General features: G+C 43.3%; 2 protein-coding genes across 3 annotated transcripts; one reads left to right on the top strand and one right to left on the bottom strand.

Annotated features, from left to right (window-relative positions):
* Nucleotides 1–8177: 8177 nt before the first annotated feature.
* Nucleotides 8178–14910, bottom strand: LOC307035392 (uncharacterized protein). 2 transcript variants are annotated; one of them, XM_079674619.1, is made up of 7 exons: nt 14718–14910; nt 13398–14266; nt 11747–13208; nt 10424–11005; nt 10171–10314; nt 9304–9559; nt 8178–9177 (listed from the first exon to the last, which is right to left on the bottom strand). In XM_079674619.1, exons 3-7 carry the CDS (start codon nt 12494–12496, stop codon nt 8516–8518), a joined length of 2394 nt encoding a protein of 797 aa, XP_079530745.1. In that variant the 5' UTR covers nt 12497–13208; nt 13398–14266; nt 14718–14910; the 3' UTR covers nt 8178–8515. The 2 variants fall into 2 exon arrangements, with proteins under 2 accessions (XP_079530745.1, XP_079530746.1); XM_079674620.1 differs by having other exon boundaries at nt 13713–14266.
* Nucleotides 14911–33180: 18270 nt separating this feature from the next.
* Nucleotides 33181–35343, top strand: LOC307035395 (uncharacterized protein). The gene is made up of 4 exons (XM_079674633.1): nt 33181–34093; nt 34193–34259; nt 34399–34482; nt 34621–35343. Exons 1-4 carry the CDS (start codon nt 34033–34035, stop codon nt 35006–35008), a joined length of 600 nt encoding a protein of 199 aa, XP_079530759.1. The 5' UTR covers nt 33181–34032; the 3' UTR covers nt 35009–35343.
* The last annotated feature ends 26975 nt before the right edge of the window (nt 35344–62318 follow it).

The raw sequence follows: 62318 nt of genomic DNA, 5'->3' as shown, positions 1-62318 counted from the left end.
GCGTTCAGGATCCGAAAATTAATTTAAATATTTTGCACACTTATTCCACTTATTCCTAGTGTGCCACTAGTTATGCCAATGCTGGCACGCGTGCCAGGGGTTGCCGACCCCTGGCGTATAGTAATCATAGATAACACGGCAGGGTCCGTTACAGTTTGTTTTCATCTGATTTCAAATAAACAAAGTCTTGGCTTTCAGAATATTAAACTTGTTTCGGCAAATTCAGATGATAAATACAACTTTGAAGCTTGTAACGGCATAATTACAAGCGGAGAACGGAGTAACTTTACGTCAAAGCAGGCATAACAACAGCCGGTGTTTCTCGTGAGTGTTTTCCCCGGGAAACTAACACAATACACACAAACGCAAAAATACAAAAACACACAAACACACACTCGCGAGCTTCCCCCAGACCATTAATACAAACGAAAATATGTTTCCTCCGTTAGAAAGCTAGGAATATCCTCTTCCCAACAGTGTATAACATAAAAAATGTGTCTTCGGGTCAATGTGACTGATTTCGATGGAGCAAGTTTAGGCACGAAAAATACTACCAGTAGAAATACATTGCTTTTATGTGCTTCATCCTCTGAAAACCACAGGATGGCGACTGTCGCACATACTGACATAGGTACGCTCCTTTTTATTATTGTCACCTGCATAAGCAATTATCCCACATCGAGTTCGCTAACGTTACTAGCTTAAACAAACGTAACATGCAACGTTAGCCTAATCCAAAATGCTCTACTACGGCTTACCTTTCATATTGCTCGTCAGCGCAGACTCTCCCATCGCGAATAATTGAAATTCTTTGTGGCAAACTGTGCAGAAGGTGAATCGTTGGGTTGATCCTCGTTTTAGCCACAGCTTGTATTTCTCTTCGGATAGCCAACGCTCGTTAAAACAGCAACCTCCTGGCATACTGTCATTCTCTCCTTAGAATGCCCAGGTCACACAAATAAAACACTTGCAGGTCGCGCGCATAGCGCGGGAAGGCCGGAGTGGAGCTGTTTTATGTAGAAGCGAAGCAACTAAGCGCGCTCCGACTTCTTTATTTTCTTTTAATCTAAAAAGCGAACTATTCAGTCAGACAGCAATTTATTGTAAAAGTAAAGCATTTACAATTTCAAGCACTTTATCTCAAATCCAAGCACCATTCCCAAAATTCAAGCACTTTTCAAGTCATGAAAACACCTCGTAAAAATTCAAGCATTTTCAAGGATTTCAAGCACCCGTACGAACCCTGTGTCTTTCAATGAAGAAGCCTTCAAAGGAAATGATGAGATGGTACAGGAACTAACAGGCCTACCAAGCTATGCTAAAATGATGGTTGTTTTTGGCTTCCTGTATGGGTTTGTGAAAGCCGGTCCAAGACTGAATCCCTTTCATAGCTTTATATTAACATTGATGAGAATGAGGCTTAACTTAACTTTTGTATTTTTTTGTTTATCTTTTTCATATGTCTGAGAGCAGTGTTGTCAGAATGTTCAACAATACTTTAGATGTCATGTATGTCAGACTGTCACCACTTATATTTTGGCCCTCAACAGATCAAATTCAGGTTAGTCTGCCCATGTGTTTCAGGGATAACTTTAGCAACTGCACTTCCATCATTGACTGTTTTGACATTTTTGTAGAGAAGCCAAATAATTTAAGGGCACGTCCACAAACATACGTCCTATTACAAGCACCACAACACTGTAAAATATCTAATTTCTATAACACCACAGGGTGTTACATCCTTTGTGTCAAAGGGCTGGGGGGGGACGCACAAGCGAAAGGTACATTACAGAAAACTGCTCATATCTTGAGAAATGATCACCAGGAGATGTTGTTCTTGCTGATAGAGGCTTCAATGTGAATCACACTGTGGGACTGTATAATGCACAGTTGAAAATACCAGCATTCACCAAAGGCAAGCAGCAACCGCATCCACTGGAACTTGAATACACAAGGGGACTCGCTGCCGTCAGGATCCATGTGGAAAGAGTCATTGGCCTGGTCAGGAACAAATACACCATCCTTTAGAGCACCATCCCGCTGTCTCTTTGCCAAGCAGCCACTCAAGGACAACCTACTTCCCTTGACAAGATGGTAACAGTTTGCTGTGCTCTTTGTAATTTCTGCCCATCTGTGGTACCCACAGAATAGATATACTATTTGTAAGTCGCTTTTGATAAAAGCATCAGCTAAATGAAACAAAATGCTGATTGTGTATTCCCTTTTTTATGTATGTTGGATCTTCTCTCTATTATCTTTACAATTAATACATTAAAATGTCCAGTTTTTAACTAATAAACATCACTTTTTCCAAGTATTTGTTCCTTGAGGTTTTTAAAATACTCCTACTTATACTACAATGCATCTGCAAGTATTAGATAGTTATTTATTGCACAATCTACAGTGTATGAATATGTAAGCTTAATGGGTAAACAAAAACCTGACCATGAAGACAAAAGAAAAAGACCAGTGTCTGACAAGAAGAGCTTATTTATTGTCAGCTTCTTAATGTCCCTCAGATGTTTTGTCAGAGGTTGCAGTGGGGGAGAGGCGTGGCACAGTAAACCATTTACCCAACAAATGAAGCTCAGCGCAAGTTCAGGCAGGAAGACCTATCACTTCGTATTGCACGTCATGGCAATACTCGCTCCCTTCACTAAATGATAGGGAGCGCCACTCCTCAGCTAACCTATCACTTCCCTCCATTCACAAGCCTAATCATCGCACCTGTTAATCTCTCTATATATGCTCTCCCCTTTTCCATCAGCTGTCTTCCAGGTGTCAACGCGCTAAGTTGGTAGCTTACACTCCTCTTACGCTTAAAAAACACTGGATACGAAAAAACAAAAAACAAACATGTCTAATTCAGACTCTTCAGAGATCCTACCTTTTTCGAAGGATCTGGATCCCGATTCCAACGCACTTCCAGAGGAAGCGTCAAACTCCTCAAGTCACCGTCGCCTCAGTTCTCGTCTGAGCGCCCGCAGCGGCTCTCGCACAGCAGAGGCAGAATTCCTCGTCGCCCATCTCCGCAAGCAGGGCATCACTCCAGCCCCAGATCTCCTGCTTTCCCAGCTCCGTGAGCTGTCGGACCAAGCCTCCGGCGCGGTCCCCCAGCCCAGACCAGCAGCTCCAGCCAGCCCCCCCGGAAGAGGGAGAGGGCGCTCTCGCGGCCGCGGGGGAAAAAGGACTAAAAAAAATGAGTCCTCCAGGAGCTGGCTCGGCCAAAAAATCCTCCACTCCTCAGGCTGGTTCCAGCGGCGCTCACCAGCCCAGTGCCGCCCAGCCCAGCGCCACTCAGCCCGGGAGCTCCGGCACTCAGCCCCTCTTCGATGTCAGCCTTGTCAACACACTGCAATCTCTGGCAAGTTCTATGCTCCTAATCGACGCTCGTCTCCAGTCCATGGAGAGAGGCCAGGCCGGAGCTTCAACCTCTGCGGCGGCCCCGTCAGGATTTTGCATTAGGCACGGTAGTTCCTTCTCACTCTCTGGCTTCCGCCCTCCCGGCTCCTCCCTCAGGTAGGCCCTACATTCCCCAAGCCGCTAACATCTCCTCACGGCTCAGAGCTAAGATCCTCGACGGGAAAGACATTAATTTAGTCAGCCTTATTCTGCCGTCCCCGGAGTGCGACAAAGCCATCGCCTCGGGAGGAAGCATTACTGCGGTATTTAAATCTGCAGACCCCCGGCTCCTCAAAGACCTTTCTATAGGGCAATTTCTGGTAGCTTTTAGCATCTTCCGCGATGTCCTCTGCGCAGTTGACCCTGAAAGGAGAGTGGAGTTAGATGCTTATCTGGCCATGATCGGTGATCTTAACATCAAATACGGGAAATCTGTGTTCTACCAATACCATAAAAGCTTCTCTAGCAAAGCAGCGCTGCACTTAGCTCATTCTAACATCCGCCTGGACTGGTCCGTGCTGGATAACGAGCTGCTCGTTATGGCTACCGGCGGGCAACAAGTCGTCTCGTGCATCAGCTGCGGAGCGCAGGGCCACACCTCTCCACTCTGCCCTTCAGTGCCTCTCTCCGGGTCTAACGTTTTCCCCACACAGTATTCTGGGAACAATAAACCAAACCGTCAGGTGATCAAACAAAGGAATCATAAGATTTGCGTTTCTTTTAACGTGTGCTCCTACCCTTATTGTACTTTTCTTCATATTTGCAGTACCTGCAGGGATGCTCACCCGAGTTCAGTTTGCCCAAGACGCCGGCCCCCCTTCCCGCGCCAGAATCAACGTGGTGGAAAAACCTTTTAAAACATCACCCCTCAACTCCCATTAACACCACACATTTAGCAGCTGCACTTTCGACTCACCCAAATCCCGTGTTCGTTGATTATCTTTTGTCAGGGCTCTCTCAAGGGTTCAGGGTAGGGGTCCTTTCCCCCCCCTCAGTGACTTTAGTGGCAAAAAACCTGCAGTCAGCCACCAAAGAACCCACCATAGTCTCTCAGCTCATTCAAAAAGAGCTCAACAAAGGATATTTAATCGGTCCTTTCCATTCCTCTCCGTTCCCAGTGTTCCGGACAAGCCCAATAGGGGTCGCTACACGCAAATAGTCTGAGAAGAAAAGGCTCATCTTCGATCTGTCCGCTCCTCGTGCTGGCCCGTTTTGCAGCATCAATAGCTTATTCCCCCAGAGTATTTTTCTCTTCATTACGCTTCAGTCGATAATGCCATCAAGCTCATCAAATTTGCAGGGCAAGGAGCGTGGCTCTCCAAAGCAGACATTATTGACGCGTTCAAAATAATTCCCATTCACCCATCTCAGTGGCACATGTTCGGTATCAGATGGGAGTCCAAATTCTACTTCGCTGTCCGTTTAACCTTCGGGTGCAGAAGTAGCCCTTGCATCTTTAATTCTTTTTCCGAAGCCCTCTGCTGGATCCTTCTGAACATCGTCAGAATCCCCTCCGTCCTGCATCTATTGGATGATTTCCTCCTCATAGATCCCCCTCGGGACAACTCAGGCGCCTCTCTAGCAAAACTCAAACTATGCTTTCAGGAGTTAGGTGTTCCCCTCTCAGGAGAGAAAACGCTAGGTCCCACCACACGCCTGGAGTTTTTGGGCATTACACTCGACTCCGTAGACATGGAAGCGTCTCTCCCCACGGACAAACTGAAGCGCATTCGCGACATTACAAAGTCCTTCTGTGAGCAACAAGTTATCACCAAGCAGCAGCTGCTCTCCCTGCTCGGGCACCTCAACTTCGCCATGCGTATCATCCCTCAGGGCCGCTCTTTTATTTCCCGGCTCCTGGATACAGCGTCGGCTGTAGAAAACCTCCATGACCACGTCTTCTTAGATGAAGGCTTCCGCTCTGACCTGCGGTTCTGGTCCCTCCTGCTCGCACACTGGAATGGCGTCACCTTCTTCTACGACGACCTCGTGTACTCCTCCGACTCCATGAGATTCTTCACGGACGCTGCCCCATCCGTGGGTTTTGGGGGTTTCTTCCAGGGAGAGTGGTTCGCAGGCTCATGGCCTCCGGCATTCCCCAGCCATGCCTCTTCCTCCGCTCTGCATGAGATCTTTCCGATCACTGTTGCCTGCCACGTGTGGGGTAACCTCTGGCCCCGGCAGCGGATCTCAGTACTCTGTGACAACCAATCAGTGGTCGGAATTATTAATAAAGCGCGCTCCCCGTGCCGTGACATCATGCCGTTCATGAGAAGCATCACGTGGTCTTCGATCACCCACAACTTTCTCATCTCCGCTCGTCACGTTCCCGGCCACCTCAACTCAGTGGCTGATTCCCTCTCTCGTTTCCACTTCCAGAAATTCCGGAACCTCTGCCCAGAAGCCAGCGCTCAACCCGTCAGGATTCCTCCCCTGCATCTTCTCTCTCTCTTCTAAATAGAAGCCCCCTAGCAAGGCACCTCGGATCCGCTAGGTTTTTCATGAGGAAGGGCTTAGCCGCTTCCACCCTTAAAACATATGATTTCGCTTGGAGAACGTTCGCTTTATTTTGCTTTTCCGTAGGCATTACACTTAAACCCGTTCTCATCTCCACCGTATGCGCCTTCATGTGCTACTGCGCCACTGATCGCCACCTTAAACCCCAATACATCCGGGGCCTCTTAGCAGGAGTTCAGTTTAACATTCGCTGTTCCGATCCCGGCTTTCCCAGCCTGTTCACAAACCAGTCAGTCAAACTCATTCTCAAAGGTCTTATTACAACTTTTCCCCCTGCCTTAGACCGGAGACGTCCTATTACACTCTCTACGTTACGCCTTATGCTCTCCAAACTTAGAAGTTGGTTATTCTCCCCTTATATCGATGCACTACTTGATGCTTTATTTCTCCTAGCTTTTTATGCTTTTCTCAGAACAGGTGAATTTACCACAGCTTCTCTAACGTTCGATCCCAATCGAGACGTCTGCTTGACTGACATATCCTTTCACGCCAGTCATTTTAGCTTACATCTTAAGCATTCCAAATGCGGCGGCGCCTGCTCTGTCAGCGCCGCCCGCAACGACTCCCAGTTCTGCCCTCATAACACCATAATCAAATTTCTACAGCTTAGACCTACCTCTAATCCCCTCTCTCCATTATTTCTTATCTCAGGGAATTTTCCCTTAACTCAACAACAGTTCAACCACTATTTAAAGCAAGTTCTCATGAAATCCGGGTTATCCCCCCTCCTATACATGGGTCATTCATTTATAATAGGTGCAGCTACTTCCGCTGCTAATCAAGGCGTCTCATCCTCATCACTGCAATAACTCGGACGGTGGTCCTCCTCCGCTTTCTCATCCTACATTCGTCCGGACCTCAGTGCCGTGCTGGCTATCCAAAGGTCTCTCCAACCTTAAATTGGTACGTATGCATATAACTGATGGTGGTTCTTTAGCATGTCAGCACGTATATTCGCCCCACGGCTCATGTTTATCTTGACATGTCTAACCCTGTACGTCCAGGTTGTAACCTTCGGGTCTGTATTAAATGTGTCCCTGCTAAGTCAGGTTTCCCCGTATGTCCGGGAAGCCCTGAGAAGCACTCGCTCCCTTCACGAAATGATAGGGAGCGCCACTCCTCAGCTAACCTATCACTTCCCTCCATTCACAAGCCTAATCATCGCACCTGTTAATCCCTCTATATATGCTCTCCCCTTTTCCATCAGCTGTCTTCCAGGTGTCAACGCGCAACCCTCCTCCACCCCTTCGCCTCCTGCTTCCAACTCAGGGCCAAGCTCAACCTTCTCCCTTCCAACCGGACCTAACCACTTATCACCACCACCAGTGTCTAGACCCAGGGGGGTTCATCGGAAACGGTTCTTCCCTTCCCAAATGACATCCTACAAAACCTGGGCCTAATCGCCAAACACCATTTCATTCACTTGTTATAAAGTGTCATCATTATGTTTCATTTATATAATGTGACCCGATAATAAACATGTATTCAATACATCACGTCTCTCCTAATTGAACTCTGGTAGTATCCAGAAGTATATTCTAATGAAGTTTACCACCTTTGAATGTGAAACATAAAAAAATGCGCCATCAAACATGATGCGCTGTTAAAAAAGTTATTGAGGTGTCCACACAACAAAATCACAGAACATTACCTCTGCGACACGCATTTGTGCCTGCACTTGATACATATACAGGGTATCTGCAGGATTCATAGAGATGAATTTACTACCTTTTTTACTACCTCCACAATATTTTTTACTACCAACACGACATCAAGCAGCAGCCCTTTTTGGACTACTAATTATAAGGTATTAGTGTGACACTGTCACACCCGTCATACATATCAGGTACACTAATGTTTAATTGTGATCATTAAGTATTGTCATTGTCAATTGTGTTTTTTTTTGTAGTGTTGAGTTGACCCTTAGCCCTAATAAAGTGAGTAATAACCTTGACACTTCTTAAACACATATCACTTAACAACCATAAATATTAATAATAAAGTGTCACATCACACACACTTACTCACAAACACGCATTCTCTCACAAACACGCATTCTCTCACAAACACGCATTCTCTCACAAACACACACACACACACACACACACACACACACACACACACACACACACACACACACACACACACACACACACACACACACACACACACACACACACACACACACACACACACACACTTAAGCAGTTACTGGTGCGTATTAATAATGCGTATTAATGAAAAAAATTGAAAATCAATCAAATAAATAACTTTAATGAACAATATGCTCTGAGGACTACAGCTTTCAAAGATCTGCTTCAATATAACATTCACCATATTTAAACACAATAACGTGTGTGAGGAGTGCATGTATGCACATGTCTGTGGGTGCGCCTTTGTATGGATGTTGTTGTTGTTGCAATCTACATTGTATCTAAGTGAATCATTTAAAACAATAACTGTAGGGGTGTACGTGTGTGTGTGTTTGTGTGTGCGTGTGCCTGCATTCGTCTGTGGGTGTGCCTGTGTGCAGTTGTTGCAATCTACATTGTATCTAAGAGAAACATTTAAAACAATAACTGTGAGGGGTGTACAGTCACAGAAGTCTCAGTTGTGAGGACTTATCTTCAATTATTTTCTCCAATTTGCAGAGCTCTTCTTTTTTTTCTTTCTGCCTTCTGCGAAGGGTATTGGACTTGATTATCAGTTCAGCCATTTTGGACCCAGCCTTTCCCTCAGCCTGCTCGGCCAACTTGTCCGCGTCCTTTTCCAGTGAGTGACAAACACGGCGAAGTACCTCTTCCTGTCTTCTGAGGTCCAGAAGCTCCTCCTCCACTGCCTTCCTCCTCAGAGCATGGGCAGCACTCTCTCTCTTTTTCTTTTCACTGTCAAGGTACAGTCTGTACTGGGATCTAGCTGATGAGGCAGAGGCAAGGAGCTCCTTTGTGAGGGGCACTTTCAAAACACCACCACAACTGTTGATCCTGTCACAAACTAGTCTCAGTGATTCCAGTGTGCGGTCATGGAGATTGCATGTCTCCACCTCTTTGTTCACTGAAAATCCTCTTTCCACAGTGGCTTGGCCATGGGAAAGAAGGAGGAGACTCTGGCAAAACTGCAGCAAGTCAGGGTAAGGCCTGCTGAGGGTTGTGTAGAAGAACACATCAAGGCGGTCCTTCAGTGGCTTGAAAGCCAGGAAACGTTCATCCCGTCCTTCCACAGAGGTCAACGATTCGAACTGTTGAATGATAACATCACCTACAATATTGACAAAAACATAATCATTAATGACATTTAAGTACATTTCAAAGTAGAACACCCTTAGAACATGGCCTTCATTTGAATGACCTTCCCTGTCCCTAGACATACTGTATTTTTTCTTACCAGCTGGAATGCCACCTGTCAATCTCTTTCCCTGAAGGAATGTCTGCACTACACTCTTCATTTGCTTGATGCACCACTCCGGTTCTTGGTGGATTTGTGTGGGATCAAGGCATGCAATGTGCCTAACCATTGGAACCTTTAGGGGGGATTTGTCTTGCAATTTCATGACAACCTTAACAAGGCACTGCAAACATTCTTTCCTGAAGGTTAGCAGAGAGAGCTCCCCTATCTTGCCTCCTGGTTTGCTCTGAAGGGCCTAACAAATAGAGAACATTAATGTTCATACAAGGATATTTATTTGTCACATATATAGAGATACTTGTGTAAAACCTGTGGGGAAAAGATGTTGGTTGTCTGCTCTCTGGGTGTGTGTGTGTGTGTGTGTGTGTGTGTGTGTGTGTGTGTGTGTGTGTGTGTGTGTGTGTGTGTGTGTGTGTGTGTGTGTGTGTGTGTGTGTGTGTGTGTGTGTGTGTGGGTGGGGGAGTGATGGGATATGTGAGTATAGTTCAGGATGAGTTCAGGATGCATAAACATTCACTGCTATGATTGGAAATTAAACTATGACAAGTTACACATTTAAAACAATCCTAACAATTTAACCAGAGTGAGAAAGAGGTTTGGTATATCCTCATGGCTGTGGTTCAGTTTAAGCCTCAATGCCAAAGGCCTGGTGGTGAAGACCACTGAAGTTTGAAAGATAACCATTAACAACCACACAATTACGATAGCTATATTGCTTACCACAGAGGTGGTTAAATAATGCCCAATGTTACTCATTCATTTTCTACCCTAATAGTTCGAAGTAACTATTTATTTGTGCCGACAGCACATTTCATGTATGACATTGAAAGTATCTGCAGTAATTACCTTGATGGCAGATTCAGCACCCAGGCCGATGTCCACATTTTTCAGAGCCACCCAGTTCTTCTCCTCAGACACCTGGATTGTGATAAGTTGCAGTGGGCTTCGGTCCTGTATAAGTTCCCTTTTAACAAATCGCCGCAGTAAAGCCTTAAAAGAACAACAAAAACCTTTTAGCAATCAAGTCACACCTGTCAACTGATACAGTTTAATCACATTCAAATAAAGACAGTTACTCTACAGGAATTACATTTCTTACCATCAGGAGTTCTTTCAGATCTTTAGCAAAAAAGGGCAGCACAGGCTCGTCGGTCTGATATTTGGTCAGGAAGGGGTTGAAGCTTCGTGCAACTGACAAGAAGAACTGGAGCTTTGGAATTATCAAATTATCATCCCGTGCTGCCAAAATGATATCATATGACGCCGTGTTTGGGTTTGTCACCTTTTTCTTCTGAACAGCATCAACATATGTTAAAAGCACAGGCCAAATGTCGACAGCTCTCTCAGCCACAGGGACATTTTCCACCCATCTGTGGCCACAGAAAGATCGGGGAAAGGTAGAAGATCCTGTGGTGGCGGTGTAATCTTCTCTACGGGCAGGAACATTGTGGAAGATGTAGTGCATAGCTCGCAACAGTTTGTCTACCTGCCATGTTGCGAATCCTGCCTTCATGGCATTGTGGAGGGTGTGCAAGCCACAACTGCCAACACTGATGAGTTGTGCATCCCCATGAAGCTCTGAATGTTCGTTCTGAAGGAGCTTCAGCAGCTTGAAGTTGACATTTGGGCCATCCATACTGACAGACAGCAGGTGTCTCAAGTTGAGTTGTGCAACACATTCCTGTGAATTGTCACAAAAAACAAAGTTTATTGAAAATTTTAATCTGTCCTGTGGTTTTTGGTTATTCATAAAATAGACAATAGATAGACAGTAAATACAGTGCCAGTAAGTATAAGTCAAACGTGTTTCCCCCTTTGTAGTACCAGTATGCATCTTTCAGAAATATTAACCAAATCCTTCATCAAAATGTGACCCTGCAAGGCGAAACCAGTCGCTTTGGTAAAATGTACAAAACTAAGTTATTGTTCTCATATGAACGGCCATAAACTAAGCTTTCCAACGATATGTATATTGAGGCTATTGCTAGAACAATCGTTAAGATAACTGTATCCAAAGTGGCATGGTTCTCCTGTCATGATAATGCTAGAAGAGGAGAAAATCACCTTTTTAAGCGGCGTTGACAAATGGTATGACTGCTAATGTGTTGCATCTTCACCGGGCTTAACAGTCAAAACGTATGTTTTTCCGTGATTTGTCCACGATATGAAATGATATGTAGACTGTATACTGTCAAATTATGCGAAAACATGAAATTCAACATTTTAACCCGGATGTTTGTTTACCGTGGATTTTCTCAAAATAGCATTGAGCGCAAAGCGACTGATATCGCCTTGCAGGGTCACAAAACACACCCGACACACACGTCGTGTAGGCTAAAGCTTAGGCTAACTATGACATAAACATTTTCAAATGGGCATATAACGACAATAAGAAAGAACAAACAAGAAAATATCAACTCACTTTAATGCTTTGCAGCAAGTCTTCAGCCCTTGCATGTCCAAGAAACTGTGACCCAAAATATGAAGACGTCACGCGGTCATCTCTCCAGAACCGAACGTGAATATCCATTTGCTTCTTCTTGGCGGACTGGTTCAGAGACTCGTCAAACATGACAACATATGGCCCAGAAGCATTGATGCTATTTATAAGAAGCTTCTTAAAATGTGGAGCAATGCCAAATCCAAGGATATACGATGTCTTATCTTTGCCACAAACAAAACTTTTGGCTATGTCGGAGTCAGTGAACATGTTTTCGAACAATTCCCCAATGCCCTCATTCGAATTGAATGAATGATGGTTAGCTGCTGTGTTCAGGCACCAGAGAACCTCAGCCCTGAGGGCTGATGTTTGTGGCGGTAACGTCTGCTGTTTGGCTATCGCAGCCGTGGTGGTGCTGGTGGCACTGGTTTGCTGCCGAGGTGGTGCGACTGTTGCTGATAAGTTGGCATGATCTGCCGCGATCTGTGTGGTGCTGCTGCTAGCATCGCAAAACAACGAAATCGGCAGCTGTCCCCCCCTCACCCGAAGCCGCTGCTGGTGTATAGCCGATCCACTGTGGGACTTGATAGCAGTAATGCCGTTCCAGGTAACATTTATAGTTTTTTTGCAGACACTGCAAAATGCTTCACGGTCATTTCCTATGACGGGTTTAAGCCAGTCTTTATATAAGGGGTCATCAACCCATAATTGCGAAAACTTGCACTTCCCCATTTCACACTAAATTTGCTCGAATTTGCTAACATCAGAAAAAGTAGACTGCAACTGTGGCAAAAGGCGGCTCTGCTAACGTCAATTGTTGGAAAAAGGCGGAAAATGTTGTAAGCGTCGCTGATAGGCTATGAAGTCCACACAGGTTACCTCTACGTCATTGCTATCAACTACGCCTCACTCAGGTCCTGTTAGCACCGTATATATTTTTAAACTACGTAGGCTAGATGAAATTCAAACATGCAGACACAAATAATAAGCAAACAATGGAAACTCATTATATATTGAGGCAGAGTTTTAAAAAAATTACTACCAAGTCAAATTGCGTTTGTTACCTTTTACTACCTTTCAAGGGCCTTAATTTGGGTAGATTCTTTTTACTACCTTTTACTACCTTTTACTACCGCGCGGACACCCTGATATAGCTGTGATTCAGCTTTATGCTCATCACACCTCCCTCAGAGACGGTCAGGCAGAACTGCGAGTCTTTGGTGCATTCAAGTAGACTGCGGTCTTTAGCGCTGAAAGGACACTTCATTTCTAAAATGCCAGGCTCATGGCAAGCACAGGTCACGACACCATCTGGGGATGCACCAATCCATGGCAGCTCTGGGTTGAGGATGAGCCCTGATGCTGCAACATTGATGTCTTCATGGTGATTTTGCAAAGCCACCAGGTAAGACTTTTGGCAGTGTCCTCGTTTTGTAAACCCCATCTGAGGAAAAGAACATGTTATTTTGGAAAAAAAACTCATCACTTTAAAAAGTCTCTAAAATACTGTTATTAGAATGTTAATATCTTGTTTTACCCTCATAATATCTAGTTACTCAAATATTGTATTTATTCATGATGAAGTAGTAGAAAGAATGTATGATTTAGTCTTGCTGCCTAAATGTATATATACCTTGTCGCTTCAGTGGAAAACTGAGAGGAGCGAGGATAGCAAACACTTTTAATCAAAGACGAAGAGCTCTCTGTCTTGGCTGCCTCATGGAAGGATGACGCAGTAACTCTCCCTGCTCTCTGCTCAAACCAGACCCTCGACCTACTCTGTTTCCTGGTCTTCTCCTCAACTAACAAACACTCAAAAGGAATTGAACTATCAAAAGAGCTGTAATTATCAGAAAGCAGTGAAGTTATTCTTAATGAATATAGTGATGTTTAGGATTTAGCATTGTGACACGCTTTTATTTTACCGTAAGCCATTTCTATTTCTTACCTGCTCTGGTGTGAGATTCAGCTCCTCAAAGACTTTGGCACCCTCCTCTAGCAGTGCAGGCAAATCCAGTACAAGTCTGCTGCTTTGATACAGACTGGTAAGGGTTGTTGGCAGATCCAGTTGTACAGTCTTTGGCGTGAATCTGTGGGAATGGCCTTCAATGACCGACAGGATAGCACTTTCCTTGGGCTTTGTCTCTTGTTCTTCACTTTGGTGGAGTTGTTCACAGAATAACTTGAAATCATCAGCAGATGGTGTCATGTGCTGAAACAGGTCTTTGGTTTGAACTTGTTCTTTAATGGCGAAGATGTTAGACACCTCATCGTACTTCACCATTTTAGTGCTAGGATGTGTCCATGTGCATGGCTTCTCTGTGCATGGTTTTCGCTCTTCTCAACAGCAGCTAAAACTGTAAACATAAGTGCTGCTGCGTGGGAACAAACCTCTCCTAACCCTGCCATGCATGTACAATGCGCCATCACCACTGTCCCGTCCTCCTGCACCACAATCCATGGAGATGTTGGTTTGCTGTTCAAAGCCTGGGAATGATTGACCTGTTAAGTGAAAAATGCAGTACATTAATTTTGTCATATAAAAGCTAAACTCTCCTGAGCTTGAAAAAATGTAAGATTCAAAGGTTTATTGTCAAATACAATAGCTACAGCGCAGATTGGCATTTAATATCTGAAGTCCCAGGCTGCTCCAAAAGTAGGCTACAACATACAATATCCTTAAGACATAAAAAAACAAGTAAAGATAGAGCAACACGAAATATAACAATAGTGCAAGTGACAGAGAATCGTGAAATAAACATGGACCTCTTGCTTATGTAGAAAAAAAAAAGAATTAATTTGTCATTGAAAGAAGAGTATGTTGCTTTAAAACAATATAGCTAGCTGGAGTTATGTTAGCTAGAAATACCATTTGCTAGCAAGCTAACATTATCACTTTAGACATAAATACAAATATAATAACACGGTTTATGATTGTTGTTAAATTACTTACCTTCGCTGTGATCTGTAAGCAATTCTAGAACCCTGAAGGCAGGAGAGACTGAAAAGAGTCAAGGGAAGCTTATAAAAGTTAACAGCATTTAATTACACAAAAGATGCGGTGGTGTACAAAATGAAATGTGCGAGTGGAGGCGCTCTCCACATCCGACCGGTCAGTTCAGGTCAGGGGGTCGAAGAGGTCAATTCTTGGCTTGCTCTTCCTGTTGTCATCTGAGGTCTTCTCCTATTGGCCGGCGTCGTCGGGGGGCGGGTCCAATGCAATTCCTGCCTTTTTCTGTAGCTAAATTACATCATTCTCGTGTCTGTGGTTATTTAAACATTCCCTAATAAACATTATTCAGCATCAATAAATGAGTGCTAATCCCAGTGTGCTCAGTGTACAACATCACATGTCATTTCACCTTGGTTCAAGGTTTGAAATCGTATGATTCCGCCAGATGCTAAATGCTAACCGGAAGTGACGAATTTTCAGAATAAAAGTGTTAAGCTAATAGTGAGAACTTTCGGTTTTTCAGAATAAAACGGATTTAAATCAAATACTGTATTTAATTCAAATTACGTCATATCAACATTGATTTTAATTTCTAACAATCCCTCCTTACATACCATTTAAGGTATGTAAATAATATTGAAATCAATGAGTTCTTCATCCGAACATTGCATGGTACATAACTCATAAAAGTAAAAAATACAAATAAGAATACATATTCATCATAAATATGAAGTTTTTCATTTGTGCATAACTTCTATCTTAAACCTTTAATGTCACTTCGCAAAATAGCAGCAATTAGCTTGGTATGGAAAACGTCTAACGCCCTCCTTTCACATCATAAATCATCTTCATATCTTCTTTTACAAAGTACAAGAAGGATTAAACTATCTAAAAATAGCTAAATATTACTCTTTATTTAAACAAGTCTAGCGCCATTCTATCGGTCTGTTTTCATCTAACTGTTTGTGTCATCATTTTACTGTGTCTCGGGTGCAATTTACGAATCTCTGCTGGCTCCAGTAGATATAGTTCTCTCCATCCACATTCTTGTTGGTTCTGGGACAGAGGAATAATAATTCAGAACCTGCTGATATTTGAATCTTACTACTTGGCATATGTTACAAACAAAAAACATCTTCATGGTGAACTAAATAAAATCCTTGTAATCTTTCTCAAATCTAATATAACAATGAACTATTCCTGTTTGTGGTAAAAACACACTAACATTATGTAATACAATTTCATTATGATTCAAAAACAACTAAAGTCATGATGATGTCAGAGTGAATGATTTCCTGAGTGTGTCTGTCCTGTAAGGTACGTCATTCTCTGCTTGGATCGTGTGCAGAAATCCCATCGATTGCACCTGGCAATACTGCTTCTACCTATCTATTATCAACCTGAAAAATGAATACAGAAATTCAACATACTTTCATCAAATGTCTTTCTATTATGAATTTAAATGAAATGTATATCCCCATAATGGCCTAAACAATAAAGTCTATGGCCTTTACTTCTTTTACCAGGCTAGTTACAAGATGTTGTCTAAATTAAATTCCATCTCATTACATTACTATGTTTTAGCTTAACTGTAATATGTTCTTTCTACATTTCAAACCTCAGGTACTTTAATATCTGTTGAAATATTACAAAATTGTTTCATTATCACAGGTCAACTTCTTCGGTATTCCATTCTGGAATTACATCTCTCACAGTAGCCCCTTGGCCACTGATTCTGCATCTGTGTTACCGGTTATAACTCAATCAATATTAGAAACATCTCAACATTCACCAAACAGTATATTATCCCTAGATATGGAGCAGATTAATCCTAAAACTGTCTTCAATGCTCAGTTTGAACATCTGGGTTGGGGCGGAAAGTTTCTTTCAATCCTTAAAAGAAAAATGTAAATTGTGAATTTTACAACCATATTGACATTTATAAATTATACACAACCCCCCCTTTTTACACATGAACTCATGTGTAATAAAATCCTGTAATGGGGAGGGGGAAACAACTTTCAGGTAAATATTGGTTAGGGACATAGCGAACATTCACAATTTGACATCCATTATTGTCATTTCCAAAGTAAACACTTCAGTGAAAATAAGTGTTTCTCTCCGTCTTTCAGGCCTAAAAGAAACAGAATCTTCAGATTTTAGTTTGAGTTTTACATTTGCAAACCGCCAACTCCTGTGGGAATAAAATATCATCAAGTAGATTAGAAACGGGTCACATGTCCGGTTTCCCCTTTTTATGGAATTTTTAGGAAATCTCTCGTTTCCCTTGGAGCTCCAAAATAATATGTTAGTCCAAAAACATGCTTGGTTAGTTATTGTTTTAGAATCAGTTACACTGATCACATGCCGGCATTCATTCACACTCACACTCTCTGGTTGTCACGTCAGGTTTGGTCAGGTACACCCCAGAGTCAGTCATTGACAGTGCTTTTGTCACACTGTCAGTCAGGGTCAAAAGTCATTTGGTCTCAGTCTTTTGGCCATGTCGTGCTCTGCAGAGTCTTTTCAGAGGTATTTCAGCATAGGCGGGTTCCCTTTATCTACAAAAATATGTCATATGTGGAGCGCCATTCCTTATTCATTCACGATTTCAACTATGATTTTCAAGATGGTTCTAACTTTCCATTTGGACTTCTGCCTCCCATCTTTCCTGAAACTTGGTACAAAACTCACTTCCTTATAGTACTACTACTACTGCAATTCATTTACACCTAATTAGTATTACAATGTCAAATAGATCTAATTCAGAAACTTGTGTACATAACTTATCTTGAGTCAAACCATTACTAGGATCTGTGTAGCTCTGCTATGTATTTCATAGCTCATCTATGTTCAATTCTGGTCTACTTAAAAAACAATGTTAAACTCTTTAGCAGTGTGTGGAACCTTGGGTGTCCGAACATGAAACAATTACTCCCTCCTTTATCAAGGATTTTAAAACAAAAGTCATTTCATATTTCCATCTGAAAGTCCTCCTATGGTAATAACTATGCTACAATGGAGAAATCAACACTTTAGATTGGAATACTATATTTGGCTTGGCACTAGCTCTTCCTTTAACATGATCCATACAAATACAGATGTGTCTTATAGAGTGGTTCCTAAAACTATCCTTTTAATGGTGATCAATATTGTAACAAATGAGATCACTACTTTATTCACACGTGAATAAAAATCTCTAAAAGAATAATTTGTTTACATGATGAAAAGATTGAAGAATATGGTTCTACTCTGTACTCCAAAACACCCACTGCTTAAAGGGTAGTGAATATTTCCATCATGTCTCCCTCAGTGTGATTTTCTCATTTTACTTTACCTCTTTACTGCTATTTTTTATTTACCAATTGATTAATTCATGGTTAATAAATCTTTTTGTCTTCACGTACTTATCAAGTCAATTCAAGTTATTTAAATGTGGTCTCTTTTATGTGCGTTTTGTGAATAAGTGTGTTTATGTGTAAACTCACTCATTCCCGTTATCCTTTTCTCCTCCTCTGGTTGTCTCAAGCCGTGACCCCGACCTCCTCACTTCTAATCGACCATGCCAACTCCTCTGATTTTGTCTTCTCTTCAGCCCATCAGCTCTTGAATCCATCCGCTGTAACTCTTTTAGGCAGCCTTTGGCCCAGTTACATCTGCAGCCCACATCATGCCACTATTCTTGCACTGCTTTGCATGTCATCTCCTCCTTTACAGTCTCTTCGCTGTTTTTATGGAGGGCGGATTCTGCTCTCAATCTTCACACTTTGCTCTTGCCAAATCTCGTGGCTCAGCTTGGAACTTCATGCCCGATCTGAGGGACTGATGAGAGTATCTCTGTATGTCAGCAAGCCGTTTGGTTCTGGATGCCTCAGGTGGAGATAGTTCTGGCTGCAGTTCTGTTGTTGTTGTTGTTGTTGTTGTTGTTGTTGTTGTTGTTATTGTTGTTTCAGCTCTGGTTCTCTGTCTGTTTGATGGAGAAGGAGGAGTCTCCTCTTGGGTTAGATCTTTTGTCTGCTTGGAGGGACGGGGTCGTAGCCTTTCTGACTCAGGGGGAGTCCAGGTCTCGGGACGCATTACCTATAAGAAGTCTAGCACACTGAGGTTAAATAAATCAAACCCTTTCCACTTTGTCTTTTTCTAATCATACTATCCGTCTTAGTTGTTAAATGCCATGTAAACAACACAATTAATGTCTACTAATGATATTACAAAAACTCCCTCTAAAAATTGTTTCATCCATTGTTACATATTTACCCAACCTGACTATCAGGAAACCATTTTCTCCCATAAATTGAAACACCTACATGTTTCAAGCATCACATATCCCACACACTACGAAAGAACATCTCCATATTTTCTCCAATATTCTAAATCCCACTGTTTCTTAGCACAATAATAAACCTGAAGAGCACACCAATCAGATCACAGTAATATAATTTGACTCAAGTGTAGGGCTATGTCTACTTTCCATTATACTTATTACTTTTGGAGATCATTTATTTATATTGTCTAAATTCCTTGTCTATGAGGTGCAAACAGTTTGAGTGTAAAAATGTGTTTTTCTCTATGTATTTACACTCTACGGATTCTTGAGTTTACTCATCTCCTGGTGCTGTCGTTGTAAAAATGTTCGATTCCTTATTGTTTTGAACCAGTTTTCCAAAATCAGTTCTAACTGCCGTGCCGTTTCTGGAAATGTGGCGGTACGGCTACACACTGTAAGTGGGTGCCAACATGTTCCTTTTTTAACTTTGATCCGGAGTGCATCTGCAGTGCGTTCTACAACTTCCCACGGTCCACTCCATACAGGTTGCAACAAGTTCATAATGTGGATTTTTACATTTACCCAATCCCCTGGTCCAACATAAATATTCGTCATGGCCCTGAAATATGCTTCCGCCTCAATTTTTCTCATATCTAACACTGGTTCTCCTCTGTATTGTGAGGTGATACCTTGTGGTGGATATTGCTGAGTGGGGCAATCTCTGGCCAAATGTCTACAATCACCACATATGAAGCAGCCGCCATCTCTTCTTCCTCTTGAGCGTTGCTTTCCTCTCCATTGTCCCTTTTGTTGATGCTGTATGGGAGTGTATACCTGTGCTTGCGACTGTACTTGGGTAGGAAGATACACAGGTATTTTCTGTTGCTGGAATTGTGTGGGAAGATACTGCTGTGCTTGTGGCTGTACTTGCCTAGGAAGATACACAGGTGTCTGCTGTTGAAGATACTGTGGTGCTTGTGGCTGTACTTGCGTAGGAAGATACACAGGTGTCTGCTGAACTTGGTTTTGTGGACATAAACTTCCTCCTCCGCTTTGTTGGTTCTGCATTTAATTCTCTGGTTCTTCCTGAGTTTGAACCGTTGGAGGTGTCCACCCTGCCTTCTCTGCTAGTATGGCCATCTGATTAGCTTCAGTATTTTTCTCAGCTATTTGTAACTTCACGAGTCTCCTCGCTTGGATTTTATCGTCCTCATCAAGTCCTGTTTTTTCCGCCTGGTGTCTGATATCGTGGTGAATGAGATGTTGTCTCCATTGTTCAGCGGGTTTATTGTCCAATCCCACCACTTCTTCCAGACGTGCCTGCACTGCTAGGGGAAGGGCTTTAATGACAGAGTTCTTCCACACCATTTCAATAGCTGGAGAAAGATCATGTCTTTCACCCGTACAAGCCTCCCACACTTCTTCACATTTCTTCAAGAATGCATGCATGTCTTCCCCCGGCTCCTTCATCAAGCTGTTGAGGGCATGAAAACTGCGTGTTGTCGGGTAGATGTGACGAATAGCAGCCCAATAATTCGACCTGATGTAGTTGAATGGAGTGTCATCTGGGTCATTTGTGCAATTGGCCTCGGAATCTATTGCTCTCACTTCAAGTCGTCCTTCAATCCGTTCGAGCAGGGCCCTCATGTCTCCCAAGCACAGGTGGTCTTGGGTTGTGTATCTCTCCAGATCAGTCACCCACTTCTGACCTCCTTTCGTGAGTGGAGGTAGCTTTGACACTAATGCTTCCATGTCCCTGTGAGTCCATGGTTGGTATTGAAATCCTCCTCTTCCAGCCGCTATCAATGGCATGGAGGTATATGCACCGGTTCTTTGTTCTTCTTGTTCTCTCCGTTGCCTATCTGCCATCATGTCCTGGAATCTTACATCTTCTTGTCGTCTTTCCGCCAGAAGTTGTTGGTATTTATCTTCCTCCCTTTGTCTTTCTGCAACAATGTCATTATGTGCTTCATCTGCTTTTCGTCTCTCTTCCATTCCTCTGTTGAGCTGCTCTTCCATTCTTCTGTTGAGTTCCTTTTCCATTATTCTGCAGAGTTCTTCCATTATTCTGTTGGATTCTTCCTCTCTTCTGCAGAGTTCTGCTTCCATTCTTCTGCTGAGTTCTTCCATTCTTCTGTTAGTCTCCTCTTCCATTCTTCTGCTGAGTTCTACCACATGTAAGCTGTTTGTCAATCCTTGGCTGGCATCTTCCAGATGGAATACCAGACTTGCAACCATAACTTTTCTTTTTTCAGCTCTGTTCATAGCAATGTTTTCAGGTCCATACCAAGAGGGTTGTCCGGCTTTGATCCATGCTTTTTCCTGTTGTAGGTATTCAGCATTCTCATGTTCAACTACAGCTTTTCTATGGGCTTCCGTTCGTCCAGGTTGATCATCTGCTGGAATCAATCCTCTCGTTTGCCACTGTTCTAACAGTTTCTCCATTTGGTTCCATGTCTTCTGTCTTTTACTTGAAACTGTTAAAGCATCTGATCTGTTTTTTACCCTTTCCTTGATATCTGCAGTTGAGCCTGGCTCTGCGACTGGTCTCAACATGGTGTCTTTTGGCGACATGTTTAAGTACTTGGATAATATTATTAAGTTATCAAAGATGAAAAACTAATCCTCTGAATAGTACCTTTGTATTCTTTATAAAAATATCCTATGTCACCTGAACTTAACTTTAAAATCTGGTTGTTTTTTTTGTTTGTTTTAAAAAACAAAAAATTAAAATGTTGTAAAACTGAAATTGGAAAATCAGAATCAAAATTAGACAAATTAAATTAACATTTTGAAATTGTGCAAATTTTCAAATCTGAATAAAGAAATAAAAATGAACAGGAGTTGACTTAGTAATATGAAAATAGGAATATGGTGCAAATCCAAATAAACCGTGTACAGTGTATACTCAAGTTTATGAAATTATGCAAATGTCATAAAATGAGTCAACTACAATACTTCAATTCAAAGAAACCACCTGTAATCTTTATCTGTGTGGTGAAGAATGTATTAACTGTAATACTTAGTATGTCCGCTATGGGAGCTGTTTTATTTTGAACTCCTCTCAAATGTATCAACTAGTACTTCCGGTTCATAAACCTACTTCCTGTTTATTTCCCCAAAATAATAAAGTTCAAATGACTTTCTTTGAAAAGCATTAAAAACAAAACAACTCAATCTACTCTCAACGTTCATCTACACCAGGGGTCGGCAACCCGCGGCCCTCGGGCCGCATGCGGCCCTTTAAGCCCTCTGCTCTGGCTCCCTTGAGTTTAGACAAAGATAAGAAGGAAATAAAATAAAAGTATTTGTAGGACTATTTATATTTTGTTGCATGGTTGAAAATGTTTCGTATCTTGTATTTTGAGGTGATACTGTGACACATAAATAAAAAAGAAAACGGTTTTAATTAGGTCAATTAAAATATGCGTCACATCCTTCTACGGTCCCGCGCGAGCGCCTTTTCCTGGAGGCGAATAACCTGACCCCCGACTCGATGAGCGAACTATGGATAAATCAAAGAAAAGTACCGGAGGAACAGAGGATTTAATTCTGTGCGGACAGAGTTATATGCTTTCACAGCAAACTATGCTGGTTTACCGGTATGTTTGATATGTGGAGAGAAGTTGTCAAAGGTGCTGCAGCCTTTACGTGTCGAGGAACAACACGGGAGAGGAAGACAGCTGACGATCTTCAGTCATAATTCAATGGGGTATGTCATTTATTTCAGAAAACAGTTTTTGTTATATTCCATGGAATGCTCTTAACGTCCCGATAGCAATGAATATATTAAATGCTTTGACAATAAATACATAAACAATTTAATCTCTGGAAGCCGTTGCGCTGTAAAAAGCACGACCAATCATTTTAGCCGGCCGGGCTAAAATGATTGGATGGCCTACCTGCCTGTCAGCCTTCCATCTGTGCACAAACTTATCTCGTGCCCTCATTGGTCATGTGTGCGTTCGTGTGTGTTGGAGGAGGGACTCTGTGACAAAGTCTGAAGGAAGAGGCATATTTGTTCCGGTTGTGTATTTTCAAATTCTAGCGCACTCGAGCTGGTTTTTCCATTCTTACCTACCTTTAACTCTTTTTAGGGTGCAGCTATATGTTTTATTTATTTCAAAGTGGGCCCATTTTAATAATATTTTTTTTTCCTTCAAATGTGCAGATGACTCCTCAAGTGCTGTGTTTAATTTATTTTAAAGTAGGCCTGTGTATTATTTCTAATTCTCCTTATAGGAGTTCTTTGTTTCTTATTAGAGGTTAACAATTTTATATAATGTAATAAATAGCCTAATAAATGCAAAAAAAAATTAGTTTTGGTCTGATATAACAATAAATACAACTTTATTAGCTATCAAGCTATGAAATATGTTTTGCGGCTCCAGACAAAAAAATGTTTTGGAAAAAGGAGCAAAATGGCTCTTTTGGTCAAAAAGGTTGCAGACCCCTGATCTACACCATCCCTGTGTATTTAATCAGTAATTACCGGTTGTATCTTTACTCAAACTAATTCACCATCTAGTAATGCCAACTGACTAGCTAACTAGCTTAGCAGTATAGCATACACCTCATGTGACTGGGGGAAGGGGAACACTCAACATGTGCAAATTAAAACCACACTGCTTGACTATACAAAACAACACAATCTTCATTTATCTTCGCTCTAAATTCTATAGATGCTGACCTTAAAAGCTGATCTCATACCAATCTTTTACACAATCGTTTCGGCTTAGAACATCGCACAAAAATATACTTTTCGGCTAAAAAACTCCACACAATATACTTTATTAAACCAGACTACACCGGTTTAACACATCAAACATATAGACTAACACGAATGGACCCAGTCCAGTGTAAAACGGATCAAGTCTGGTACCTCCCCAGAAGTATTTAACACAATGTGGACCCAGTCCTATACCGGATACAATCTAATGCCTCCCCAGAAGGTCTTAATCTGAGTAATATTCACATTACTCGGGCGGCGCCGAAGATACAACAGAGACAATAAAAACACTATATACAATCTCCACACCACTCGCAATCACCATGTTATCACAACAGATCAATATACAAATCACTACCAACGCCTGCACCTAATGTAAGTTATTTTACTATACAGTTTTTGAATTGAACAGGTAACTGTCTCACCTTTCGTTTAGGCCCAGCAAAAAACTCCAGCAGTGAGTCTGTAGCCTGTCCTCCCTTTCTGCAGCCTGGTGTGAAGCTAGTTAGCTTGCAGCCTGGTTTGAAGCTAGTTAGCTTGCAGCCTTCCCCTCTACTCAGCTCTATCCTGCTTCAGGCCCACCCAGGGACGCCAAATTGTAAGCAATTCTAGAACCCTGAAGACAGGAGAGACTGAAAAGAGTCAAGGGAAGCTTATAAAAGTTCACAGCATTTAATTACACAAAAGATGCGGTGGTGTATAAAATGAAATGTGCGAATGGAGGCGCTCTCCACATCCGACCGGTCAGTTCAGGTCAGGGGGTCGAAGAGGTCAATTCTTGGTTTGCTCTTCCTGTTGTCATCGGAGGTCTTCTCCTATTGGCCGGCGTCGTCGGGGGGCGGGTCCAATGCAATTCCTGCCTTTTTCTGTAGCTAAATTACATCATTCTGGTGTCTGTGGTTATTTAAACATTCCCTATTAAACATTATTCAGTGTCAATAAATGAGTGCTAATCCCAGTGTGCTCAGTGTACAACATCACATGTTATTTCACCTTGGTTCAAGGTTTGAAATCATATGATTCCGCCAGATGCTAAATTCTAACCGGAAGTGACACATTTTCAGAATAAAAGTGTTAAGCTAATAGTGAGAACTTCCGGTTTTTCAGAATAAAACAGATTTAAATCAAATAGTGTATTTAATTCAAATTAAGCCATATCAACATTGATTTTAATTTCTAACAGATCACATGTAGGTGTGTCTTCTCCACATGCCATATCTTGGTGTCGTTCACCCGGCAACGGCGTATTGATAGGCATCTGTACTCTTAAAAGCCTTCAGGCTCTCTCCGGTGAATGGAGATGGATTGTGAACAAGATAAATATATATGTTGGGGAAGAAACTTAGCCGAATTCAATAAACAAAATACGGTTGGAGGTAACAAATAGGGATCGCATCCAATAATCGCCGTCTTTAACAAATATCTCTCTCTCTCTTTTTCCCGTTTAAATGCGCTGTGTTTGCTGCCATGACGAGTGTAAACAAACTGTCAGTCGGTCACAAAGATGGCGGCGGGCATTCCGGAAATGACGTACTTGGTACCCATGAATAGAGTGGCGAAGTCCCTCCCCTTCCGGTGGACCTACATGGGACCTTATATCGGAAAAATAATGTATTGAAGTCAATGGGGAGAGAACGATTGTCTTTCGATCCCGTTTGAATTGTGCCACGAATTACACATATGATGTTTGTCAATTTAAAAGATAATTTTGCAAGTCAAAAAAATTAAAATGTGTCGTAAAGGCGCTCAATGAACTACAACTCTGGTCTTGCACACCTCCCCAACACCAAGATGGCCGTCACGTTGGTACATTTCACCTCTTTCTTTCAGAATGAGGCGAAAAGTATTAAAAGAGGTGAAAATCACTACAAGTCTGGGCATGTTGAGAGCTGTACATACGAAAAAGGGGAGTTAGTCGGTTCCGTAAGAGCCAGCATGCAGGACCGGCTTTACAAGGTTTCGGTGAGTTACACGAGTGTAATGTGTAACGTTAATGTCAGCTAGCTAACATTAGCTAACAAGGTACACTCTCGTGTTTTATTTTAGTTGCTCTTCGAGAACGAGCAAGAGGTACTATTACTGGTATGATAACAACCTGGTACAAAGCACACAGGCATCTTGTTAAAGTAAGTTAGTACAGTAAGTAAATGTATTTTTAGCTATCTGGAGGGAATACATCAGTTATGACAGCACTTACTCTGGGATTTGTAGTCTTTCTAGTTGCGTATTTTTCATAGTCTTATATTTCAACAGTTTTAAGACAAACTTTGAATTGTTTGACATGGAAAGGATTTTTTAAGATTGACAAACAACATATGTGTAATTCATGGCACAATTCAAACGGGATCAAAAGATAAGTTTTCTCTCTCCATTGACTTCAATGTATTATTTTTTCGGAATAAGGTCCCATGATGCGGAAGTAAGTGGGCGTGACTTCGCCACTCTATTTGGAGCAGGCTGGAGTAGGCGGGAGTTGAACTCTGACGTCACTGTCGAGCCGTTAGTGGCCGACTCCGACTACTAAGGGCTTCTCGGCAACTCTGCAGAATCCTATGGGTGACGTCACGGACCCTACGTCCATCTATATATACAGTCTATGGTATGAATACACTAGATCCAGTATATCTAGTGTATTCATACACACTGTTAATACTGCTCAAAGGCTGCTGTGTATATCTAGTGTATTCATACCCCTCACTGTTTATTCATCATTCACTTCATTCTATCTTTTATTCTGTAGATTATGTACATTACTTTTCACTTTACTGCTTGTTGCACTCCTGGTTAGAAGCTAAACTGCATTTCGTTGTCTCAGTACCTGTAATCTGTGCAATAACCATAAAGTTGAATCTAATCTTGAGCAGGAACAAATGTATTTACTTAGTACATATCTGACATTAAAGATTAAACACATTTGTGTATTCTTCATAAATGCAAACCGAGTCAAGCCGAGTCCGGACTAGGTGGCGGTATACACCTTAAAGTTGTTTGCAATCCGCCAAAAAACCGAGAGAAGAAGAAGAAGAAGAAGAAGAAGAAGAAGAAGAAGAAGCCAACTCCGAGGTTGCGTTCGGATAGTTTAAAAATCAGCTCCTAAATTCTAACCCTATCTCCTATTCCTTGACCTCTGAGGGAAACGTCACGGGGTTAAGGGATAGTGGATAGGAGAATTCAAAAGGATTTAGGAGAAGAGACTGTGGTACTTTAGAGAATCCAACTACACTTTCACTATCCAACGTGTTTATGATGCGCCAGCGGACGTCATAAATGTGCGTCGGCTGCTGTGGGGAAACTATGGAAACTACAGTTTTCTATACAGCGGACTACAACATGGATGTTTAATAAGAACGACGGACTCATCTAGAGACTCTGCACCGTGCTCTGATGCTGTTGCTTTATGCTTTATGAACAACAGAGAAACATATTCTTCATGACCAAAGTTGGAATTGAAATAAAAAAGTGAAACTTATGCTCATCACCCTCTCCCTCCGGTTCACATTAATACAAATGATCCCAATACGTATGATTGTATGAACTATGAAAATATCTTAAAATCAATACAAATGTATGTATTATAAACGTTAATCTTTAACACCTATCACTGTGTATATCACCATTCAAACATCTTTTAAAAGTTGAACAAACCCCACACAGCTCAGTGAAATGTTGACTTTATTTGATAATTTCAGTAAAAATTAACATTCATATTTCTCTTTTTGATTATAATACTGATGAACATTCAAAACAAAGCACTTTGGCAACTTACCAAATACATTTTAAAATGCTTAATAATAGGGGTGCACCGAATGGGAAATTCTTGGCCGAAACCGATACCGAAAATAGGAAACGGTTGGCCGAAAACCGAATGCCGAAAGGCCGAAAATGATTAATAGAAATATATATATATATATATATATATATATATATAATGTATACATTTTTTACCAATGTTGTTCAGCTGCCTGATTATGGAAAAATAAATGATTATGGCAAAACTTAACTTAAATAATAATCACTATTATGGGTCCATAAAACATTTATTCAGCACTTTTGAATGCATACAGTACATTAATTCCAAGTCAAGTGCATTTTCTTTTCTCTGTAGGATAACTACAACAAAGTGCATTCAGAACAAAGCCAAGGTGCTTTAAAATAAACATCTAGGCCAGTAGGCCTACAACAAAATAGTGTAAATAAAGACTGTAACAGCCAGGCCTTCAACAACAACAAATGCACCTATAAGTACATGCATACAAATGTGCAAACTGGATAAATCCACATGAATGTAACTATTTACAAATGAAATTACAATTGAATTTCAAGAATCTGTAAATAAGGCTGTCTGTCCTCATAAGCAAAGTAGTAAAAATTGTATAAAGACACATAAAGTGAAAACTGGATACAAAATCCACAATCAATTACAAATTAAATTACAATTTCAAGAATCTGCAAATAAGGTGGTCTGTCCTCATGAGCAATGTAAACAACATTGTATCATTTAGATTCCGAAAGTACAATATATTGAACACTGTGCTGCTGTCATTTCCCCCTAATGATAACCTGAGATGGTGAATTATAACCCACAATGAAAATTGTTCAGGAAAGTGGGTATAGAGTAGACATGTAGAACTAGATAAGCTTATGATAAGCCAGCCTTGTCTACTTATTAAGGAAAAGTGGGAGGTTCTTTTTAATGAACATTAGCTTCTCTGCTTTATCAGCCATAAGTCCTCTTCTCATCAAGCACATGAGAGGCAGCGCTGAACAGTCTCTCGCTGTCAGTGCTTGTGATTTGATCTTACTCTGCATATTTGTCCGGGTGTTTTGATTTCAAGTGGTGGAGTAATCCCGAAGTGGTGAAAGTCTTTGCAGTTACACCCCCTCGAGAAATGTCAGCTGAACACGTTTTACAAATCGCAATCCACGCCTCTTTCTCTGATATTTTTTAAATATCTCCAAGCGGCAGACATGTTGGCTGTGAGCCAGCCGCGAGCATGGTTGCCTTTTTAACCATTTTCGGCCGATAATTTTCGGCGGCCGAATATTCGGTGCATCCCTACTTAATAAGCACCGTAACTTTCATGATATAATTTTTCCGTCATAATCGTTTGTGTCCGTGAACGGCCGGCTGTTGTGTGACGTCAAATGCTGCGGCTGCAAGGCATTGTGGGGCAGCATTTTCTCCTCTCCTTTCGGTTAGGGAGGTCCAGTGGTTCCTAAGCTAAAGGAGGTTATAAAGGAAGTTTGAAACCTCCTTTCCTATCATTCTAGATCTAGAGAATTCGAACGGCACTTATCATGGCTGCCACTGAGGGACTTCCGGGTCATTTCACTCGGTTAGGAAAGTTCCTAAGCTAAATGGACTATTCGACCGCAACCCGAGCTGTCCGACTTCAGGCGAGCTTTTTGAGACCTCCCCCGGCTGCGATCGGCTATTCTTGTCTACTTTCGAGGCGAGCCGCAGCTCGTCTCAAACAAGCCTACTAAGAGTTAGACGGTCACCTTACACACTTAGCTATTTTATCTACCTCTGGAACAATCTAAACTAGTTATAATTGTTTATTCTTCACTCTCGGGTCACTCATTACTGGATCAGTGAGCTGCATGAGACGATACTGACAGGCTGTCAGGAGAGAGAGAGAGAGAGAGAGAGAGAGAGAGAGAGAGAGAGAGAGAGAGAGAGAGAGAGAGAGAGAGAGCTTCCACTCACTTCTCCCGTGTTATTATCCAAAGTGAATGTAAACTTGAATAATGTACTTCATTTGAATGTAATACTTATGTTGGTTGTTGTTTGTGGAAGCGCCAGTGAATGAGCCCCATTAACTGAGTTTTAAACATCACTTTAAATGGAAGATCCCCATAGGCCCCGCCCACTCGATCTGATCAGCGATCGGTATCGGCCGATACTGATTCCGGTCCCTAAATTGGCGATCGGAGCATCCTTATTATTAAGTATTTTGTTTTTTATGTTAATGTGTCTGAGAACTGTTGTTTTACGCTTCATAATCAGCTCAAATCTGGGGAATCAGTACTTCCACAATATTGACTTAAGAACAACAATTGAGTTTGGTTACTGTTGGGAAAAATATCACTCGTCACCGGCTTGGTCTTCAGTATAAGGATACATGTATTTATTATCCTTGCAAGAATGGAAGTAGTCATCACACACAGAGGTTGCATGCAAATAGTTCCCAGAACAGTGTCCTTGACATGCTCATATATAAGAGAGGGTATCACAGTCACAAGATGCAGAATACCGGTTCAAAGCAGTATTCAATGTTTAGTTTAGATTAGCTAAGGCCTGCATAAGCAATAAACATGACAGTCATATGTTTATCTCCATAGAGGCTGAATCATCATGTTAATCGTTGTCACATAGCTATATGCCTAAAACAGTGTGTCCTGACGCTCTTCTAGGTAATCATCCGGTTATGTACACAGCTACGTAGGGCCTTTGTTGTCATGTGCTACTCTGATATTGGAAGAGCACATTCAGTATTTCCCCAACAGTTACATTCTACCACTGTACCAATGGAGCCCCTTTTTCCCCAATTATCTCTTTTTAGATTTCTATAACGACACTTCACCTTGTTGATTTTAACATCAAATGAACCTCTAATTAACATGTTTTAGACTTGAAGACGATCCCACATCTAGGCATCGCAGTAGCTGATAACTAATGACCATTGTGAGCTGTGAACCCTAATTTAATTTAATTTGATTGCATGTTGTTGATGATATTGGTGATGTTTTTAATGTTGTTAATGATGTCAGGACTTATGTCCCAGATGTTGCTGTATTATTGTTGTATTATTGTTGTATTGTTTTTAAGTGTCGGACCCCAGGAAGAGTAGCTTTTGTCGAGAGCAAAAGCTAATGGGGATCCTTAATAAACATACAAAACATAACATAGCTGGTTCTGGCCTGCTACCAGTATGAGTTAACACTGGCTGTGAAACGCACTCTGAAGCAGAGTCCTGCATCGGGTCGGGTACCCGACGGGTGACCCGCAAAAAAGGTGATTCGCGGGTGGTATTTTTTCAAACACTTTTTTCCGGGTTCGGTTCTGGGTAAAACAAAGATGATGCGGGTCGGGTAGCGGGTGTTGCATAATAAATATATTTAAATAATAATAATTTAGTTTAATGTTTAAATCCTCAGACCTCTCCCCCGCGGGACCGTGCATAATCATAACCTCTGCAGCGCATCAATCTGCTTCTGAGCGCGCCACATTCTGAATGGCTGAGGTGAAGTTCTCTAGCGGAGAATACAGCATTTTCCAACACTTCCTGAAGAGCGAAATCCAACGTCTGGGAGACTTTTGGTGTCCTCCTAGATGGAGAGAATAACCAACATCCCACGCTTTTTGAGAGAAATATGCAACTGCGTGTGTTAATAATTGCACGTTTTCACTGCTCATATATATATGCGGGTTCGGGTCGGGTTGCGGATCCTGTGCCGACGGGTCGGGTCGGGTTGCGGAACTAATTGGTAATATGTGCGGGTAGCGGGGCGGGTTCGGTATTGCACGTCGCGGGTGCGGGGCGGGAGCGGGTCTTGAAAATCAGACCCGTGCAGGACTCTGCTCTGAAGTGATGTAGGGCCTACACTCCTCTGGAGCACAGATGGTCGGAGCCAGTGGCAGGATCTGTACCTTCATCTGTCATTGAGGAGCATCGCTTCATTAACTAAGCAATGTAATGATGTAAGTAAACTTTGAGTCCTTTAAAGTGTCTGGCAGACTAAAAGCTTTTCACATTTGGAGCAGCAAGGAGCAGAGGTCACTCATTTCATTTCACATTAAAGTTTGATCTTTAGAGAGATTAGTATAACTTACAATAAAGCAAAACCATCACCAGGTCCAAAGGGGGTGAAGAGCAGGTCAGAAGAACACATTCAATTTGAGTAGAAACCGGAAGTAGTTATGTAGCAGAAACAGCATACATTTCTTCAGGAGCCATCAATACCAGGATCCAGGTAATCACCTCTAAAGTTGAAGTATAAGGAAAACACAGACACTCATCACCGAGGTATCAATATCAATCGATCCAGCAGAGCAATAGTACAGAGCCCCCTAGGGGACATGGAGAAGAAACAACATTTTTTTTTTTTTTAAATGTGTTTTGCGAGATCTCGCTTAACCCCGTTGCAGTTTGTAAACGGTCCCTAAACACTCCTCTCCCTACTCCAGCTGCAGATTGTGACCAATTCTTGAAGTTTAGCTTGGAGTCGGATGACGGCGCGTATCGAACTGTTCTGATAAAAACTACTCTGTAGCTCGTTGTCTACCTTGCTATGATTGTAAAGTCATGTTGTTTGTATTTTTACAACGTTATGTTCATGAGATATTGATCAGCGAAATTCGAATCTGTCAATAACTCAGCTCAGAGTATGCTTTGCGACGTGCATGTCCCCTCGCTCTGATAGTTCTCTTGAGGTGTCTTTCACTTATGTGAAACCCGTGCCTATTGCCAAGCTATATGTTATATCTTTATATTTAAGGCCAAGCTCAAAGTAAAATCGATGAACCGCTCCATTGTTGTGGTTTCTGTGTTGCCGAACTGACCAGGAAGTACATTGAGCTAAATGAAAAGTTTTGCGAGATCTCGCAAAACATTTTTATTTATTTTTTTCAAATATTTATTTTTTTCTTCTCCATGTCCCCTAGAAATGTATTAGTACAGAGGCCTACTTCTTCCATGTTTAATAACCTTAGTAAACACTTTCCTGATGAGTTTATTGTCTCAATCAAGTCTTTTTTGGTACTTCATGATGTTCATTTTGTAAATGATGGTCCCATTTTTTTATTTAACCTTTATTTAACCAGATAAAAAGCATTGAGATAAAATCTCATTTACAATGCTGACCTGGCCAAGAAGGCAGCAACGTTACACATAACACATAACACAAACATATAAAATACAGAGAACATAACTAAGAAAACAAAAGACGAAAAAAAGCAGTTACTACATTGTGCACATTAGGACAGTAAGAAAGGCACTACTTATTACTGGAAGAGCAGCTGGTGGTAAGGACTTCTGACAACTTCAATTTAAAACAGGCTATAGAAACAAGTGCCGTCAGTTTGAGGCGTGATTGAAGGTCATTCCAAGACCAAGGACCATAATAAAAGAGACTCCTTTTTCCAGCCTCAGTCCGCACAGCAGGAACCTGGAACCGTATCAAGGCACTGGATCTGAGGTTGTAAAAGTCACAAACTGGAGCAAATCTGGCACATATGTAGAGTGGAAGATTTCCTAAAATGGCTTTATACATTAATAAAAACCAATGCTGCATCCTACGCATAGTGAGTGAGGACCATCCAGTTAGGCTATACAGTGTGCAATGATGAGTCCTATAGGGTGCATTTGATATATAACGCAGTGCAGCATGGTAGAGTGCATCGGCGTCGCGAGACCCTTTTCACGGGGGCACGTGCCCCCCTGTAGATCTGAGGTGGCCCGGTATGCCTGGGTCACTGATTTTTTTATTAATTTATTAATTTATTCAGGGTTCGAAATGGCGACACGCCCGCACGCCCGGGTCTAGTAACTTTCCTATCGGACTAGTAACTCTATGCACTTGCCTGCCCGTGTGTCTGGTAACTTTATAACCCCTTTGCACGGAGCGTCTTTTACAAGCATTGTGGCCGTCAATGCGAACTCAATTTTGCTACTGTAAACCTCTCTTGCACAGCATAAGACTAGTCCTATTCAGCACACGCTGCTTTCATTTGTTTATTCGAATGTTTTTTGTCCCTTCTGATAACCCGTAGTGTTGATGCGTGTTTTGCCTTGGTAGTTCAGGATACCATGAAATAAAGCTTGCGGTCAATCTGGTAAGCAACGTAATTTTACGATGAACATAATCTTAGTTTTAGAAGTGAAGGTCACACAGGAGTAGGCTATATATTTTAATGAGTTTGCCTGGAAGCTAATCGTATAGGCTACACTGTTAAATGTTATGTGATTTGTATAAATAGCACTTTTTAATAATTTATAAAACATAATAGACTAGGCTAAATGGATGGAGATGTGAATAGCAGTGACATGCGCTGAGGTTCGTGGCTGGTGAGGCACTGACAGTTTCAGTGTCAGATTTAGAAATATATAAACCCAAGTATCTTAAATCACGAAATCTATTATTGAGGTGAAACATTTTCAAAGAAATGTGGCTTTGAACGTGAGTAGTCGATGGAGTTATCCTAACCGTCTTTTGAAACATACCTTTTAGCTCCGGCGTTGGTTTCCCATTATTTATCACTTCACGATTTGATTGATTTGATAGTATTCTGTATTTTAGTATTTAGTATCTTGTAAATGGACATCAGAAAGTTATTCGCTCGGAGCAGGGATAAAGCAGCAAGGAGAAATGAGAGAGGTAAGCTAGGTAACAAGGCAACCCAAACCACTTTTAGGTAACAACCCACACGTTGAGTTCACCACTGGTCACTAGCCTAACAGTTACATATCTGTCCAGACAAAGAGGAGCAGCAGAGTGTCGGAGGAGGTGAAGGAGAGAGGGATGTTGATGAGCACGAGCAGAGGTGATATGGCTATTAATTTAATATTAATTAGGAATAACTGCAAACAAGTTATACACAAGTGACCTTACATCTGCATATGTAAAAATGTAGATAATGAAAATGCAGACATTAGACTGTAATATGTTCATGTTGTTTCAAGACTCAGTGCAGCAGAGTGCAGAGGAGGAGAGGAGGAGATTGAAGGGACACAGGAAGGGATGACACTGAGAGATGACACTGACAGGTGAGAGTGAGACTCAGCTGACAATGTAGTTAGCTACTGTAAATGTCCCTACTTATAGATGTGATGAATGTTATTTGAACTTTTAATGGTTATCTGAGGTAACTATTGAGCATATGATTTTTTTGTACGTTGCACCAGACTGGAGAGTCAGAGGGCAGAAGAGATTGAGCTGGTTGAGGCAGGGGAAAGGCAGAGAGAGAAGGAAGGACAACAAGAGACAGACAGGCCGGAGAGATCACACCCCAGAGATGAGACTGCAAAACAGTTGCCACAGTGGCAGAGAACATTAGACTGGGGGCAAGAGAAAAAAGCAGTGTCCACAATCTTGAGGGACATACAAGTGATCTTGGGGGAAAGGAGTCTGGCCCAAACCAAGTTAAGTTGTCAAAATATCCCCAGCACAACTTTGGTGCAAAGAATCGATCATTTAACGCCAACTGGTTTGAAAGCTTTACATGGCTGGAATATTCCAAGGCTAAAGATGCAGCGTTTTGTTTTCCCTGTAGAATATTTGGGAAACATTTGAAGAATGACACCTTTGTAAACACTGGCTTTCAAAATTGGAAAAAAGCTCTGGATGTCTATAGAGAGCATGAGAAATCACCAGCACATAAGGCAAGCATGCAGTCTTGGTGTAGTTATAAAGCCAGTGAGGCTCATGGCAGTGTTGTCGACCATTTGGATTCTGCCAGTGAGCATGAAATAAAAGAGAGACGGGAGTACCTCAGCCGGGTTGTGGCTGTTACCAAGTTTTTGGGAAAACAAAATATCCCATTCCGTGGCCATGATGAGGGCATGTCCAGCGACAACCAGGGGAACTTTCTGGAATGCATGAACCTCTTGAAAGAGTTCGACCCTTTCCTTCAGACATATTCAGCACCATCACACACTACATACTTGTCACCTTCATCACAAAATGAAGTAATTCAGTGCTGTGCCCAGGAGATAACAAAAGCTATCAGTAAAGACATTAAGGAGGCTGGAATGTTTTCAGTGATGGCTGACGAAGCAAGAGATGGCAGCACTGAGCAGCTCGCTGTGTGTGTCCGATATGTTGCTGGGGGGAGTGTGCAAGAACATTTACTAGCTATGGTAGATTTGAAGGGTTTTGACGCGGAGTCCATTACAACTGCCATTGAACAACAGCTAAGGTTGAATGGCATAGACCATGTGAAGGTGGTTGCACAGGCTTTTGATGGCGCCTCAGTCATGAGTGGGGCTGTTGGAGGGGTCCAAGCAAAGTTCCGAGAGAACCATCCCATGGCCATTTATGTGCACTGCTATGCACATCAATTGAATTTAGTGCTCTGTTCCACATGTCTGGCCATACCAGAGGCCAGGAAGTTATTTGACCTCCTGCAGAATGTCTATACATTCTTTTCTGGCTCCCTTGTGAACCATGACAAGTTTAAGGAGACTCAGAAACAGCTTGGCTTACAAGCTTCTGAGCTTGTACAGCTGTCCAAGACCCGATGGTCTTGCCAGCTGAGGTCTATCAACGCTATGATAGAGAATTTCCAGCAGTTCTCACGTGCCTGTCCAATATCAGCAACCCTACGGCTGTGGGTCTGCATGCCAACCTTGCAAGGTTCTCCACAGTTTATCTATTGATGATGTTCAAGACTTTTTTGTCTGTGACAGAAAGTCTACAAAAATACCTACAAAGTGAAACTGTGGACCTGGCAAAAGCTGAGGAGTTCAAATGCGCTGTGTGCGCCACTCTACAAGAAATGCGCACTGATGACAAAGCAGCTGAGGTTTATGACCGTGCAAAGGCCTTGTGCGAAACACACCAAATCCCTGAGTCATGTGCTGTACCAAGACAAAGGCAGAAGCAGAGACACATGGAGGAGTATGTAGTCGAGTCTAGTTGTGGGGCAGCGAGTGACCTAGGGAATGCCGAGAAGTTGAGAACCGCAGTGTATCTACCTTGCCTTGACAGGATGGTTGCTGAGATGGAGCAGCGTTTTTCATCTCTCAACAGCACAGTTCTAAAAGGTGTTCAGGCCTGTAATCCAGGATCTAGCAACTTTCTCTGTGAGGAGGACCTCAGAGGTCTGGCAGATCATTATAATGTGGATCTAAAGCAAGAGGAAGTGCTGGTGGCTAAAAACTATCTGGCCAGAAAGCAGGAAAGCCTTCCAATCACTGACATGCAATGTCTTTTCAGTTTGCTGGATCATGTCATGTTCCCAACATTGACACAGGTCATTCAGATATCTCTGACCATTCCAGTGTCCAGCTGCACTTGTGAACGTACATTCAGCGTGCTGAGACGCCTCCACACGTGGTTAAGAAGCACAATGGGGCAAGACAGACTCCACCATCTTGCCATCATGTCTGTTGAGAGAGGAGCACTCTCCAAGTTAAGCCCCTGTCAATTGATTGATAGCTTTGCAAAACTGAAACCGAGATGTTACAGTTTACTTTAAAAAAAATGAACATAGACCTCTCCCATCTCTCTGACCATGTACACACCTCATAGGATAGTCACCATCACACCATCATAGGATGGGGGGTTCTCTTTCAGTTTTCAGTTTTCAAGTCCATGTTTGTTGACAGATATTTCATGAAGATTCATTGTGCCTCTTTTGCCTTCATCAGTTAGTGATTTAGAGATACTGTATACAGTTAAGTTCACAAGTAGGCCAATTCAATTCAGTTTGGTTCAGGTAGGCTAGATATTTAATGATGCAGAAAATAACAATCTGATTGTACTATTTATTTATGACACTTTATTATAATAAATAAGTGCAAAAAAATGTTTGCTCGCGTGCTTGCATTAATTATCTGTGCCCATGCTTTTTTCAAAGAAATAACTGCAAAACATTTTTTTTTTCTGTGCCCCTGTTGTGCCCCTGTATAGTATTGGGTCAGCTGACGCCCCTGGATGGGTGCATTATTCCCTTCGTTTTCAGGAGGTGGAGGAGTTGGAGGAGTTTGAGGAGGCCGTTTAGCAGCTGCACCTGGCAGCCATTTACGTATATCCATTACTTTATTACTGTCCGACAGTCCGAGCATTAGCTTCGTCTCACTGACTTGCTAATTATGCGTGCATTTTTTGAATTAATAACAACAAATCAAAGGCCGCGGTCATTGGTCAAGAAACACACCAATCGTCAGTGAGCACACCTCAAGCTGTGTTTTTTATTTATATTCTTCATTTCTGATTTATTTCACACAAAAAAGATTTAGTGGAAACGTTTTCACTTATAATATGATAAAAAAATAAATAAAAAAAAACGGCAAAGTGGCAGGGCTGGCCTGGCAGGGGGGGCACAGTGACTAATTTGGGGGGGCATGGCCCGTGAATGCCCACCCATGACGCCGACCCTGTGGGGAGAGTAGGGGCTCAGAATACTGAAATCTGTATTGTTTCATCGTTTTTTCCTTCTAATTTTGTATCATTTTCTAAACCACACACTGTTATTTACTCAACAATAACACATAATTATCCTTGTGTTTATTTATTTGTTTGATTAATAAACACAAGTTGGAGTCTGTCAGGTTGCTTTCGAGAATTTTACACCCGGAAGTAAATATTCTCTCCGCTTCGCTTGACAAACCCCCGTGATAGTCCTCAAGCTCTGTGATTTGGATGTTTGAGTGTGTGCCGAGGCTATTGTGTGTTTTGCAACATGCTCCATGGCAGGCCTATTCAACTGGCGGCCCGCGGGCCAGATGCGGCCCAGAACCAACTCCCGAGTGGCCCAGCCTCCCGTAGCCAAATTCCTACACTAGTACAGACCATGAACGCAACACTCCGCGTTGCATAGAAACCACCAAACCACAACGGAGCACGTTTTTTGAAGGTGCATCTGGTGGTGCTAGTAACGGTGGTCCTATGATAGCAACTCTAAAACATGTCTCTCTCAACTCTGAAGCGTAAACAGAGACAAAACGGTCATAGATGTTGTGGAGCAGATCCAAGTCAAGCTGGACCTTTTCGCGACCGAGTTGAGCACGGGTTGGATGCTGCATTTTCCGACACGCCCCAAACACATCACATCTCCGGCACAAATCACGGATGTGATGACAGATTTCATTGCGAGGTTGGAAGAGAACTTTGCCAGTCGATTGGATGGACTTGCTCTGCCCACAGAGGTGATGGGCTTTGCCAGAGACCCCTTCATTGTTGCAATAGAGGGGGACGTATCAACCAGAGCAAAGGAAGTGGTCCCCTGCATCGACAAGGGGAAATATACACTGGAACTTATTGACATGCAGCGCACTAACGGGGCAGCAAAGTTTTGGAGTGATGTCAAAAAACAGCAGTTCCCTAACGTTCAGAAAGTAGCGATCTGTGTGCTCAGTCTGTTTGTATCAACATACATGTGAATCAAGCTTTTCGCACATGAACTCAATCAAAAGTAGCACTCGCTGCTCCCTGACTGACAGCACTCTTCACCAATGTCTTAGGATTGCATTGACATCCTATGAGCCAAAAATCACTGCTTTTGTTCAAAACAAAAAATGTCCCTTCTCCCTTTGAGAAAGTCAGCGATGACAAATCACAAATGAGGTGATAGTAAGCACCTAGTTTACTATCGTAGACGTGTAGTGTAGTATTCATTCATATAGTTACCCGTATCCCTTGTTATGGGTTTGTGCATTGAAGGGTAACTTGACAGTTCTTTCTGTAGTCATTTAAAAGCACTTTGTAATGTGTCTGGGTCAAATGTGACCAAAACGTATGATTATTTTTGTTATTACTTGAAAAGTGAAAAAATAGTATTGCTACAGTACTACCTCTTTGTGTTGCATTGGAGCTCTTTAGCTTTTTTTCTTGTATGTCAGGAAATGTATTAAGACTGCTATTATTGTATTCAGTAAATGCACTTTGTGATGTCCCTGGTTAAAAAAAAAAACCTGAATATTTGACTTCTAAAGCAAAAAAATGTAATGCTACAACTGTGCACTTTTTTTCAGATTCTGTTAAATTAATGCTAATTTGTTGTGTTTTTATGCACTTTTTGACGTACCTTTGTTAGATGAACAATGAATAAAAATTGCATGTTTTTCACCGCAGTAATATGTGTTTGTTTAAAATGTGTCACTACCCGCTTTTTACAGGCCGCTGAATGTTTGGCCCAGCTGAATTTTGTAGTTATAAAATCTGGCCCAACTGAATGTGTAGTTGAATAGCCCTGCTGTACATAATAGAGTGACGGGGAGGGGCCCTGACCGTCCGTCAATATGTGACGGGTTGGGAGTGAGAACGTGTTGCTCCACATGCTGCATTTCACTCTGGCTCTCATCATGAGGCGCGTACACGCCCAGGGGATGAGTAGTGGTGTGTGCAGTACTGTCCACATGAGGCGTGACAACGGCGCTCATGGGCTTACTATGACCGTGTGTAGGAGGCATATCTGGGACAGAGAAATGCCGCAAGCTCTGCAGGTTATTAACCGAGGTTAAAACCTGCAGGCTTTTGCAACGAGCCCTGCTGGCTAGTAACCGATAGGTTATAGGCAGCTCAGGGCCGTGGGAAGTAGGGGTGCTGAGGGTGCTGCAGCACCCCCTGGTGGATGACAGGGGATCTGCACTTCTACAAGATATAATACTAATATAATACCAAAAAAAAAAATTTCAGCCTTGATGTAACAACATTCATAATTAAAGCTGCGAGCAGCGTTGAGCGGGTCTTCGACGCTCCGCAGGCTGTTGTCCGCACGTCGACGTCAGGCAGATGTCTCGAGGACTCGGCCATTGGCAAACGTGGGAAGTTTCAGGCCGATCAGACAACGTACACAGGAGTTACAGCAGTATCACAAACATTGTGTTTGATGGGGAGTGATCTGTCGCCATGGCAACGGAATTTGATGACACCCCATAATACGCCTAGATGTGTTGAGGGCTGCATCGTTATCAAACCTGTGAAGTTTTGGGCCGTTTGGAGCAAGTTAACTGGAGTTATGAGAGAACCGTGTTTCACGGCGACCATTTAGTTACCATAGCAACGACATTTGACGAAATCTCAAAACTGACACATATATGTCTCGAGGGGTTGACCGTTAGCACACATGTGAAATTTGAACACTTTTTGAACATTTAAACAGGAGTTTTAGCAATATCGTGCTTAACGGCGAGGGATGCGTTGCCATGGCAACAGCTTTTGAGGAAAACTCACTATTGTCATATTCAGGTGTTGACGGCCGGACCATCAACTGTCATCTGAAGTGTGGTGCGGTTTGGACGATTTTCCATGGAATTAAGAGAACATTGTGTTTTATGGCGAGGGATGCGTTGCCATGGCAACGGCATATGATGACATCCCCTAATTGACATAGAGCTGCTGAGGGTCTGACCATTAATGATAGTCTGAAGTCTGGTGCCGTTTGGACGATTTTCCATGGAGTTATGACAATACCGGGTATTTTGGCGAGGGATGCGTTGCCATGGCAACAGCTTTTGAGGAAAACTCACTATTTTCACAGTGAGGTGTTGAGGGCCGGACCATTAACTGTGATCTGAAGTCTGGTGCCGTTTGGACGATTTTCCATTGAATTACGACAACATTGTGTTTTTTGGCGAGGGATGCGTTGCCATGGAAACGGCATATGATGACATCGCATAATTGGCGTAGAGCTGTTGAGGGCCGGACCATTAGCCATCATCTGAAGTCTGTTGCCGTTTGGACGATTTTCCATTGAGTTAACACAACACCGTGTTTCATGGCGAGGGATCTGTCGCCATGGCAACGGCATATGATGACACCCCATAATGGAGTTAGAGCTGTTCAGGGCCTGACCATCACCCATCATATGAAGTCTGGTGCCGTTTGGACGATTTTCCATTGAGTTAACAGAACATCGGGTATTTTGGTGAGGGATGCGTTGCCATGGCAACAGCTTTTGAGGAAAAGTCACTATTGTCACATTGAGGTGTTGAGGGCCGGATCATTAACTGTGATCTGAAGTCTGGTGCCGTTTGGACCATTTTCCATTGAGTTAACACAACATCGTGTTTTTTGGCGAGGGATGCGTTGCCATGGAAACCGCATATGATGACATCGCATAATTGGCGTAGAGCTGTTGAGGGCTGGACCATTAGCCATCAGCTGAAGTCTGTTGCTGTTTGGACGATTTTCCATTGAGTTAACACAACACCGTGTTTCATGGCGAGGGATCTGTCGCCATGGCAACGGCATATGATGACACCCCATAATGGAGTTAGAGCTGTTCAGGGCCTGACCGTCACCCATCATATGAAGTCTGGTGCCGTTTGGACGATTTTCCATTGAGTTAACAGAACATCGGGTATTTTGGTGAGGGATGCGTTGCCATGGCAACAGCTTTTGAGGAAAACTCACTATTGTGACATTGAGGTGTTGAGGGCCGGACCATTAACTGTGATCTGAAGTCTGGTGCCGTTTGGACCATTTTCCATTGAGTTAAGACAACATTGGGTTTTATGGAGGGGGATGCGTTGCCATGGAAACGGCAAATGATGACATCCCATAATTGGCATAGAGCTGTTTAGGGCCTGACCATCACCCATCATATGAAGTCTGGTGGCGTTTGGACGATTTTCCATTGAATTACGACAACATAGAGTTGTATGGCGAGGGATGCGTTGCCATGGAAACGACATACGATGACATCCCATAATTGGCATAGAGCTGTTTAGGGCCTGACCATCACCCATCATATGAAGTCTGGTGCCGTTTGGACGATTTTCCATTGAGTTAACAGAACATCGTGTTTTTTGGCGAGGGATTCGTTGCCATGGAAACGGCATACGATGAGATCTCAGATTTCATGTAGAGCTGTTGAGGCATTCACCGGTGATATAAAAGTGAAGATTGGGGGACGATGGGACCGTGTCCATTGGAGTTACAGCGACACCGTGTGTTATGGCGAGGGATCCGTTGCCATGGTAACGCCATATTAAGTAACATCGGATTTGACGTAGAGCTGTTCAGGGCCGCAGTGTTAATCATCATGTGAAGTTTGGTGGCGTTCTGAGCATGTCAGTTTGAATTATGACATCATCGTGTTCCATGGCGAGGGATGGCCTAGCATCGAGCGAACGCGAACTTTGGCGCCAAATCACGGCTGCGCCGTGCGAAAGAAAGAAAAGTTCCTTGATAACTTTAGATCGCCCAAAAAAGTTCCGTGATAACTTTAGATCGCCCATTTGTCGAGAAGCTACCCGACGAATTTGGAGTCGTACGGATAAATTCCCTAGGAGGAGTTCGTTAAAGTGCGGAGGACGCCAAATTCAAAATGGCCGACTTGCTGTACGTTATTTTATACCCCTCCAAGAGGCTTTTTTGCTCGTCTCCGCACCCTAGATATGCGTAGCGAGTTTCGTTGGTTTACGTGAAAGTTAAAGTAGGGGGAGTTAACGTTAAAAACGGAAGTGGGCGTGGTCTACGCAATTTTTTACGCAAAGTTCCGGTACCAATTACACATCGCTATTTTCACGACTTGTGATACGCATGCGAAATTTGGTGAGTTTTCACATATGTTGCGGGGGTCAAAAGTGCGCGCAATGTATTCAAATAATAATCAGAAGAAGAATAATAATAATAATAATCGGACCGATATCAATCATGTTTATGGACGGCCTAGGATGGCGTGGGCTACCTACTGTCATGATTTAGGCCACTTTTGCCCGTCTTTTGCCCTGTTTTGTCTGGGTTTTGCATGGTTATCGCTCGCGTTGCGAGCGACTAAATTGATCCTACCGATATCAATCATGCGAGTTGCACGCGGCCTATCACCCGTCATGATTTCCGAACCTTTTCTGTGCTTTTGCCGGTCGTTTTCCCTGTGTGTTTCGCAGGTTTATCGGTCGCTGCGGCCTCTGCTGCCGCTGTGGCCGGTGTGGAGGCTGCTGCTGCGGACGTTGGTGCCACTGTGGGCGCTCAGCAGACTGGAGCCAGCTGACGTGCTGGCGACTTGAAAGGCACACTGGTGCACCCGGTCGGCGACATACTGGTCTCTGGGGGCGCTCAACGTAGGGCACCGTCCGGCGATTATGCCTGTCTTACCCCAAAAAATGCCGTCAGGCTCGGCTCCAGAGAAGGGGCGGCTGGAAAACCAGCATCTGTGAACCCCTCCACCTGGGTGAGCGGAACAAATGTGGCCACCAGAGCCTTCAGGGTCCTCAGGTTCGCTGCCGCCCCCTCCTGGAACCTCCTGATGGCTGGGAACCATGGCCAGATCGGGTCACTCCTGACTCCGGCTGCACCCGCGAAAAGTCATTATGAACCCAGAGCCACATGAGGGACAATCTCTCACACAATTGTTACTCATGTTTACTCTGCAATTGAAGTAGATTCAGAGACAGTGAAGATAGCTCTGCGAGCTCAAGAAACGAGACTACACCAGCATGAGGAGCAGCTGGGCGCCATCAACCTGGGGGTGAGGGACCTGACCGGCCGTCAGGAAAATGTTCAAGCCTCCGTCAATACTCAGGTGAATCACCTTGCCAAACAGCTGCACCGTGTCCTCACTCACCTGGAAGCTGGTTCATCCCCTCAGTCTCCTGCTGCTGCTTACACACCAACTGCTCCAGCTGACCATGTGCCACACCATGCTCCACCGCCTCGTCTGGCATCTCCAGAGCGATTCTCCGGAGATTCCGGTGACTGTCGCCCTTTCATTATTCATTGCGATCTTCAATATAAATATAACACTGCTGCATTCCCCACTGTACACTCTAAAGTAGCCACTTAACGGGGAGAGCAGCGGCCTGGGCTACGTCCGAATGGGCGGGAGATTCACCTGCAGCAGATAGTGGCTGGAATTCTCCAGCAATGCTCGGCGCCTTTTTGTCTTGTCTTTCGGATTCCATTAAAGACCAGTTAATACCTTTGGATCTCCCAGAAGATTTGGATTATGTCATTGCACTGGCAGTTTGAATAGACAATAGACTGGCCGAAAGACAAAAAGAAAGGTTTAAGAATGTGGCATGACTGCCTCGACACCAAGGAGGCACACCAAGCCATCGTCCCGCCTGGAGAAATCCTGCTGATGCTCCTCCTGAAAGAAGAGTGCTCCCAAGCGTCTCAGAGGAGCTCATGCAGTTGGGTCGAGCAAAGTTGACTCCTGAGGAACGTCTTCGGAGCATTCAGGAGGGCAGATGTTTTTACCGTGGGGAGCAGGGACACCTCCTGGCTTCTTGTACAGTAAAAGGTCGGGCTCATCAGGGACGAGGAGGACTCTGGTGAGCCTACTGTCTTCTGGATTCCCTTCTCGTACATTGACACAGGTACAAGTAAAAGTAGATAGACATGTTTTAACTCAGGGGGTTCTCATAGATTCTGGTGCAGATGAAAGTTTAATGGATTGGGGTTTGGCCAAGAAGTGTAACTGTGTTGTAATTCCTTTCGATGCAACCGTTAAAGGCCTCAGCTCTGGATGGTCGGTTATTGTTTACCGTTACCCAATGTACTATGCCCATTCAAATAACCACAAATGCAACACATACAGAACACATGACCTTCCACTTATTTGACTCTGCTCAACACCGACTTATTCTTGGTTACCCATGGTTAGTCAAGCACAACCCACACATAGACTGGAGATCTAGGAGAGTTAAGGTATGGGGAGAGGACTGCAAGCATTTCTGTTTGAGAGACAATAAGACTGGTGACAACACTCCCCATGCTAGAAGGATTGAGACCCAAGATGTTGTTCAGACTGCATGTACAGAAATGACTGAGGCTATCCAAGTACAGGAGCAAGATTTCCCTGACAAGTCCAAGGTGCCCAGTTGCTATTGGGACTTGAAGGAAGTTTTTAGTAAAGCCAGAGCCACTGCCCTGCCACCACATAGGCCTAATGACTGTGCTATAAACTTGGTACCTGGCTCCCCCATTCCCAAGGGTCGCCTCTACTCCCTTTCCGGACCTGAAAGGGAGGCCATGAACAATTATAATGAGTCCTCCTTGCAGGCCGGACTCATTCACCCTTCCTCGTCACCGGCGGTAGCGAGTGTTACGGTTGAGTGAAGGAAGCAGGACCCAAATGCAGATAACTCTGATTAACCTTTATTTCAAGGATTATGAAAATAACTCGGACAAAACAGAACACTCACCGGTGAACTCAGTCACTAACAAAAGACGAACCAACACTGAAGACAGGATGAGACAAGACTAAATACAGGGAGGGGTAATCACGAGACGAGAAACAGCCGGGCAGGGGAGGAGAAACACAAGGGCAACAGGTGAACACAATCAGACAATTAGACCCACCAGGGAAACTAACGACAGGGAGGAAAAACACAGAGAGAGGGACCAGACAATACACAAGGGAGACAGGGATAACCGAACAGCAAAATAAACCCAAACATACAAAACTAAAAACGTGACATAACATGAGAATCGTGACAGCGGGCTTCTTCTTTGTCGACAAAAAGGATGGATCACTCCGGCCCTGCATAGACTACAGCCCTCTGAACGCAATCACCATCTAAAACAGGTACCCTCTCCCACTCATCTCCTCCGCCTTTGAACTTTTGCAAGAGGCCAACATTTTCACCAAACTGGATTTAAGGAATGCATATCATTTGGTCAGAATCAAGGCAAGACAAGTTTATTTATATACCACTTTTCAACACAAGGCAATTCAAAGTGCCTTACAAAAAATGAAAGACATTAAGAAAATGGAATTTAAAATCAGTCATTAAAAAGAAAAGTTAATAAAATAAACATTAAAAGAAATAAAATACATGGATAAAAGTTACAATGCAGTCTAAGATATGAATAGTTCAATTAAAAGCAGCGACAAAAAGAAAAGTCTTCATCCTGGATTTAAAAGTAGTAAGAGTTGCAACGGACCTGCAGGTTTCTGGGAGTTTGTTCCAGATATTTGGAGCATAATAACTGAATGCTGCTTTACCATGTTTAGTTCTGACTCTGGGGACAGAAAGCTGAGCAGTCCCTGAAGACCCGAGAGATCTGGATGGTTCATAATTTAGCAGGAGGTCAGAAATGTATTTTGGGCCTAAACCAGTCAGTGATTTATAAACCAGCAGCAGTATTTTGAAATCTATTATTTGACACACAGGTAAAGACTTCCGAACAGGAGTGATGTGATCCACTTTCTTAGTTTTAATGAGGACTCGAACAGCAGCGTTCTGAATCAGCTGCAGCTTTCTAATAGTTTTTTTAATAATGTCCTCCAGGTTTTTATCATTAATCTGATGGAATTGTGTCATGATGTCTGAATTGATATTAGGTGGACATAGGGACAACACATTTGCTGTACCTGATGCAGAGGCACTGACTGCTTGTCTGATTTTCTGAATTTTGTCAGTGAAGAAGGAGGCAAAATCATTGCACGCCCTGCTGGATAGAAAGTCAGAGGCTACTGACACTGGGGGGTTAGTTAGTCTGTCGATGGTAGCAAACAAGGCACGTGCGTTGTTTTTGTTTTTGGTAATGATGTCAGAGAAGAAAGACTGTCATGCGTTTTTCAATTCCAAATGATAAAGGCCTAGTCTCTCTTTATAGATTTCAAAGTGAACCTGGAGATTTGTTTTTCGCCACATGCGTTCAGCTTTTCGACATTCTCTATTTTCTTTTTTCACGGTCATGGCTTTTCTCCATGGAGATATTTTCTTCCCAGTCACTTCCTTTACCTTAGTTGGAGCAATGCCATCTATAACATTTTGAATTTTAGAATTAAAATGATCTACTAGCTCATTTACTGAGATGTTAGCAGGGGCGAGTGTGGAAGCAAAATTCTGAGTAAACATTTCCTTAGTATTTTTCATTTAAATATCGCTTTGTGGTTACCTCTTTTTGAACATTTTTGTGAACAGAAATAGAGCTCTCAAAGTAAACACAGGAATGGTCAGAGAGTGCAACATCAGTCACCACAACCTTAGAGATATTCAGACCCTTTGAGATAATTAAGTCCAGAGTGTGCCCCTTATTGTGTGTGTGCTCCATCACCTGCTGAGTCAGTCCATAGTTATCAAGAACACAAAGCAGTTCTTTAGCCCCTCTGTCCTGGGGGTTGTCAACATGGATGTTAAAATCACCAACAATGACTTGACGGTCAATACACACTATAGATAGCAACTCGGTAAAATCATCAAAAAAGTTTGCAGTATTTGGGTGGTCTCTAGATATTTAGGAACAGAGCTCGAGAGGAGCATTTCAGCTGAAGGGCCACATATTCAAAAGAAGCAAAGTTCCCATAAGATGTCTTCTTACATTGAAGGGAATCATTGAACAAAATAGCAACTCCACCTCCTTTCTTATGCATTCTTTCCTGACTCATAAAACTAAAGTTGGGAGGGGTTGCTTCGATAAGAACAGCTGCAATGTTATTTTGTTCAATCCAAGTTTCTGTTAAAAACATAAAATCGAGATTGTGCTCAGTGATAAAATCATTGATTAAAAATGTTTTTCCTGTCAAAGACCTGACATTTAATAAAGCTAGTTTAAGTTTGTTAAACACACTATCAGTCAGGTTTTTTGTAACAAGCTGTGGCTGACATGGAATCACTGCTAAATTTGATAAACTCAAATAAACGTTTGAGCGCTTCCTGTATCTAAGCTGATTCACTGCTCTTAATCTATTACCTATCAACACAGATATCGGCAAAGCTACAGGCAGGCAGGGCCCCGGCATGTCCTGGAAAAAGTTGACAGTGCCATATGCCCTTAAGCCTGGACCCAGCAAATAGCAGTTTGCAGCGGGGAGGGGGATGAATGGAAGACTGGATTTAACACACCAAGTGGACACTATGAATACCTAGTGACGCACCGGCAGTGGTTCAGGCCCTCATAAATGAGGTGTTGGGGGACTTCCTGAATACGTTTGTGTTTGTATATTTTGATGACATTTAGATTTTTTCTCCTGACAACATAACCCACCAGCAGCATGTCCGTCAAGTCCTCGATCGCCTGATACAGAATCAACTTTATGTTAAAGCAGAGAAGTGCGAGTTCCATGTCCAAACCACATCGTTCCTGGGCTTCATCATTGCCCCCGGTCAAATAAAGATGGACCCTGCCAAGGTCAGTGCCATGGCCGAGTGGCCAGTTCCTGTCAACAAGAAAAAACTACAGCAGTTCCTGGGGTTTGCACATTTTTATAGACGTTTCATCAGAAATGTCAGTTCTATTGCTTCCCCGCTACATGTACTCACCTCTCCTCATGTCCCTTTTGAATGGAACTCCAAAGCTGCTAACGCTTTTCAAGGCCTAAAGGAGATGTTCACCTCTGCTCCCATCCTCACCATCCCAGATCCACTTCGACAGTTCATGGTAGAGGTGGATGCCTCTAACCTCGGTGTGGGGGCAGTTCTCTCTCAGCGGGCTGCAAAGGATAATAAGCTCCATCCCTGCGCTTATCTCTCCCGTAAGTTGTCCTCAGCTGAAAGGAACTATGATGTAGGCAATCGTGAACTACTGGCAGTGAAACTAGCCTTAGAGGAATGGAGACGGATGGCTAGAGGGGGCCGCTCAGCCGTTCCCGGTATGGACAGACCATAAAAACCTTGAATACATCAAAAAGGCTAAGAGACTGAATTCACGCCAGGCTAGATGGGCACTTTTTTTCAGTCATTTTGATTTTACCTTGTCCTATAGACCTGGCTCCCAGGACACCAAGCCAGATGCCTTGTCCCGTCTGTTTGACCCTGAGCCTGCTGCCAAGGAACGAGAACCCATCCTACACTGAACCGTGTGGTAGGAGCGGTAACTTGGCAGATAGAAAAAGAGGTGCAGCAAGCAAATGTTGAGAGCCCAGCACCTAGTGAGTGTCCGCCTAATAGGCTGTTTGTTACAGTGCCCTTGCGCTCCAAGATCATCCACTGGACTCACATGTCCTTGCTCACTTGTCATCCTGGGGTTAGAGGAACCATGTTTGCACTTAAGCAGCGTTTCTGGTGGCCGTCCATGGCTAAAGATGTTGTTGAATATGTGACTGCTATCCTGTTTGTGCTCGCAGCAAAACTTCTTCCAGGTCTCAGGCTGGGTTGCTGCAGCCGCTGCCCATTCCTCAACGGCCCTGCTCTGACATATCCATGGACTTTGTCACTGGATTCCCGGTGTCTCAAGGTAATACCACTCTGCTAACAGTGGTAGATCGTTTTTTTCTAAAATGAAATTTTATTCCATTGACCAAGCTACCCTCGGCCAAGGAAACGGCAGAAATTATGATGATCAATGTGTTCCGCATATATGGTTTCCCTAGGGATATTGTGTCAGACCGGGGCCCACCGTTTGTTTCCAAGTTCTGGAAAGAGTTCTGCAGCTTCATTGGAGCCACCGCAAACCTCTCCTCTGGGTATCACCCCCAGTCCAACGGACAAACGGAGAGATTAAATCAGGCGTTGGAGACATGTCTGAGGTGCTTGGTTGCTCAGAATCCCTCATCGTGGAGCGAGCATTTAACCTGTGTGGAATACTCCCACAATTCTCTTCCTACCTCTGACTCCTTTTCAGTGCGTCTTTGGCTACCAACTACCCGTGTTTGATGAGACTGAAAAGGAGGTCTTGGTCCCCTCTGCACATGCCCTGGTCAGACGCTACCACCGTATCTGGGCAGCTGCCCATCAAACCCTTCTAAGGAGCTCTTCTTCAATGAAAAGGGTGGCTGACTGACACCGCCGTCCGGCTCCAGTGTACCAACCTGGGGAGAAGGTTTGGTTGCCTACGAAAGATCTACCCCTCCATGTCGCTTCAAGGAAATTAGCCCCCAGGTTTGTTGGTCCCTTTCCAATAACAAAGATTGTGAACCCTGTGTCTGTGTGCCTGCGACTCCCCAGGTCCCTGCGGGTCCACCCTACATTCCACGTTGGAAAGATCAAGCCTGTCAAGGAAAGCAGTTTGGTGCCTGCAGCTAAATCTCCACCACCCCCCAGAGTTGTTGATGGTGGCCTTGTTTATACGGTCAAGAAACTGCTGGCAGTCCGGAGAAGGGGATGTGGCAGGCAGTTTCTCGTTGACTGGAAAGGCTATGGTGCAGAGGATAGGATGTGGATCCCTTCTCGCTACATTGTGGACCAGGAGTTGATCAGGGACTTCTACAGGCAACATCCTAATCTACCTGGGCCGTCAGGAGACGTCCCTAGAGGGGAGGGGGTGGTTGGGTAATGTTGTGACTCGACAGTTATGTTAGGTTAAGTTATGTTTTTTACTCTAGTCTTGTGTTTTGATCTTGTCACTTCCTGTTTTTATTTTGAAAGTAATCCTTCCCTCTCATTCCAGATCCCACATTTCCTGCCTTTGTGTGTTTCCTGCCCTTAAGATTGCTTGGCCCTGCCCTGATTGTTTTCACCTGTGTCCATCCTCCTCACCTATAAATAGCCCTTGTGTTTCTTTGTTCCCTTGTCAGTTCGTTATGTTTCATGTCGTGAGAACCTGGGCCTTTTGACTCCTGACACTTTACTTTGAGATTTAGACCTTTTGCCAAGTGAGTTTTGTTTTGATGTACAACTTAGTTTTTTGTTATTTAACTACTTTAAATTTTTTGAAAGTACGATTTAGTTTTGTTATTAAACAACATTCTATTTTTGGACAACTGTCTTCGAGTCCTGCTTTTGGGTCCTGTGTCCTGTGTCTCGGTTCATAACATAGGGTGACGGGGAGGGGCCCTGACGGGTTGGGAGTGAGAACGTGTTGGGATAACATGTTTCCAGCATGTAACTCGATAACCGTAATGTGCTCCAGTGGTTTTGTCATGTGCTTATCTGACTGGGTTACATATTGTTTATGATTGGCGGGAACCCATAAACGGTAGAGCCCTCTGCATGTGTTTGAGGAGTTATACATTTATGAGCTAGAAGTTTAGTAAGCCAATACATAGATAAAAAGCTACATAAACCTGTGTTTAATTTTATAATCCTGATTAAAAGGTTCTGAAAGTTTGATAAACATTCATTTAAGACTGTCATTCTTAATCCCATATTTTACTGAGTTGCTAGTTTTTATTCTGGTCACCTAATCAGGAATGCCCTCATATCTACAAAGTGAATGAATTAAGCCACAATCAACTTGTAATATTAAGTGTAACACCATAAGAAAACTGCATCTGAATTGAACATTTAAAAAACCTGTGAGCTGAGTGATGCTGGAAGATGGGAGGTATACAAACCAAGGCTTATTTTATGAATGTGATTCTAAACTGGACTGTTTGTGCTGTCAGTCTTACAGATTTCTATTTTTTAACACGCTAGCAACGTATTCACCAGCCATGTGTGCAAATACCTGCATTTAGTTGTTGGTTAAGTTAGTTGTAATTAAGGCATTTCAGAATTAGACTGATCAGTATCACTGCAATCATAATGCTGTGGGGTAAATCACTGACATACTTCTCTGGCAAACAACATTTTACATTAACTTTAATGAAAACACTGTGGAAAGGTTAAGGTTCTAAAATGAAAACACTGACACCCTGACAGGATAACACCACAGATCACAGATAGCCCGGACCGAAAACATCCACTGCTTTATCGTCTACTTACCTTTAAATTACCTTTCATTCACTTTACTGTTGTGTGACGGCAAATGCTGCGGCTGCAATGCATTGTGGGGCACCAAGATGACAGCACGTTGATTTGTTTTCTGTCTCTGTTAGTGTTTGTCTCATCCTCTTTCTTCTTGTGCATACTGACATTTTATAATTTTTATTTAGCTTTTTAGACCCGTTTTTAAATTGGTCTGCTGCGCTTTTAAAAACGTTTTAAAAGCTTGAGTTTTTGGGCTGTTTTGTGCCGGTGCCTCGCTGTGACTGGATTGTTTGCTCTCTGCCTGAGCTTTCGCTCTTTCGGACTCTGGATTGCTGTCTGTCCTGCCGTGCTGTCGGGGGCTGATGCACCTGAGCTGCGGATTCACCTGAGCTGCGGATCCTGAATTGGGTGTGTTAAGGCACTATGTTGCCTAAAGCTACCCTTGTGTTCGCTTTCTTCCTGGGATTAATTGTCAGACCGCATGTCGGCAAAACTGACGGGTTGCCTCCCAGCAATATCTCTATTCACTTCGGACTTTCAGATGGTGGAACCTCTGGAGCGCTGACTCCATCGGATAGTTTTTACCAAAAGCTGATGTTTCATGGCACGAAATGCGCTCTCCCGTTTGCCCTATTTACTCTGGACTCGCTAATATCGAAGGATTGGAGCAGCCCCGCCCCCCCGAGGAGCGACGCGTCCAGAGCCAATGTGAAAAAGTCATCTTCCAGACTGTTAATATTGTTACTGCTACTACTCTCTGGTAACGTTAACATTAACCCTGGTCCTGAGTGTTTCTCTGCTTCCTTGCATAATTTGCCAACTCCGAATGAGTTTAGCTGTAGGCAAGGATTGGGTTTTCTGCATGTTAATGCTAGAAGCCTAGTGCCCAAATTAGATGTTTTCAAGACCTGGTTTTTAGTTGCTAAACCTGATATTGTTGTAGTTTCTGAAACCTGGTTAAAACCGTCTGTCACTGACACTGTTATTCACATTGATGGATATAATGTATTCAGAACGGATCGTAAGGGCAGAGCTGGTGGTGTTGCAATATACACTGCTGAGAAACTACAGTGCTCAGTCCTTCACTCTATTTCAATTCCAAGGCAATTTGAGTTGCTAGCAGTCCAAATAACTATAGCAAATGCTCCTCTCACTGTTATTGGCTGTTATAGGCCTCCATCGGCCATCATGGATGCAACTACTAGCCTTACTGAATTGTTGTCTATGTTTTCTTCTGAAATCATATTAATGGGTGATTTAAATTGGGACTGGTTGAGTGATAAATCTTCACAGTTTAAGCAGGTTTGTGATTCTTTGAACTTAACTCAGCTTATTGATAGTCCCACTAGAATAAACCCTGCCAAACCCAATAACGATACCCTTATAGATGTCATTCTAACAAATGCAGCTCATAAGTATGTGTCTGTTGGTGTTTTTCCTAATGATATCAGTGACCATTGCACTATTGCTTGCGTTAGGAGCACTAAGTTGCCCAAAGCCAAGGGCCTTATTGTCCTCAGGCGCTGCTTCAAACACTTCTCTGAGCAGGCTTTCCTACACGATCTGGCGGAGGTTAAATGGCACTTCATAGCGTTAATTCCATCTGTTGATGTTGCCGTCCAATTTTTTATTGATCACTTTTTATCGATTATTAATAGACATGCCCCCCTTAGAAAATTCAGAGTCAAGAATAGGAACACTCCATGGTTTACTAGAGAACTATCTGATCTAATTCATGATCGAAATAAGCGATGGTCTTTAGCTAGAAAGTCACTACACTAGTGATGACTGGCTTCTTTTTCTTTTTCGTGTCCTCAGAAATAAATGTTCAGCCCTTATTAAAAAAGCTAAAACTGATTACTATCTGAGCTTAACCACTGATTGTTTTAATGACCATTCTAAGTTCTGGAAAACAATTAAATCACTTCAGAACAAGAAAGTTTCTAGTTTCCCACAAAAACTGAAGGTCAGTGATTATTTTATTTCAGATTCAGATGGTATGTCTAATGCTTTCAATGCTCACTTCAAAAAGGCTGGTCACATTTTTGATGAGCAAAGTCATGACTCTCTAAATGGTCGAACTCACAGCCCTAGTCAAGAGATGAGCTCCCCTGTTTTTGATTTTGCTTCTTTCTCGGTCTCTGAAGTCTTACAGGGTTTGCACTCAATTGATCCTAAAAAGTCTGCCGGGCCTGACGGCCTCGACCCATTCTTTTTAAAAATTGCAGCTCAGATTATAGCACAACCAGTAACTGATATTTTTAATCTCTCCCTGTCCACTCACACACTGCCAGCTCTGTGGAAGCAAGCTCTGGTATCGCCCCTCTTGAAAGCTGGTGATCCCACTGAGTTAAATAATTATCGTCCTATCTCAAATCTTTCTGTGTTATCAAAGATTCTTGAGTCCCTAGTTTCTACTCAGCTAAAACTTTTTTTAAATTCACACAACATCCTTAACCCTATGCAATCTGGATTCAGATCAAAGCACAGTACTGTGACTGCCAGTCTGAAAGTCTTAGATGATATCAAGGCTGCTTTGGATAACAAATCTGTTTGTGTTGCATTGTTTATTGACCTAGCCAAAGCATTTGATACTGTAGATCCCCACATTATGTCTAATGTTATGTTGGTGTCTCGTTTCGGTCATAATGCCATTTGTTGGTTTCAGAGTTATCTAACCGACCGTACTCAATGCGTCAGGTTGGGTAGCACTGTCTCTGACCCTGTCACCTTGGAGAAGGGCGTTCCACAGGGCTCTATTTTGGGGCCTTTGCTCTTTTTATTATATGTAAACAATATTTGTAATCAGATGCAATTTTCTACCTATCATATGTATGCTGATGACACTATTGTATATTCATGTGCTCCTTCTCTGGACATGGCCGTTTCCAATTTAAAATCTGATTTTATCACGCTGCAGCATGCACTTCTTGATTCCAAACTGCTTTTGAACAGTAAGAAAACCAAAGCAATGCTTTTTGGTCCCAAGTCAGCATCCTCTTGCCTCTCCATTGACACCCTTGATGGTGTCTCTGTGGAGTTTGTTGATATCTACAAATATCTTGGCTTTTGGTTGGACAGTAATCTGAACTTCAAACACCATATCGAAGTTCTAACAAAGAAATTGAAATTCAGTCTTGGCTTCCTTTACAGACTTAAATGTTGTTTTTCAACTTCATCCCGTAAAAGGTTGGTCTCTGGCTTATTCCTGTCCCAGCTGGACTACGGTGACACCATTTATAGATTTGCCTGTCCCACTGTCTTGGCCAAACTTGACCCACTCTCCAGCATCGCCGGCGGCACCACCTCTGAAGAGCTGGAGCCGTGCTCTTCGACCAGCCAACCTGCTAGCCAAGCCCATCCACCTGCTGCAGCTAACGTTAGCGCTGGAATTCAACAACCCATAGATGATATTGGAACTGATCATCCCCAACAAATCTTCTTAAAACAGTACCCTTACAGCATCCTCACTGGTAGGAGGCGTTCGTTTGTCTCTGCTTGGTATCACAACCGAGACTGGCTTGAATACAGTGTCAAGGCCGATGCTGCATTTTGTTTCTGCTGTCGGCAGTCTAGCAAAACCCGGAGAATGGATGCATTTATGTCTGTTGGCTTCCGTAACTGGAAAAATGCGGTGGAGAGAGACAAGGGATTTCAGAAACATGCAAATTCAAAGGAGCATCTCTCTTGCTATGCAATGTGGAAGGAGCGAGAGAGGCGTGCCAGCACTGGAAAGGAGATTTCTACACTTGTTAACGCAGACCAACTACGAAAAAACAGGTATTATATCTCCTCTCTTATTGATTTCTGGTGGAAAACCAGCTGCCTTTACGAGGGAAGATAGAGGCTTTTGGTAACATGTCAGAGGGGGGCAGTGGCCTTTTCCTCTCCCTGCTGGACTATACGATAAAAAAAGACCCCAAATTGGCTGATGTAGTGAAATCAATCCCTCGAAACGCCACTTACACTTGTCACGAAATGCAAAATGAACTCATAAGTACACTCAGCAATGTGGTGACTGAGGCTATCGTGGAGGAAATAGGAGACTCCTTTTACACACTGAAAGTAGATGGACCCCGACCAATAATTTCATATGTAAATAATCTCTGTAATAATTTATCAAAGGCTGCTTTCCATTTTTATGCAGATGATACTGTTATTTATTGTTCATCCTCTTCTATAGAGCAAAGTCTTGATTTCCTCCAGTCTGCCTTTGATGTTATTCCATCTAATTTATCTCAACTCAAGTTAGTATTAAATGCAGACAAATCCAAACTCATTATATTTTCAAATGGCAAAAAGTTAACTTATTTTCTCCCCAACATTTGTACTGTTCAAGGGACTGACATTGACATTGAAAGGGTCACTCACTACATACAAATATCTAGGTTTTATTATTGATCAGAACTTATCTTTCAAGTCACACACTGAAAATGTTGTTTTAAAATTAGGTTTCTCCTTTCAGACAAGGAAACATTTGATCTCTGTAACGTTTTGACCAGTATTGGATTCTGGCGATCTGCTTTAAATGAATGCCTCTAACCAGTGCCTAAAGACTTTGGATACTGTGTACCATTGCATTGTGCATTACGTTTTATTACTGGAAGGATATATATATATTGTGAGTTTGGAATAAATATACACTTTATGAAAATTATTAGTTGGTTACTGTTAGTAAAAACAGTAAGGTTAATAGCCTACTGGATGTTTGTTTTGCTAGTGGATCGCCAGGCCCTCTGACCTGATCTGTGGAGTCTCAGCTGTTCATATGAACAGGGCTCGATATTATAAATGGCCCGCTGGCACGGAAGCATTATTTAGACACCCCGGCCAGCATAACGTACTTTCAAATCGCCCCACAGCTGTTTGCTGCGGAGCGCAGCGCGAGCAGTCTCCGGTGAGCGGGAGCGCACTCATTCATTACAGTCAGTAGTGGGAACCGCAGTAGACAAAAGGCGTTGCTATAGCAACACGTCATGTTTATGTGAAAAGGGGTGGGGTCAATATGACCCGCTGGCGGAAATAGGTAACAGGTTAACGTGTGTGTGTGTGTGTGTGTGTGTGTGTGTGTGTGTGTGTGTGTGTGTGTGTGTGTGTGTGTGTGTGTGTGTGTGTGTGTGTGTGTGTGTGTGTGTGAGAGACTTGGCTTAATGAAGCGTGCAGTGCTGTGTGTGTGAAAGACAAGAGACTTTACAGCATGTGTGTGCCCCCCCGTGGTAAAAGATTGCCCCCCCCATTCGATTTGTTCTGGAGCCGACCCTGTCTCCCCATAACTGACGGCAACAAAAGTCCTACATTATTCAATTAAAATAAAGAAGTAAAAACAATAAGTGTGGCTTGATATTGAGTAAGAAAAAGGTTGATAAACGCTATGAGAATGGATCTGCAGAGAGCATTTCGCTGCGGTCCCAACTCCTCTATTACCAACGTTCAGGGAGCTCTATGCAAGTCAATGGAACGCCCTGCCCGTCGAAAACTGACTTTCAAGGGGTACCCTGTCTCTAGAATTGTAGTTTTAAAAGACGTTTTCGTATTTCCCATAATAAAAAAGTTCCCAGTATTAAACTGTGTACATCCCTGGAGGTTTAGGGGATAGGAAACACTCAAATTTAAAACATATAATTAATAAATGGGTGAAAATTGCTTGTGCCCATAATGGGCAGCATTAATATACCCACATGACAGCTAAGGTCAGAAGAGCTTTATCTGGTCTTATGTCTGCGACCCCTCCTGTTGTTAATTGATAAGCCTGAAACATGCACTTGTCAAGGTTCAGAGGCAAATATATGGCAGTAGCCATCGATCATCTTACATTACATTACATTGCATTTAGCTGACGCTTTTATCCAAAGCGCCTTACAATAAGTGCGTTCGACCAACAAGATACAAACTTGAAGAAAACAGAATCATATACTAGGTACTAGGTTTCATAGAGCTAAAACATTTCAAGTGCTACTCAACTGGCTTTAGATAAGCCAGTCCTTTATTAGTATATAAGTGCTTTGTTAGTAATTATTTCCCTCAAAGTGGAGTCGAAAGAGATGAGATATACTTTATTGATCCTAAGTTGGAAACATTTGCGTTACATCAGCATGTGTAACAGTTGTAAATATGCAGTGGTGTTTATTTGTAAATCATTTAGTATAATCACACAAATTCTGTGTTTTATATTTAATAATTCTGTGTTCTTTATTTATTGATTGTTCAATACCTGACTAGGTCGGAGATGAAAAACCTGGGTCGCAGGTTCCTCAACAGTGTATTACAAGACATCTATCAATATGTGTGTATACTCCACCATTAAACTGTCATATTCTGCAAATTACTTATACTATCTACATACATCTTATAAGAGTATAATACATATGTATAATATCAGTTAAAATAAGTGCTTCAACATACAGTAGTTAGCATTGCAGGAAAGCAATATATTAGTACTTTGTCAGGCCTAATATTTATACCCCCAAAGCTTTTTTCTTATTCAAAATAAGACCCTAACCCTATTTAGGGGCAATGGATGTCCACTTGCGGGAGACGACAGACAGTGGTGCGGTTAGCCAAAGTGACAATGGATGTCCACTTGCGGGAGACGACAGACAGTGGTGCGGTTAGCCAAAGTGACAGACCTAATGTTAGACCAATTTACAGGCAATGGACGTCCACTCTCGGGAGAGAGACCTCCAGCATGTGTCCCTGACATGGAGACTCTGTTTATTTCACTCATCCAGGACAGAGACCGGGGAAATCTCCTCTCTGTGGCCCCTCCAAGACCCCCAAAGGACGGACCACAGACCTCCAGCATGTGTCCCTGACATGGAGACTCTGTTTATTTCACTCATCCAGGACAGAGACCGGGGAAATCTCCTCTCTGTGGCCCCTCCAAGACCCCCAAAGGACGGACCACAGACCTCCAGCATGTGTCCCTGACATGGAGACTCTGTTTATTTCACTCATCCAGGACAGAGACCGGGGAAATCTCCTCTCTGTGGCCCCTCCAAGACCCCCAAAGGACGGACCACAGACCTCCAGCATGTGTCCCTGACATGGAGACTCTGTTTATTTCACTCATCCAGGACAGAGACCGGGGAAATCTCCTCTCTGTGGCCCCTCCAAGACCCCCAAAGGACGGACCACAGACCTCCAGCATGTGTCCCTGACATGGGCACCTCCATAACCTTGCACACCGTGAGTCCCCGGACTCCCGGACTTAAGCACTCCCCCACGGACTAAACCCAGATGTTCACACCCTACAGAACTTCATGCCCCTGGTTAACCTAAAGGGGGTGGATTTTGCGGTGCTTTACTGTCCGCACATCGGTATCCATATTCGGCCTTATTCACGGCACCACCACCCCTTCTGTGGAGGATATTCTCATGCTCCTGGTAACCCTTTAAATAGTCTGATACTGTCAGGGCTCATCACCGCACTTTACAAGCCAGAAATAATGTTTAAATGGTCGGGGAAAGTGTTTTTAAACGTCTGGAAGAGAGTTGTAGCCTGTCATTTTGCAGGATATCATTTAACATGTAACCTCTCCTGGAAATGCACAGAATATGTCAATTTCCAGGAGAGATTCCATGTTAAATTATATCCTGCAAAATGACAGGCTATAACCCAGGAACAAGTGTTTGAAAGGCGGGGAAAAGTTGTTTAAAATAGTCGGAAAAGTGTTTTTAAACGTATGGAAGAGAGTTGTAGCCTGTCATTTTGCAGGATATAATTTAACATGGAACCTCTCCTGGAAATGCACAGAGTATGTCCATTTCCAGGAGAGGTTACATGTTAAATTATATCCTGCAAAATGACAGGCTAAAACACCCAGGGGATACGTGTTTGAAAGGCAGGGAAAAGTTTTTTTAAATAGTCTGATACCTCCAGGGCGCATCACCGCATTTTACAAGCCGGGGAAGGTGTCTTAATCATTGGTACACATTGTTTAAATAGTCTGATACCTGGCACTGTATTTGCCCCTGGGAACCTTCAAGGTTATACTAATGTTTATTTATTTTTTTTATTTAATTATCACACCACTTTTAAAAAAACAGTATACAAAATAAACATAATAACAACATGATTACAACATGATTAACAGGGGCCTGGGGGCCATATTAGCCGTCTAACTTGTACAGTGCACCGGGAAAAAAAGGTTGAGTCCACGGCCCCTTTCCCCTCATCAGGAGTACCAATCGGTCCTGAAGAAGAGGTATCGCTGCTCTCCGCCCCTGAATCCTCTTCGGAGGTAGCTGACGGTGGTAGACCTCCTTCTGATGATGATGCTGCTGCAGCTGCTGCCGCCGCCCTGAACATGGAGCGGATCTTCAATGCCTCCTTTATTCCAGGCGTATTCGCGTAGAACCGGTCTGCAGTGCTTACGTCGTGGCACATAAACCTAGCCAGAATCGACCTGCTTTCTGGATCTTGGTGATGCTTGATATTGTCAGCCAGGGCAGTGCGCAAGATGGTGAAGGTGACGGCTGTTTCTAGCCCAGCATCAGCCCAAGCCCTCTTCAAGTGAGCGTTCAGGTTCTTGGAAGCCTGCTTCCCCGATGTGAAAAGGAAGAATTCACTCTGAGGACCCGACAAGCCCTCTTTTATCCCCATCCACCGCATGACCCAGCTAAACTCCTTTATTGTAAGCACCAGCTGTGCTTCACCAAATGTCTTGGCAGTCTTGTGATCCTGCACGTGGATGATGTAGCCCTCAGCAGTGCCCCTTCTGTCCGCCTCAAAGACCTCCGTGTTGGTCATGTTTGCGTACACACCCGGACGGTGGCCATACAGGAGGCTCCAATGGAGGGTTAGATAGCCATATAGCAGGTACTGGGTGATTGAGGTCGGATTGCTAGCCATCAGGTCAAGGAGATCAGGGATGCGCTTCTCAGCGGCCGCCATGGCGGCGAGAAGCTCCGCCTGGCTCGGCAGACGATCCAGCTTGTCCCTCTTCACCTTAAACTGGTGGAGAGTGACAGACTTTTTCAAATCGTTAATGTTGGCTTTCACCTCTCTGATGATGTTGGTCATATCAGACTGGGTGAGCCTGCACCCCCGGAGCTTTGATGCAGACAAGTACCTCAGGAAATGGTTCACAGTCTTCAGGAACAACAGCGATGTTGTGACTGTCCGGCCCGACTCTGAAATATACTTGCTCCAGCCACGGACCCTCTTTGTGTCTTTTAGAAACAGCCAGTCTGACAGCCGGTCAACACCATGGGCCATGAATACTATGAAGTTCTTTATCCGGCTGACATTGGACATACAATTCTCTTTCCGTTTTACTGTCGGTGCAAGACCCTCACAATGACCTCTGTATGTCTGAATGTACGTCTCCATGCTTTTAGGCAACGTGATTTCACGCATGGTATTCCGCAGTCCCTTCCCAGTGCACCATTGATTTTGGGAAGAGGGCCAGTCCTTAGCCAGATTAGCTTTCAGCTTATTGGAGACAGACGCACGGGTCTTCTGGCATACAGGGGTCTCACTACAGGAGGCTTCTACGGACCGCATGACAGTCTTCATCGGGGTCTTGCTTCCGGAGGCTTCTGGGGACCGCATCACAGACTTGAGAGGGGTCTCACTCGCAGAGGCTTCTATGGACCGCATGACAGCCCTCACCGGGGTCTCACTACCGGAGGCTTCTGGGGACCACATGACAGTCTTCACCGGGGTCTTGCTTCCGGAGGCTTCTGGGGACCGCATCACAGACTTGAGAGGGGTCTCACTACCGGAGGCTTTGTCGGACCGCATGACAGTCTTCACCGGGGTCTTGCTTCCGGAGGCTTCTGGGGACCGCATCACAGACTTGAGAGGGGTCTCACTACCGGAGGCTTTGTCGGACCGCATGACAGTCTTCACCGGGGTCTTGCTTCCGGAGGCTTCTGGGGACCGCATGACAGTCTTCACCGGGGTCTTGCTTCCGGAGGCTTCTGGGGACCGCATGACAGTCTTCACCGGGGTCTCACTACCGGAGGCTTTGTCGGACCGCATGACAGTCTTCACCGGGGTCTTGCTTCCGGAGGCTTCTGGGGACCGCATCACAGACTTGAGGGGGGTCTCACTCGCAGAGGCTTCTATGGACCGCATGACAGTCTTCACCGGGGTCTTGAGAGGGGTATTGCTGCCGGAGGCTACTGAGTTCATGTCGGGGGTACTTGGGATTGCTACGCCCTTAAATCGTATACATTCTTCGTCTTCCTCAAGCAGAGCAGCAGTGGCATTCTGCTTCCTGGGTTTTAGACCCTGTTTTAGCCTGGAGCGCAGGGTCTTCACCTCATCAATGAGGGCATCCTTCTGAGCCCTCAATGCCACATTGTCCAGCCTCACCTGCATGCAGTCCTCTTCGTCACACTCGGTATGTGGGGAGAAGGGTGGAGGGTGCACCGGGTATTCCTCCTCATTGTCTATATCCAATAATGTA

This window comes from Notothenia rossii, assembly GCF_949606895.1.
Source record: "Notothenia rossii genome assembly, chromosome: 4".
Lineage (NCBI taxonomy): Eukaryota > Metazoa > Chordata > Actinopteri > Perciformes > Nototheniidae > Notothenia > Notothenia rossii.
The sequence above is the reverse complement of the archived record's forward strand: the minus strand, read 5'-3'. Positions and strand labels throughout refer to the sequence as shown.

Excerpts from the sequence above, each read along its gene's own strand:
- LOC307035395 (XM_079674633.1), top strand. The coding sequence starts at position 34,033 with ATGGACATCAGAAAGTTATTCGCTCGGAGCAGGGATAAAGCAGCAAGG. Across the intron at positions 34,094-34,192 it reads AGCAAGGAGAAATGAGAGAG|ACAAAGAGGAGCAGCAGAGT; the intron begins GTAAGCTAGGTA and ends ATATCTGTCCAG. Across the intron at positions 34,260-34,398 it reads GTTGATGAGCACGAGCAGAG|ACTCAGTGCAGCAGAGTGCA; the intron begins GTGATATGGCTA and ends TGTTGTTTCAAG.
- LOC307035392 (XM_079674619.1), bottom strand. The coding sequence starts at position 12,496 with ATGGGGAAGTGCAAGTTTTCGCAATTATGGGTTGATGACCCCTTATAT. Across the intron at positions 11,006-11,746 it reads ACTTGCTGCAAAGCATTAAA|GAATGTGTTGCACAACTCAA; the intron begins GTGAGTTGATAT and ends GACAATTCACAG. Across the intron at positions 9,178-9,303 it reads GACAGGTGGCATTCCAGCTG|GTGATGTTATCATTCAACAG; the intron begins GTAAGAAAAAAT and ends TCAATATTGTAG.